The sequence below is a fragment of the Prionailurus bengalensis genome, chromosome C1 (genome assembly GCF_016509475.1).
Source record: "Prionailurus bengalensis isolate Pbe53 chromosome C1, Fcat_Pben_1.1_paternal_pri, whole genome shotgun sequence".
Classification (NCBI taxonomy): domain Eukaryota; kingdom Metazoa; phylum Chordata; class Mammalia; order Carnivora; family Felidae; genus Prionailurus; species Prionailurus bengalensis.
The window spans coordinates 99860647-99932007 of record NC_057345.1 but is presented as its reverse complement, the minus strand read 5'-3'; the positions used below and the strand labels follow the sequence as shown (position 1 = coordinate 99932007).

The 71361-nt window shown below is 47.6% G+C and overlaps 1 protein-coding gene across 2 annotated transcripts; it reads right to left on the bottom strand.

The window, feature by feature from the left end:
- Nucleotides 1-14475: 14475 nt before the first annotated feature.
- Nucleotides 14476-44641, bottom strand: ATP1A1 (ATPase Na+/K+ transporting subunit alpha 1). Of its 2 annotated transcripts, none has more exons than XM_043575937.1 (23): nt 44310-44641; nt 33121-33225; nt 32371-32430; nt 30221-30424; nt 29445-29558; nt 28894-29028; nt 28689-28806; nt 27979-28247; nt 27292-27490; nt 26913-27022; nt 24892-25026; nt 24166-24358; nt 22671-22846; nt 21524-21660; nt 20558-20708; nt 19835-20003; nt 19559-19713; nt 19096-19219; nt 18016-18161; nt 17767-17897; nt 17389-17490; nt 15248-15339; nt 14476-14837 (listed from the first exon to the last, which is right to left on the bottom strand). In XM_043575937.1, exons 1-23 carry the CDS (start codon nt 44319-44321, stop codon nt 14809-14811), a joined length of 3066 nt encoding a protein of 1021 aa, XP_043431872.1. In that variant the 5' UTR covers nt 44322-44641; the 3' UTR covers nt 14476-14808. The 2 variants fall into 2 exon arrangements, with proteins under 2 accessions (XP_043431872.1, XP_043431873.1); XM_043575938.1 differs by lacking the exon at nt 44310-44641 and adding an exon at nt 43529-43784.
- Between the last annotated feature and the right edge of the window lie 26720 nt (nt 44642-71361).

Below are 71361 nucleotides of genomic sequence, written 5' to 3'. Positions count from 1 at the left end.
TCCTTGTGTTTCTGTGGTGTGGGTTGCTATTTCTCTTTCATTTCTGATTTTATTTATTTGGGTTCTCTCTTTTTTATGGATAGGTCTGGCTAAACGTTTATCCATTTTTGCTTATCTTTAAAAAGAATTTTTTTTAAATGTTTATTTTTGAGACCATGCGAGAGACAGAGTGCAAGCAGCAGAGGGGCAGACAGAGGGAGACACAGAATCTGAAGTGGGCTCCAGGCTCTGAGCTGTGAGCCCAGAGCCCGATGCGGGGCTCAAACTCACGAACTGTGAGATAGATTATGAGTTGAGCCAAAGTCAGACACTCAATGGACTGAGCACTCAGGTGCCCCTATTTTTGCTTATCTTATTAACGAAACAACTCTTGATTTCGCTGATCTGTTCTATGGTGTCTTAAGTCTCTATTTCATTTATTTTGACTCTGATCTTCATTATTTCCTTTTTTCTACTATCCTTGGGCTTTATTCTTCTTTTTCTAATTCCTTTAGTTATAAGATCAGATCGTTTGGGATTTTTCTTGGTTTTTGAGGTAGGCTTGTATCACTATAAATTTCCCTCTCAGAGCTGCCTTTGCTTTGTCCTAGGGATTTTGGACCATTGTGTTTTCATTTTCATTTGTCTTCGTGTATTTTTTATTTCCTCCTTGATTTCTTCACTGACCCATTGGTTGTTTAGTAGTATGTTGTTTAGCCTCCACGTGTTTGTGTTTTTTTCCAGTTTTTTTTCTTGTAACTGATTTCCAGTTTTATATTGTGATCAGAAAGGATGCTTGATGTGATTCCAATTTTCTTTAATTTATTGAGACATGTTTTGTGGCCTAACATGTGATCTATCCCAAAGAATGTCCCATGTACACTTGAAAATAATATGTATTCTCTTGTTTTGGGATGATGGAATATTCTGTATATATCTGTGAAGTCCATCTGGTCTCATGTATTATTCAAAGACACTGTTTCCTTATTGATTTGCTGCCCGGATGACTGATCTATTGATGTAATTGGGATAATAAAGTCCCCTAATATTATTCTACTACTGTCAATTTCTCCCTATGGCTGTTAATATTTGCTTTATGTATTTAGGTGCTCCAATGGTGCATGCATACATATTTACAATTGCTGTATCCTTTTGTTGGATTGATCTTTTATCGTTATGTTTTTATGGCAGCATATAGATGGCTCTTGGGTTTTTTTAAATCCATTCTGTCACCCTATGTATTTTGATTGGAGCATTTAGACTACTTACTTATAAGGTAATTAATAGGGTTGTACTTATTGCCATTTTGTTAATTGTTTTCTGGTTTTTTGGACAGTTCTTTTCTGTTCCTTTCTTCTCTTGCCCGCTTTCCTTTTGAGTGATGACTTTGGTGTTATGCTTGCCTTTGCTTGGCTTTCTTTTTCTTTAGTTTTTGTGTATCTATTATAGATATTTGGTTTCTTATTGCCATGAGGCTCATATAGAACATATTGAGTATATAGCTGTCTATATTAGTTGTCACTTAAGTTAGAACACATTCTAGAATGACTTTAGGGGCACCTGGGTGGCTCAGTCAGTTGAGTGTCTGACTCTTGATTTCAGCTCAGATCATGAGTTCATGGTTTGTGAGATTGAGCCTTGCATTGGGCCTTGCACCGACTGCTTGGAGCCTGCTCAGGGTTCTCTGTCTCTCTCCCTTGCTCTCTGCCTCTCCCCTGCTCGGGGTTCTCTCTCTCTCTCTCTCCCTTGCTCTCTGCTTCTCCCCTGCTTGTGTTCTCTGTCAATCTATCTCTCTCTCTCAAAATAAATAAACATATAAAAAAAAAAGAACTTGGGGGCACCTAGGTGGCTCAGTTGGTTAAGCATCTGACTCCGGCTCAGGTCATGATCTCGCGGTTCATGAGTTTGAGCCCGGCATTGGGCTCTGTGCTGACAGCTCAGAGCCTGGAGCTTGCTTCAGGTTCTGTGTCTCCCTCTTGCTCTCTCTTTCTGCCTCTCCCCTGCGCGCGCGTGTGCGCGCGCGCACACACACACACACACACACACACACTTGCTCTCTCTCAAAAATAAAAAAATATTTTAAAAAATTTTATTTTTACTCTCCCCGCCACATTTTATGTGTATATTGTCATATTTTGTATCTTTTTATTTTGGGAGTTTAACTGAGTTTTTAGATATAATTGATTTTTACTACCGTCTAAAATTTTTATACTGGCTTTGTAAGTGATGGCTCTACTACCTTTACTCTATGTTTACTTTTACCCATGAAATTTTTTTCCTTTCTAATTTTCTTCTAAGTTCTAATCATGGCCTTTTCCATTTGAACAAGCCCCTTTTAACATTTCTTGCAGGGCCAATTTAATGGTGATGAGTTGATTTAATGTTTATTTGGGGAATTCTTTATTCCTCCTTCAATTCTGGGTGACAACCATGGCAGGTAGAATGTTCTTGGTTGTGGGTTTTCCCCCCCTTTCAGTACTTCAAGTATTCCATGCCACTCCCTTTTGGCTTGCAAAGTTTCTGATGAAAAATCAGCTGATAGACTTATGGCATTTCCCTTGTACGTAACCCCTTGCCTTTGTCTCGCTGCTTTTAAAATTCTCTCTTCATTTTTTGGCATTTTAATTATTATGGGAGAAGGTGTGGACCTCCTTGAATTCGTCTTGTTTGGAACTCTCTATACTTGCTGAACTGGGATGTCTGTTTCCTTCTCCAGGTTAGGGAAGTTTTCAGCTGTTTATTTCTCCAAATAAGCCTTCTGTTCCATTCTTTCTTCTCCTTCCAGGACCACTATAATGTGAATGTTTGCTTGCTTGATGTTATCCAAGGGATCCCTTAACCTATCCTCATTTAAAAAAAAAATTCTTTTTCCTTTTTGCTGTTCAACTTAGGTGCTTTCCGTTCTCTTTTCCAAATTGCTGGTCTGTCCTCTGCGTCCTATAATCTACTGTTGATTCCTTCTAGTTTATTTTTCATTTCAATTATTGTACTCTTCAGCTCTGGTTCTTTTTTATGTATTTTTTAAAAATCTCTTTCTTAAAGTTCTCACTGAGTTCATCTACTCTTCTCTCCAGTCTGATGAGCATCTTTATGACTATTTGAACTCTATTAGATTGGTTATCTACATTTCATTAGTTCTTTTTCTGAGGTTTTGTCTTGTTCTTTCATTTGTGGAGCATATTCCTCTGTCTCCTCATTTTGCTTGACTTGCTGTGTTTGTTTCTATGAATTGGGTGGAACGACTGCTTCTTCTAAGTCTGGGGGAACGCGCCCGTGTGTGGCCATCCCCTGTATGGACTGTGTGTGCCTGATGACTTTGCTGGCTGGCCGGTTGGAGCTGTGGCTGGCATGGGCCAAGAGTCCTGGGGCACTCCATACTGGAGTTGCCCCGGTGGGATGGCTGGAGCTGAAGTGGACACGGGCCACGGCAGTTCCAGGGCACCCTGGCAGGATAGCTGAAGCTTCAGCGAGTGCAAGACAGGGGGTCCTGGTATGCTCCACACAGGACTGCCCCGATGGGGCAATTGGATCTGAGGCAGGTGTGAGCCAGCATTTCCTGAAGCCCTCTGTGTTGGGGGGTGCTCTGGCAAATCCTCTAAAGCCGAAGTGGCGCAGGCTGAGTGTTCCACGGTGCTTTGTGTCTGTGTCACCTCGGTGAGTCAGATGGAGCTGTGAGCACTGACCAGGGGTGTCCTAGTGTGTGTTGCACTGGACCGCCTTGTGGGACATCTGGGGCTTGTGTGGGCGAGGGACTGGGTCTCACTGAGATGGCAGGCCAGCTAAGGCACCTGGACCCTCCCCCTGTCCATGTCATCAAGGTGAAGAGGGAACATATTCTGTGGTCGTTGCCAGTCCCTCTGGCCCAGAGTTCCAGCAGCTCTCCTGCCATTTTTCTGGTTTCTTTATATTCTAGTTGCATGTTTAAACGATGGCTTTTTCCTGTGCCCCACAGTAGATGGATCTGCTCATGGTCCCTCAGTGTTATCCCTCCCTACTGCCAAATTGCAGCGCTGGGGTGTGTGTGGGGGGGGTGGGTAGGTGGCTTTTGTTACCATGTCTCCATCTCTCTTGACTTTCTCTATGTGGTCTCTCTGTTGTGCAGACGCTGTTCAGACAGCCCTCAGTTCTTTTTCAGGAAGAATTAATTGCTCTAGAAGTATGTATAGATTTGGTGTGTCTGTGGAGGAGATGACTTCTGGGTCCTCTGGGTCACCATCTTGGACTGGAACAAATCTTATTTCTTTTTCTTACTTAATTGCTGTGTCCAGGACTTCCAATACTACGTTGAATAAAAGTGGTGAGGGGCGCCTGGGTGGCTCAGTCGGTCGAGCATCCAACTCTTAATTTCAGCTCAAGGCATGATCCCAGAGTTGTGGGATCTAGCTCTGCATCAGGTTCCATGCTGGGTGTGGGGCCCGCTCTTGGGATTCTCCCTCTCCCTCTCTCTGCCCCGCCCCACTCGCACACTCTTTCTCACTCTCAAAATAAATAAACAAACTTAAAAAAAAATCGGTGAGAGTGGGGATCCTTGTTTTGCTCCTGACCTGAGAGGAAAAACTTCCAGCTTTTCACCACTGAGTGTGATGTTTGGGTTTGTCATATATGGCCTTTATTATGCTGAGGTATCTTCTCTCTGTACCCACTTTGTTGAGAGTTATTTTTTTTTTAAATCATAAAGGGGTAAAACCATAAAAAATGGTTTTATCCATTTATTTGAATTTTGTCAAATGCTTTTCTGCATCTAAATCCTCTTTGATCATGATGTATGATCCTTTAATGGATTTAATGTGTAATGTATTGTATTTTTAAAATTTTTTTTTCAACGTTTATTTATTTTTGGGACAGAGAGAGACAGAGCATGAACGGGGGAGGGGCAGAGAGAGAGGGAGACACAGAATCGGAAACAGGCTCCAGGCTCCGAGCCATCAGCCCAGAGCCCGACGCGGGGCTCGAACTCACGGACCGCGAGATCGTGACCTGAGCTGAAGTCGGACGCTTAACCGACTGCGCCACCCAGGCGCCCCTGTAATGTATTGTATTTAATGTATGTAATGTATTTTAATTTATTGTTTGCTAGTATTTTGTTGAGGATTTTTGCATCTATGTTTATCAGGAATATTGACCTGTAAACTTCCTTTTTTGTGGACTCCCTGTCTAGGTTAGGTATCAGGATATTGCTGGCCTCATAGATACATTTGGAAGTATTCCCTCCTTTTCTATTTTTTTGGAAACTTTTGAGAAGGATTAGCATTAATTCTTCTTTAAATGTTTGGTAGAGTTCACAGTGAAACCATCTGGTCCTGGACTTTGTTTTTTGAGAGATTTTTTATTACTGATTCAATCTCCTTACTAGTAATTGGTCTGTGCGCTTTTTCTATTTTTTCATGATTCAATCTTAACAGTTTGTATGTTTCCAGGAATTTATCCATTTCTTCTACATTGTCACATTTATTGGCATAAAATTGTTCCTGGTACTCTCTTACGATCTCCTCTATTTCTGTGGCATCAGTTGTAATATCCCTTCTTTCGTTTCTGATTTTGAGACCTCCCTTTCTCTCTCTCTTCTTGGTGAGGATAGGTAAAGTTTTGTCAATTTTGTTCATCTTTTCAAGGAACCAGCCCTTGGTTTCGTTGATCTTTTCTATTATCTTTTTGGTCTCTATTGCATTTATTTCTGGTCTGATCTTTGTCATTTCCTTCCTTCTACTATCTTTGCATTTTGTCCCTTTAGGTATAAAGTTAGGTTGTTGGAGATGTTTTGTTTCTTGAGGAAGGCATTTACTGCTATGCCGCGTCCCGTAAGTTTTGGTACGGTGTATTTCCATTTTCATCTGTCTCGAGGTACTTTTTTTCATTTGTATTACGTTTGTAATTTTAATTCCAATATAGTTGACACACAGTGTTATATTAGTTTCAGATATACAATATAGTGATGGAACAATTATTTGAAAAAAAAATGTTTTTAATGTTTATTTCTGAGAGACAGAGTGTAAGCGGGGGACGAGCAGAGAGAGAGGGAGACACAGAATCTGAAGCAGGCTCCAGGCTCTGAGCTGTCAGCACAGAGCCCAATATGGGGCTCGAACTCATGAATCTTGAGATCAATGCCTGAGCCGAAGTCTCAGTGGCTTAACGGACTGAGCCACCCAGGCACCCCTAGTGATTCAACAATTCTATACATTACTCAGTGCTCATCATGATAAATGCAAGGTACATTTTGATTTCTTCTGATTTCTTTTTTCTTTTCTTTTTTTTTTTTTTTTGACTGTTTGGTGGTTTTAAGTAGCATGCTGTTTTATCTCCACATATTTGTGAATTTTCCAGCTTTCTTCTTATAGTTGATTTCTAGTTTTGTACCATTTTGGTCAGAAAAGATGCTTGATTATATTTCAGTCTTTATTAGGACTTGTTTTGGGGCCTCACATATGATCTGTCCTGGAGAATGTTTCATGTGTACTTGAAGAATATTAGTTCTGCTGCTTTTGGATGGGATATTCTCTAGACCAGATGAATTTAATAGGCATCTAATGTATCATATAAGGCTGATGTTTCCTTATTGATATTCTATCTGGACGATCTATCCATTGACGAAAGTGCAGTATTGAATTCCCCTACTATTTTTATATTGCTGTCTGTGTCTCCCTTTAGGTCTGTTACTGTTGGCTTTATATATTTAGGTGCTTCTACATTGAGTGCATAAATACCTACAACTCTTCTATCATCTTGTCGGATTGACCCCTTATCATTATATACTGCCTTTCTTTGTCTCTTCCTACAGCATTTGTTTTAAAGTCTATTTGTCTGGTATGAGTGTAGCCACACCAGCTTTCTTTTGGTTTCCATTTGTATGGAGTATTGAATATCTCTCCCCATCCTTTCATTTTCAGCCTGTGTGCATCCTTATATTTGAAGAGAGTCTATTGTAGGAAGCAATAGATGGGTCTTTTTTTTTTTTTTTAATTGTTTCAGCCACTGTCTTTCAGTTGGAGAAGCTAATCCATTTACATTTAAAGTAATGATTGATAGGTATATAGTTACTGCCATTTTGTTTTGTTATTTGTTTTCTGTCAGGTTTCGTTTTCACTGTTTTCTTTTGTGATTGGATGACTTTCTTCAGTGGTATGCTTAGATTTCTTTATCTTTGGTGTATCTACTATAAGGTTTTGCCTTGTGGTTATCATGAGGCTGACACATAACAACTGATAATTTATAACAGTATAAATTTATAACTTAAGTTTGAATGCATTCTAAGGCTCTACATTTTTACTCTGCTCCCCACCCCCACGTTTTATGTTTTTAATGTCATATTCTACATCTGTTTATCTTGTGCATCTGTTAACTGTTGTAGTCAACAGTTAACCTTCACGCTAGCTTTAGTGAGTGATCCACCATCTTTACAAATTTCCTCGAAATTGTATGATGTATTTACCTTTTACCAGTGAGATTTATATTTTTTTTAAAAATTTTTTTTAACGTTTATTTATTTTTGAGACAGAGAGAGACAAAGCATGAACAGGGGAGGGTCAGAGAGAGGGAGACACAGAATCTGAAACAGGCTCCAGGCTCTGAGCTGTCAGCACAGAGCCCGACGCGGGGCTCGAACTCACGGACCGCGAGATCGTGACCTGAGCCGAAGTCGGCTGCCTAACCGACTGAGCCACCCAGGCGCCCCGAGATTTATATTTTTATATTTGCTACTTTCTTATATTTTCTGTCTCTTTTTTGAAGTTCTCACTGTGTTCATCCATGCTTTTCCTGAGTTTGGTGAGCATCTTTATGACGATTCTTTTGAACTCTATCAAATAAATCACATATCTCTGGTTCATTAATGGTGAGGGAGCATGGGGCAAGCTGAGGGCGAAATACAGGCTGGTACCCACTCCCACCCCCAACTCCAGGTGGGATATGTGTGATATCCTCGGACATTCCTGGCTACCTAAGAACAAAGGGAAGGGGTTTAAGTGCCTGCCATGTGGGAAACTAAGGCAAAAAGGAAAAATTAAATTCCCTTCCTGCCTACAGCCCATTGACAAGTCCTTGAGACCTGCAGAGTGACCTTTCCTCTAGGAGCTCAGCTACCTCAAGATGACACTTTGCTGGGGACAAAAGAGAATCTTAGCTTAACATTGTCCCAACCTCAAGGATCCTGTAAGTCTACTTCCTTTATCTCAACTGCCCTAAGATCTAGGCTGTCAATCATACTCCAAGCTTATGGCCCCCTGATATACATCTAAAGGGTCTCATGACTGAGGTTTTATTAAGCGGTAATAAACGGCATTTCCCTAGCAACAGCTAGCCCCTCAAGATCCTGGAAACCTTGCCTCCAAAATTCCATAGAGACTTACTTACATAGACACCCTGATCCCCTCCCAACCTGAGGGTATATAATGAGTTACCTGTCACGACCCTAGTGCAGCTCTTCCTGCCCATGGGTCCTGTCCCCATGTTTAATAAAATCACCTCTTTGCACCAAAGAGGTCCTCAAGAATTCTTTCTTGGCCGTTGGCTCTGGACCCCATGAACCCCCCATCACCCCAAAACTTCATCAGTTAAGCACTTCTTCAAGGTTTTATCTTGTTCTTTCATTTGGAACATATTCCATTTTCTTCATTTTCCTTGACTCCCTGTGTTGGTTTCTATGCATTAGATAAAACAACTCCCTCTCCCCATCTTTAAGGAGCAGCCTCATGTAGGAAATGAACCTTATAGTTCAACCCTGCCTTAGCTTTTGGTTGTGGCAAACCTTTGTGATTGTCCAAGCATTGTTTTCAGTGGCCCTCAGTAGTTGAGGGTGTATCAACATCTGTCAGTGTCCCAAAGGGGAGGAGTTCAATCAGCACCTAAACTCAGGCTGATTGGAAACCAGACCCTTAGGCAGTACCTTTTAGAGAATGACTATATAGTCATGACCATTATGACCATGACCATTATATATATATATATATATATATATATATATATATATGTATAGTTATATATATATAGTTATATATAGTTATAGTTATATATATAGTTCTCTCTCTATATATAGTTCTGTGGGGCTGCCAGCTCAAGTCCCACCAGACGCCAAACCCAGGCAATCTGGAGGTGCCCTCTGGGTAGTAGTCGCAGAAATTAGGGTGTCAGACGAGAGTCTGAGTTCCTTTCTGGGAGATGCTGGCGATCTGGAGCCAGGCAGAAGGACAGTGCAAAGATGGCGTCCAGTGGCCTCCATCCCCAGAGTGCATCTCGGCTGTGTACCAAACCAGAAGCCTCCTCTTGGGGCTGAGGCTCTTGGACAAGCAGATAGGTCTCTCACAAAGAGATTTGGTGCGTCTCTCAGTCTGCTGTCTGTGCAGTGCCCTGCAGGTGATAAACAGCCAAGAACAAGCCCCTGAATTGTTCTAGTCCCCTAGGATCCCGGAATGCAAGCCCTGCTGCTCACCTAGGACTAGGCAATCCAGGAGCATCTCCTGTGGGGGGAAGCCATGGAAGCTGGGGCACCAGACGCATGTACAAGCTCCTCTCCAGGAGATACTGGCACCGTGGAGTGTGGCAGAGAGAAAGCGAGAAGATAGCGCCCACCTTCTGTGGGCTCCGGAAGGGAGGGCCGTGGGGTCTTGACTGTGTGCTTCATTAGAAGCTTGCCCCTCAGTTGATGCCTTAAGATCAGCAAACAAACCTCTTTCACATAAAGTCTGGGTTCTTCTCAACTGGCTGCTTCTGTGCTGCTCCCCGGGCCAAGCTTTGTAAATGCGCTTGTTCAGGGGCGCCTGGGTGGCTCAGTCGGTTGAGCGTCTGACTCTTGATTCTGGCTCGGGTCATGATCTCACGGTTTGTGGGTTCGAGCCCCACATCTGGCTCTTGTACCGACAGTGTGGAACCTGCTTAGGATTCTCTCTCTCTGCTCTCATAAACTTTTTTTTTTTTTTTTTTTACAGCTGTTTTCAGTTTGCTGTACCATTATGGGCATGACGGACGTAAACCCCATTGGTTTCCAAAGCTAAATGTTTTAGGGGCTTGTCTCTCAGGTGAAGGTGGAGTGCCCACTGTGGAGGACGAAACCTTTGCTCCCCAGGGGTAGTAAAAAGCTCCAAGTTTTGAGTTCCGTCCAGTTGTGGCAGTCATGCCAGGGTTGGGGTTTCTGGAAGGGTTGTGTTTCCACCTCTCCTACGTGCTTCAGTGTTGGGTTTTTCTTGTTTGCCTGATGCGTAGGCATCACTCTGCTTCTTTGTAGGTTTTTTTCCCAGAGGAAGCTGTTCCATATGCAGCGGTAGATTTGGTGTGTCCATGGAAGGAGATGAGTTCAGGATCTTCCTATGATGCCATCTTGAAGTGGAGCCCGCCTTTCTCCTTAGGGAGTATTGGCCACTGTGCTAAAGTGCCAACTTCTCTTCTGAAGGCGCTGGGCTGAACATGACGGGGAAAACAGAAAAGACAGGCTCCTGGACCGCACAGAACTTACAGGTTAGCAGGGAAAATGGATATTAATGATTGCATAATTGAATGACAGAATTGTGACTTCTGTGAAGGGGTACTAAGTAACCAGCTATCTAATAGGAGGTGACAACCTAGTAGGGGGTTGCAGTGGGGTGGGGGGGTTTTAATGAGCTCGTTTGAGGCCCAAGACAGGGATTCAAAAGCTCTGGGACCCAGGCACGTCCAAGGACCTGTGTCCACCTTGGTGCCTCTGTTTGTACATCTCTTTGCCTTCTATCCTCACTTGCCATGGTCTCCCACCAAACTTCTTCACATCCTGATTCCATGAATGACTCCTGAATACTCTCTGAATTTCAGCCTCAAAGTTTTAGGAGACAGGCAAATTCATAGGCTCCTGCAGACCTGGGCATACATTTTCCTTGGGTGAAGCGTCAGCCCTGATTCAAGAAACTGAAATGCCGGGTGAGGGTGAAGTGTTAAAGAAATATGGAAAAAGTCTGGTAATGAGCATTCATTCATTCAACGAGTACTCAATGTGCCAGATGTTGGGGTGGGTATGGCCTGGGCTGTGTGCTCAGGAGCTCGTAGTTTATCAGGGAACACACTAATAAATAGGCGTAGGTGCTAGAAGGTGTGAAAACGCGAGGGCCCACTGAGCCTTTCCCAAGGAGGAGAGGCCTGAATGGTAGCCGGAGAGTTGAGTCAGTCAGCCGGGGGAATGCAGGTTGGGCCCACGCGGGTGGCTTGCCAGGGGGACTTGTAGGACGGCGGGGGGAGGCAGTATGTAGCACAGAAGGGACTTCCTGGGAGCCTGAACGGCTGAGCAGAGATAGGTTTCTGTGCTGGAGTCAAGGGTGAAGATGTGGATGGTGAGAGAGGCAGCCACGCAGAGCTTGGAAGGTGGGATTGAGCAATGCTTCTCAGATTTTGACATGCATCAGAATCACATGGAAGGCTCCTTGGAGCAGATTGCTGTCCCGCCTCCAGTTTCAGATTCAGTCGGTGCGCATCAGAAGGTGCATTGCCATCAAGTTCCCTGGGAGATACTGGTCCAGAGACCACATTTAGAGAAGCACTGGACTGAAGGCTGAGAGTCAGGGGACCGGCCAGGAGCTCTTGCGGGTGTCCAGAAGTGAAGGGCAGTGCCAGAAGAGAAAGGGTTTCATCGAGGACCAGCCACCGTGCCAATCTCTTTACATATAACCTCCGTGCTTTCAACAATTCTCAAATGTCATTGGGATTCTAAAGGAAGCGCCGAGAGGCAAAATTCTGTACCCATGGTCAGTAAGTGACTGTGCCTAGGCTAAGACCCAAAGCCTGTTGTCAGCCACACTGGAACTGAGTGGCGATTGCATGGTGGCAGGGGCCGCAGCAAGGTAAAGGAGACAGAAACCTCACGTGACTTCCGGCTTTCTGATTTGGGCAACGGGGCGATAGATGTCATTGCCTAGACTATGTTCATTTTTTTAAAAAAAAATTTTTTTTTTCAACGTTTATTTATTTTTGGGACAGAGACAGACAGAGCATGAACGGGGGAGGGGCAGAGAGAGAGGGAGACACAGAATCGGAAACAGGCTCCAGGCTCTGAGCCATCAGCCCAGAGCCTGACGCGGGGCTCGAACTCACGGACCGCGAGATCGTGACCTGGCTGAAGTCGGACGCTTAACCGACTGCGCCACCCAGGCGCCCCAAGACTATGTTCATTTTGAGACTAGCGTGTTGTGCTTTGTGGGCAAATACAGATGTCCAGTAGACAACTGGATTCACGGGTCTGGGGGCTCAGAAGAGAGGAAAGCATTGTGGGTGTTGTGTTGTGAAACGCACAAGAATAGGAAGCGGGCAGAGGGAAAGGCATGGGGACCCCCCTGAGGAAACGAACAGCCAAGGAGCAGGTGAGGAGGAGGCAGAAGGCTAAGGAGTGGGCAGCCATGATGATGGTAGAGATGATGGGTCCGGTTTGGGCAAGGGGGTGATGGAGACACAGGTGCTGTAGAAGCCAAGGACCGGGAATCAGGTCAGAGACGACAGTTATCAGTGGACCGGTGTTATTAACAGGAGCCGGGAGGCGGCGGAGGGATGATTAGGTGAGTAGAGGGAGGAGGCTGGTCAGGATGGCTGTGTTGCAGATTTGTGGGGGTGCACCATCTCTGGGGTCAGCATCCCTCAGCTGTTTCTGTCCTTGTTCTGGAGCCATACTTAGCCACTACCGAGAGGGCTAAAGTGAGAATTGGAGTGCAAAGCAGAAATGAGCTCAGGCGTTGAGTCTTTTAGAAAGCTTGGAAACATCTGACCCATCAGGAAGCCTGGTTCTGGTACCAGTTTTACCCGTCACTTAGCTGCTTCCTCTGGAGCAAACTTCTGGCTGTAAAACTGGTTATTCAGTGATTGTCAGAAGGTAGAAATGTTCTGGTGGGAAGGGGGTGGGAGGTTCGGAGACTCCCCTTGTCCTGCCCCACCCTTCCTCCAGGTGTTTTGAAGTCAAGGGGCGCTTAGAGCGGTGAGAAGCCTGGCCTGGAATCTACCTGGGGTCACCCCCTGACCCTGACTCTACAGTGTCAGGCTGCTTTGAGCTCTTTGGGAATACCCATGACCTTCGTTGTAGTGGTGTTGGGCTCACTGGTCAACCCTCCAGGGGTGCCAGAGAGCACATACAGGGGCAGTAGGGGTGGGGACAGCAAATCTGACAGGGCTGTGCCGGTTGAAGCATGGGGAGCGGGTTGGGTGCTCATGAGGGCCATCGTAGCAGTGAAGGGCAAGGTGTCCTCGAGTGGCCAGTTACCACCCGTCTCCTGGACTCATAATCCTGAGGACTTTCTATGTTAGCTTCATCCTAGTTTCCATGTTGGGCGAGCAGATGGCTATTTTGAAAGATGATTTGCTGGGGCATCTGATAGGCTCAGTGGAGTATCGACTTGATTTCGGCTCAGGTCATGATTCCGGGGTGGCGGGATTGAGGTCTGCATCGGGCTCCGCGCTCAACTTGGAGCTTCTCTCTCTCTCCCTCCACTCCCCGCCCCCCCCCCCTAAAAGCAAAAAATTAAAAACTGACTTGCTTACAAGTGCAGAGATCATCCCAGGGGAAAGTGTCCCCGAGAGAGGAGGTTAGAACTGGTTAGACTAAGGTCAGCCCTCCCAGTTCCTCCAGCTGGAGAGGGGACAGCCGATGACAGCCAGTATGCGGGAATTCACTGGTTCCCTTCCTCTCCCATCAGTACAGCTTGGAAGTGAGCTGCAGTCAAGAGGCATGAGCAATGCATTAAGCTTTCAGAGAGAAAAAAAAATACTTGAACTCCTTCTCTGCCTGCCTGTCAACGTACTCGGGTGCCAGAAGTAAGGACTCTATTGTGTCTGCTTGAAGCAGGGACAGCCTTGGAGCATGGCTAGGTGACAGCAGGCACACTGGAGTGCTGAGCCCTGAGACCGAGGGCTGGGGGGAAGGGAGGGGGGTTACACTCACGCTTTGAGACCAGGTGTTCTCAGACTTGACCCTGATGTAAACACGTCTCTCTTACCTTTTTCTTTAAGTGCCTTCTGGCACCTAAGCTCTTTCTGCAATGGAGCTGTTTAATGCTACATTAGGAACGAGCTATGTGATAGGGAAGCGCTTTGTGATACATGGGCCACGAGACCGTGTAGGCCTGCTTCTCAGACCTTGGTCTAGAGACGCTTGAGGCTGCTGTGGTGGGGACCCGGGGGCTGTGCCAGCTTGACAAGAGGGTATGGTACTAAGGCACTGAATCCTTCACAGGACATGTGCCTCCGTCAAGGAGCAGATGTGAGACAGCTGGAGTTGCAGCCACACCACTCACCCTGAGGTAGGTCCACAAATGTATCTACTCAGAACAGAAGAGCCAGGGCACAAAGTTCCCCCTCAACAGCAGTTCTCAAACTTGAATGGGACTCAGAATCGCCTAGAGAGCTTTTATACAACCAGAGGACTGGTTAGCTTTGGTTCGGGGGGGTCTGGGTTTGCCGTGCCAACAAGTTCCGGGCTGTTGAAGCAGCCAGTACAGGGATGCGCGCAGAGAACCACACTCTGACATGAGGGCCACAAAGGTGATGAGGGCACAAGATCGATTCCGTTATAATAGCCATCTTTATTTGTAAAAATCCAGATATAAAATGTATTCTTTCAGTCTTTCCAAGTTTTCCTTTTTACAAAAACAAAAAGGCACATAAAAACCTTCCCCGCTGTCATTCCCATAGACGGTGTTTGTCAGGCAGCCCTCCCCCCTCCCCCCCCGTATAGCTACATGCTTCATTCCGGGACGTCTCGCTTCCCCCACATGCTTCGGTGCTTTCCTACCAGGGTAGAGTTCCGAATTCCAAGACTGAAGTACACAAAGAGGGCGTGGGGGGTGGGTGCAGGTGCGTGGTAGGATGCTCCACGGCGTGCAGGACACGGGGGGCCTAGTAGTAGGTTTCCTTCTCTACCCAGCCTATAGGCAGCAAAGAGAGACAAGACACTTGCAGTAAGTCCTGGCTCTAGGGCACAGTGGGAGAAAGAGTGTCGAGGAGTGACCTGGGGGTGGGTGACAAAGCCCAGGGTCGGGGGAGGGGGGGGGGTCACTCAAATTCGGCATTAGACCTCAACTCTTTCTTTGTTTTTAGAAAGAACATGTTAATTTAGGTTTCTGCCCAACTTTCCACTGGATCGTATTTGGTTTGTAGTCTAAAATACGATCGGTTCTGAAACCTCAATGGAGATCGTGAGGATGGGACTATAGCGATGGGCAGTTTGCAGTTGGCTGGTCCAATGGCCTGGGCCGAGCCCAGACACTTCAGAGGAAATAAAAGACACAGAAATACCGCCTCTCCCACAACCCTGCTGAAGGTAAGATGAAATTACCGCCAGGGCGTCGCCTGATGATGAGTTTTCGGACTTCGTCGTACACGAAGATGAGAAGAGAGTAGGGGAAGGCACAGAACCACCAGGTAGGTCTGGAAATAGAATCAGGTACTAATTTATACATGAACACAAGTCAAAGGAAAGAGAAACCACATTATCACCCAGGACAGTGGAATAGCCTGGAAGGAGGAGCCAAGTACAATCATGGTTAACTATTGAGCCATTAGCACAGAACGCACAGAAAGGTCTTAAGAACAGAATGCTGCTCCCTGCACCCAGGGCCTGGAGAGACTCAGGAAACCAGACTGCAGACTTTATGAAGGAATCCCCTTTTACAAGTTTGGTTTATAGGGTAAGTTGAGATTTTCTGTTGACCATCCCCCAGCAAATGGGCATTTACTTTCTTCCCCTTTCTAAGCTGTTAGAGGAACTTGAGTGTGGTATATATACATTATATCTAACGTCCTGGCATCTGAAGATAAAGCACTGCCAGAGTAGATCAGAACCATGTATCCATCCCTTGAATTCAGTCAGCTGGGTGCTGAATCCCAGCACCAGGGAATGAAAAAAGCTGAGCCCTAATAGGGAACAGAGCTTTGGGAGCCCAGCGGCTGCTGCCACATCCCCAGCCTGGAGACAGGCACCCTGGACAGCCCTGTCAAGGGCCATGCTTTCCTGACTACCAACTTCTGCAGTCAACAGAGGAAGGCGTTCCCAGGGCAGAAGTCTGGCAATCTCTTCTTCCTGGCACTAGAGGTCTTCCTCCACAGCTAAGAGATGATCTCCTTTGGCTCGGTCGCCCAGAGTAACTGAACCACCTTCCTAATTGGGTAGAACCTGTTGGGAACAAACTCTCTAGGCACAGCAAAGGAGGTCCTGAGGCCCTACTCTATTTCAGTGTGACTCTCCACTTCAGGCTTTGAGAGAGCTCGGTGGTTCTCCTGGCCTCCTCTGGACAAACAGTGGGCTCAAGCAGACAGAATTCCCCTCGGACAAGGCCCGCCCCTGTTGTACGCCAGCTCTGTGCAGGGTGCTGGGGACGCGAAGTCAAACAAGATAGCCCATGCCTTGAAGATTACAATCTAGGGAGGAGTAGACGTGACCAGTAATACCAAAGAAGGGGTGTACCTGCACATGTCTGAGGGGGGTGAGCTCCAGGGCAATCAGCCCTGAAGGATTACCCAGACCCATGGGGTGGGGGGTGGGGAAACATCCTGACCAAGTACACGGGCAGGGGAAGAGAGTATCGAATTCACCTACAGAAACTTGCATGGCTACAAGAATGGCTACAAAAGAAGGCTAGAAAGACCGCTTAGATGCTAGTGAGACAGACCCTAGATGCCAGGCCAGCCTTGCACCGAGGATGTCTGCAGTGACAAGATGTCAGTGAGGCCCATGGGGCTTGGCTGGGGTCAATGGAAGAAGTGTCGGCTACAAGCCAGGTGGGATGGGTCTGAGCGAGGCTGGGGAGACTTCGACATCAAAAGCTCGTGTTGCACAGGGGCCACATTCTGTGCGTCAGCATCTTTTCATCAAATGCAGTCGCTTAACCTCAACCAGTGAGTAGACCCCACCCAACACCCTCTGTTTCTAAAAGTACCAGAATTTGGACTTCTGATAAACCCGACCTTTTCGCATATGGGGGTTTACCACAAAGTCCTTCACTGTGTTTTAAAGAGGCCAGTTTGGTTCTGAGCAAAGACCAGCGGTCAGCTTTCTCTGGTCCCCTCCCCCCGTGATCCACCTCAAGCCCGTTTCTCCCCCCTCCTTCCTGGGAAAGCAGAGGATTCAGAGGCCCACGACGGCTGGGGCCTGTGGTGGGAACACACAGGGGCTAAGGAAAGCAAATCAAGATCTGAACCTGATCCCCAAACCCCAGGGCACATCTGGTCCGCCTCTAATGACAACTGGACTGGTGCCATGGGGCACGCAAGCACTCACGCGGTTGGCCGGTGAGCGATCCGGTACCGTGGTACCAGAGCCCGTTTAGCCAAAGCCTGAGCACTGGCCAGTCCTTCCTAATTTCCAGTCCAGAGGAATACTGGACCAATTCCTAACAATAGTAGCTACTGGCACACGTCACGAGAGGAAACGCTCCACGTCTATCTCGCACTTTGTGAGCTGGAAGAGGAGCGACTTACTTGAGGGGGTACATCCTCAGGGCCACGCCCATTCCAGGGCAGTAGGAAAGGAAGGCAGCAAGGGCCGTCTCTTCAAAGAGGCCGAATATTAAGATCTTGTTCCTAAAGAATCAAGGGGAGAGAAAGCTTAAGGACACAAACAGAAGTTTATCTTCCAAAGCCATCCATGCGTCAAAGGGCAGATCGAGGTCTCTGTGCAGGAGCTATACTCAGGAATGTGAGGGCAGATGAAAAAAAAAAAAAGAAAATCACAATTTGCTTCCTAAATCTCCAAAAGCGAGATTCCAGAAACTGCCATGTGTCAGGTGCCGGGGTTTTGCACAGAGTTGAGAAATCCCCAGACCCCTTGGGTGAGGGCCCCGAGCGTTCCCTACTCACTTCATCCCCTGCTGGAAGACGGAGTTCCTCCGGGTCTTACAGATGACCAGGTCAGCCCACTGCACCACCACGATGCTGACGAAGAAGGCCGTGTGGCAAGTGAACTCCACGATTTTCCTCTGTTCGTACGTCTGGGACACGGAAGGCAGCCAGGTAAGCTTGGCCCGCGGCCCGCACGGCCGGTGGCTGAGTGGCCACCGCCCCCCCCGGGGGCTGGAGGGTCCTCCCACTGGCCAGACCCGTACTCACCCACTGCTGCCCGTAGCTGTCCTCTACGTCGTTGATCCAGCGGTCATCCCAGTCCACACGGAGCCCCAGCAGGTGGGTCGGGAGGAAGCCATTCTCAGCCAGGATCACGAAGTATGTGAAGAAGCCTCCCAGCGCCTGGATCATCCCTGCAGATGCGGAAAAACGCCTTTAACCTGGTCTGGGGCATCTGCACGCACTTCACCTGACTGCCTTCAGGGTGGTCTTGGTCACCAGTTGACAGATGACAGGGAGTATGGAGGACCACAGGGACACATCCCTCACCCAGCGCCCTCTTCTCTTTTTGAGTCACTTTTCAGAGCTTTAAAAGACGACACAAAGGTCTCACTCGGAGACATGTGCCCCCCCCACCCCCCCGGCTCTGACTTCATCATCTGCCTCTACCAGGGCACAGCCTTTCAGGGGAAAATGCTTCCCTATGTTTTAATCTCTGCTACACGGAGACTTCTTTCCTCATCTCTTTTTCCCATATTTGAAAGAGTGAACGGGGCACTTTCTGACCCAACCCTCCCCCCCTCCTTCCTTTTCAGGGCCCTTCGCTTCTCCCCTGGCATCTGGTCTCGCCACACTGCCCCGAATTCCCCGGGGCACGTTTCCTCCTATGCTCCGGACCTCCTTAAAATGAGGTCTCCGAGACCACCTGTTAGCTCCACCGGTGGAGCAGAGACCAAGCCCGGTGCGGGGTCACCATGTGGTGGTGACCAGCCAGCCAAACTTTCAAGCTCATGCAACTTCGTCAAAGCCTAACTCTCTATCCAAATCCATGGCCAGTACTACGTACCCCCGGGAACAACTGCCTCGGAATGACCTGTGCCTGGCGAGCTGAGGGACCGCTGAGCCCAGGCTGAAGAACTACGGTTTCCACTAAGAAGTAACTGGGCAGACAGCAGAAGATTTCTTCTCACTCAAGAGGATTTTGTACAAAAAGCTCCCTGAGTCTCACACGGTGTCCTGGCTCTTGCTAGATCTGAAGTCCCCCAAAGCAAGCCCCTAGGCCGCCCCCACCACTACAGACGCTCCCTGCTCAGTGCCGGTGTCCGGTGTCCGGGGACAGTGGCTCACCGATCTGCCCGTAGGCCATGCTGATCAGCCGCTCGTTCACAAGCTTGTCCGTCTTAGGGTTTCTGGGCTGTCTCTTCATGATGTCGCTCTCAGCTTGCTCGTAAGCCAGGGAGATGGCAGGAACCTGGGGGGGGGGGGAGGGAGGGAGGAGTATAAATGTTGTCAGATACCAGGAAGCTGACTTCGTGAACCTTCCTTGCCCTCTCCCTTTTAAAACCGTTCTTCTTTGTACCATGAGATGTTATTACCAGTCCCATCAAAAAAAAGAAAAAGAATCTTCCCTTTTATATAACGTTGCTCTCTGACAAACAGGCGTTGACAGTTGCCTCAGAGAAGGAGTGAGAACACGGCTTCCCGGAGGCTGTGACGCACACCGGTGTCACTACAGCGAGCTGCCACGGCCTCGTGGATGCCGGCAAGCAGCCGTGGGTGAGACAGGGCCTGAGCTGTGAGAATCACTCACCATGTCCGTGCCCAAGTCAATGCAGAGGATGGTGACGGTCCCCAATGGTAGTGGAATGTTTGCAATAATAAATATCAGGAAGGGGGTGATCTCTGGAATGTTACTGGTCAGGGTGTAGGCAATGGATTTCTTCAAGTTATCAAAGATCAGACGACCTGGGAACGCAAGAGTTTGTTTCACCGTGTAGCTCAAAAGAGATGGGCAGGCCGGAAACGGCTACAGACTGACAGCAACGGGAGGACTTTCTGGGGGGCGCTTTACACATACTGCTCTCACCTTCTTCGACTCCAGTCACAATGGACGCAAAGTTGTCATCCAGAAGAATCATGTCGGCGGCTTGCTTAGACACATCAGAGCCAGCGATCCCCATGGCAACCCCGATGTCTGCCTTCTTCAAGGCTGGAGAGTCATTCACACCATCGCCAGTCACGGCCACGATAGCCCCCTGTCCGAAGAAGGGGGAGGGGTCTGTAAGAGCCACACAGTCCCCGGGGCAGAAGTACCCGAGGCGCTACAGATACTGTCCCTTTCCTACGGAGACTCTCTGGGGGCTCAGAACCGGCTCAGCCCAAGAAGCCACCCAGCCACTACTCAACAAGTGAACGGAGGAGTGATGACAAATCCATCCTCCCCACCTCCCCGCCCCAACGAGAGCTCCTCAAATGCAGGACTTTGGGGAGATCTCTGGAAAACCCCATTCCTTTACAGGTCTTCTCAAGGCGCGGGATGAGAGTCTCTCCTGGCCATTCACAGCCCCAGTGTAGACAGGAGGAGCCTGTACTGCTATTCCAGACAAGTGTGGGGGCTCAGACTCTGGGCCACAGTGAAGATGTGTGTTGTAAAGGGCATGGCACTGCTAGACCATTATCAAGTTCCGCCCCCCCCCCCCCCCCCCTGGAGCCACGCCCGGGGCATACACTGGCACACAGACGGTGAGTCTGAGAAAAGCTGGGCCCTGCCGTCACGGAGATCAGAGCCCAGTCCCGGCTGCCCGCTAACCTGTCTCTGGCAGCCTTCCACGATGATAAGCTTCTGCTGAGGAGAGGTCCTGGCAAACACGATCTCCGTGTGGTACTTCAGAATGTCATCCAGCTGCTCGGAGGTCATGTCCTTCAGGTCGCTTCCGTGGACCACGCAGGCCTTGGCATCTCTAGGATCGGGATAGGAAAAGAGGTCACCCCGTGCTTCGCCACCATGATGCTCGTCACCGAGCGGGGCTGTTCTTCGATGCGGAACACTTTGTAAGCAACGTAAAGCCAGAGGGAATTTTTCCCATCAGGTGAAAGCGATTCTCTGTGCGGTATTCTACAGGATACAAAGCATCTTCTTATCTATTCCTTCCATTCAAGGATCACAGACACCTGGGGGGCAGCCTGCCTGTCATTTTCCTTTCCTGGTCTTTATAGAAGACGCACTGAAGTAAAAGGACCAAATTCTAGACAGCAGAGCGAACCCTCTAATAACCCTGAAGTAGGTGAAGGGGGTCCCAAACTTTAACGAAACATCAAAACAATACTGCTTTATCTCTCATCTAGTTTACCGTATTGCCGAATTCTCCATGTTTGACCTACTTGGACAAGTGAGTGTGGCCCTAGAAACTGACTTGCTGCTAGGTTTAGGCGGTATGATCTGTGGTTAACAGCAGGGAATCGGAAGCCCGGCCACAGAGCGTACTTCAGGACGAAGCCTCAGCTTCCCTGCTCTGCCAAGTGGGAATAGTACCTACGTTAATACATCACTGCGCCAAGAGCTTAGAACCGTAAGCACCACCTAGGGGTTGGCCATAAGGACTCGCTCTCAGGGCAACCCTCCCGTGGAAGGACAAGGTTGCCTTCTGGAACCGTAGGGGCAATCCCTATTCAGGAGCAAGCCAGGAAGCAAACCATCGGAGACCCAGGCTGAGGACTCCCAACTTCCAGCATTTGCACATTCAAGGCAGACCGTGCCTCGAGCTTCCTGCCTCACCTGGGGTTCACCTGGCTCACTGGGATGTTGAGGCGGGCAGCAATGTCTTCCACGGTCTCGTTGCCTTCTGAGATGATGCCCACACCCTTGGCAATGGCTTTGGCCGTGATGGGGTGGTCTCCAGTGACCATTATAACCTGAACAAGAAACAGGGCAATTTAGCAAAGGCAGCCGCCAAGCGAAATGACCTCAAAGAGAGTCTTCTGTAAACAGGCACGAGGAAGTATTAAAGATTACTCATCTTGGAAGATCAAAAGGAAAGAATGCAAACTTAAATTGATACAACAGTGACTAACCAAAAATATAAACACAAATGTGTGTTTACAGAAAACACAAAGCAATAACCGGATTTGATCTTGGTACATGTTCACACAGGATACATGGTATCTGCTTCTCCTTTACACAGTCACATAAAAAACTCAAACTTACTAAAACTAGCCAAGAAAAGAAAGGAAAAAAAAAAAAAGATAAAAATCTGACGCGGATCACACTAACAGGCAAAGGTGCCACATGCTGCTGGTCAACAATCCCCAAACTGGCCCAATTCGGGAGAGAGGGTAAGTATGTAAAAGGAATTCAAAATTGTGACTGCTCTTTTTTGACCCGATTACATTCCGAAAAACATACTTAAGAACGTAATCCGAGTGGTGGGGGAGTAACTTTTCCAAAGCTTTGAGGGGCAGTCTCACTAACGAGAATGAAAAAGCGGAAACAAATCAGATAGCCGGCACCAAGGCAGACGACGCGCCCCGGGTCGGTGCACCAAACAACGTTCCGGGGCTTAGCAAGATTCAGAGGACACCGTCCATTAGAAAACCGGTTGACTGAAAGCAGAGAAGACGTGCCATGCACTGCCAAGCATTTCAAAATGTAAAACCTTGCTAAGTCGTTTGCTCTTTTCAAGTAGTATTACGCTTCCATTTCTTTCCCCCAAAATGTGTGTGTGTTTTCTTTTAAACCCGCCCCCCCATCTACTGACGATACCCTTTTAAAACAACTTGGCCCTTTCTGGTGATAACTGAAGTGCTGGAGGTAAGACACTCATCGGCCAGGTGAGAAATCAAGCTGGCCGTGTGGCTCCCGCGGCACCGAGCAGGGCGCCCCGGGGCACTAAAAGCTGATGCCAAGGAGGCACCCTGGGCTCCACCTTAATTCCAGCACTTCGGCATTTGCCCACGGCATCGGGAACAGCAGCCCGAGGAGGATCGATCATGGAGATGAGCCCCACGAAGCAGAGGTTTTCCACAGGGAAATTCACATCATCAGTGTCAAACTGGAAGCCTTCAGGAAACTGTTCGTCTGGCAGATAAAGGTGGCAGAAACCTGCAAGGAGAGCAGGCAGCCCGTGAGGACCTCACTGACCGAACAGGCACCGGACAACAGCAGCTGGCTAGTCAGACAGTCCGCCTCCGGCTCCGTATATAGTGGGAATTATTTTTTTGTAACAGAATGAGGCTTTATTTAACCTTTATGAATGATGTGGAATCACCGGAAGACAAAACATGCGAATGACAGAATCCATCACCGAGCCTCAAAGGAAGAGGCATTGTCCGATGTGGAGGAGACAGGTGAGCCCCAGGATTTCAGGCTTCTAGACCCGCCCGCTCAGGTACTCAGATTTGGCAAAGCATGTAATCATTGGTCTCTGCTTCCTTCTTAAATTTTTTTTTGTTAATGTTTATTTACTTTTGAGAGAGAGAGAGAGCGTGAGCAGGGGAGGGGCAGAGAGAGAAGGAGATAGAATCCAAAGCAGGCTGCAGGCTCTGAGCTGTCAGCACGGAGGTTGACGTGGGGCTCAAACCCACAAACCGTGAGATCATGACCTGAGCCAAAGTCGGACGCTTAACCGACTGCGCCACCCAGGTGCCTCGTCTGCTTCCTTTTTTAGGAAAAAAAAAGAAAAAAATCGAGCCCACATCTCTGCTCGCTATTCCTTTAGTATTACTGAGCACCAGGGTATGTTAAGAAAGGCACCTCAAAATTAGATGAAGGAGAAGGTATGAACCAGAGTATGGAACTAGGCAATCAGTTCTGAGTAACTAAGCTAAGGAGAGCAGGAAGAATTACATAAGGAACTTTCATCTGTCCACCTCCAAAATATCACAAATGCTACCGTTTCAGTTACATTATACAATCAGTGAAACGTCCTTCTGATCTGCACCGGCTCTGATGTGGTAGGAAGGACAGGCAGCATCCTAGGTGAAAAGTTTACCGTTAATCTAATTTGTGAGCTGACGCATAAGCTCTGGTGTAAACGCACAACCATTCTGTGCCAGGCAGGAAACGGTTTTATTCTGGAAGCCCTGGCAATTCATTTTAATTTCATTAAGTTTGTAGGTCAGGGTCATGGCAACAAAAGTTTGATAATGAAGCTCTTCTCCCCGATCTTTCTTCCCCGGGCAAACAGAACTGACCAGCATGAGACCAAAGGTCTAAGTACGGATCAGAAGCAAACCAGCAGGAATTTGCTGCTCACGGGCCCAATGCACCAAACATTTCCCCAGCCCGGCCCTTGTGGTTTTCAGAACAAGGGGGAGGGGGCAGATCGAGGAGGAGGATTCCTCCCGAAAGGCTTTGGGGAGGTCAGCACAACGTGCAGACGCAGACCGGGCGGGTGGCCGTGCCGCCGGCTGCCCACGTACCTAGCACACGCTCTCCGAGGCCACCTAGCTCCAGGTAGGCGTTCTGAAAGGCGTCCTTCAGCTCCTCGTCCAGGGGCTGCTCCTTGCCGTGCAGGAGGATGGAGCTACAGCGGTCCAGGATCCTCTCCGGGGCGCCCTTCATCACCAGCAGGTGCCGGGGCTCAGACGTGTTGGGGTTCTTATGGATGGACAGCTATAAAGGACAGTGGAGACGTGAACGCCAGGTGGCTGGGCGTCATTGGCCCGAATGGGGAGCACAGCTCACTGGCTCCCGGGTATTGGTCATGAAAACCACCAAAACCTCCTACATCTGAACTTTGGGGTCTCCCACCTTGTAGCCTGCTTTGAATGCTACCAAAAAAGCAAGCATAGTGACCCAGCCCGAAATCCCTGGCACGGGTTCGTATCTAAAGCTTTCCTGAAGGGACAGTGGCAACAACGATGGGCACATCCCTGGACACCCAGCCCCCTCCGAACCCTTAGTAAGTATCCCAGAGAGCCCCAAACATTTTAGGGGAGGCTTCGTTTAGCCTAATGATACTCAAATAGATTAGGACTTTCTATACGCAGCCTGGGGTAAAACTTAAAAGCTTTCATGAAGTTTGAATAGTTCAGTTTTAGGAAGCGTGGAAGCTTGTAACATTTCAAAAAGGTCAAACAGCCCTTCTTCCAGCTCCCGTGCCTCCCCGCCCACCCCCTCGCCCACCCGCACCGACGCCAGGTGACCTGGTACTTGTTGGTGGAGTTGAAGGGTATCTCCACGATTTTGGTGTATCTGTCTCTCATCTCCTTCACAGAGCCACAGCACAGCTCAATGCATTTCAAGAGCGCGGACTCCGAGGCGTCGCCTGCAACTGCCCGCTGTGAACGCAGACATCGTTCTTAATTAGCCTGAAACGCTTCACCCAGGCACCACGGAAAACTCGGTGTAACCCGGATGTACTCTGACCGTGTCAGAAGTGGAGGACCGGGCGGGCGAGGCAGAAGCAGTGCTATTCGCAGGGACGGGCCTCCCTGTGCTCAGACCCCCTGCCGGTCACAGCCCTTCAGACACACACCCTAGCTGCCTCCTCCCGTCAGCCCTCCTTCGTCATCCCAAATCCGGCTTCTCATAGAAGAGGGGTGCCTCGAGGGGTCCCCCACCCTGGGGAAGACCGTAACACACGCTTCCAACCTACTTTAGCCTTTTTTTTTTTTTTTTTTATCTTCCCCTGTTGCAAAGTCTCAAAGCCAACACTATTCCCAAACACACATTTCTGGTTATGAGTCTGCAAATACCAAGTGAGAATCCCAATATTTACAGCACCTCCAACGTAAAAGAAAATCCCTTAGGTGCGTTCCCAGGACTGGGGGCAAACTGTGTCAAGGGCAAAACAGAGAGCTTTAAACATAATTCAACTGTGCAAAATTATCTGGGCCTGAATGGTGTGAACTGAAAGCTATTATTAGCTCCAACAGTCATATAATCAGCTAACATCTTAAGTTCAAGACCACACTTGAGGTAACACATACTTCTTTTTTGTGATATACTGTTGACACATGTATGCTTTGACACACGAAGAACATTTGGACTTGTAGCCAACTTTTATATAAATACTTTAGAACTGGGGACGTACAGGACTGCACATGCAAGTGTAGCCTCATTTAAGAAGAAAGGTAGTCAGGTTTGGTAAAAAATGTGAAATAAGTGGGATCATTTTTAATAAAGGCCAGTTAGTAAAGCTGAACAGGACTGCGTGCCTTTTGTGGGGCGCAACCCCTGAAATACTCAGAAATACACCCCATGCTCCCTTTTCTGGCACTTTTAAACTGGGAGAGGTCTGATGCCTGTTGAGTGCCAAGCTCAAAGCCTACAAAATTTCCACTGTGACGCAAGGAAATACGGGAGGCGGGCATCTCAAGTTTTATCCCAGGAGAAACACCCCCCTCCCCAAATCGACACCAATTCAATGCCAAGAACATCTCCCTTAAAGGACAAAGGGGTCCTATCTTCACAGTGGAAGCCATCTCTGTTCCATCTAAGTGAGCTTTATCCTCTTTGACAGCTTGGTTCCCCGCCCCCCGCCACCCCCCTGGAAGCACCCCAGGCAGCCTCACTGAGAACAGGCGAGCCCGGGGGGCCTTGCACATGCCTTCCTCATCCTACCAACCCCATGCTCGGCTCGTGACCTTTCTGAGGCTGTCTCCACTGGGCAGCACAGTGAAATCACAGCCATTTCCCAATTCCCATGGACTCCATGAGGCTGAGCTTAGTTCTGCATCATCAGTAAGCAAGCGGAGAACAAATAAGATAAGAGAAAGAGCTGAGCTATTTTAAGAAAACACACGGCTTAAGGGATTTATTGGAATCTACTGTATCCCGATATGCAAATGCGATCATCCAGTCACAGAAGCAGCCCCTCCCTCCCTCCCTGCTAGGTTAGGTGACACTGTAGAGGAAGGCTGGATTTTGTTCGGTTTTTCACAGTGAAGACTGCCTCCCACCTCTGGTCGGTTTTGACCCTAAGTCCCTCTTCTCTAACCTCTCTGAACCACAGGGTAACCAAGGGAATTCTGGATCCACAGGCAATACAAGCTACACACAGCAAAGCATCACACGGGCCATTCCGAGTGTCGCACGAGGAACGGTTCCGTTACGGGACACAAAGGTCACGCGCTATTAAGGAGAACACTCTCGGGGGAGGTCTCGGGTGGGATCTACACCCCCGCAAAGCAGCCTCACCGCTAACAGGAACTTCTGGGCATACCTTGAGGATAGGCAGGTTTTCCTGGTTAGCCTGAAACACCGCCCTGTTACAAAGACCCGCGATCCTGGACAGAGCGAGCCAGGTGGCTGAACTCTTGTCGAACGACACACCTGACGGAGGCAAGGAAACAAGAGCGGAAAAATCACGCATTCAACTTTGTACGCAAGTCCCATAAAAGGTGAAACGATGACGTCTCCTTTCCCAAGTAATGAAACTCATCAGGCTCTCGGGCAAAGTCAAGAAAAGTCTAAAACCCACGCCCACGACTCCTTACCTAACAGTAAAAAAACTAAAACCAAAAACCACTTAAAAAAAAAAAAAAGAAGAAGCCATGTGAACAGGTGGGGCCAAAGCGTGCGGCGGCCCCCCCTGCACCTACCGCTCTGATTCTCTGTCGTGTCGGCTTCGTGGATCTGATTGTCGAACCACATGTGGGCCACTGTCATCCGGTTCTGGGTGAGAGTTCCAGTTTTATCCGAGCAGATGGTGGACGTAGACCCCAAGGTCTCCACGGCTTCTAAGTTCTTCACCAAGCAGTTTTTCCTCGCCATGCGTTTGGCAGTGAGGGTCAGACATACCTAAACACCAGGAGGAAGCAGAGGACTTCAATCTCGACCAGGAGGGAGTCTTACACCAACTCTGGCTACATCCTAATACAGAAGAAGTTTCTCTGAAGTTAAACCTCTCCGGCCATCCTGTGAAATGCGAATTGTCACAGGACCACGTACAGAGAGGGCTTTCTCTCTCCCCCCAATAAAGCAATAGGTGAAGTGAAAACAACTAGGGTTTACCACACTGTAGTTCTCCCACTCGCCCCCAAATTCTTCGTTACACTGTTGCGGGTCATGGGGTGAGGCCGAAACGTATGCTTTGGGGCTACTATCTCCCACGGAAAACCATGCCGAGGCCTTCTCGCTGTCTAACCCTACCATGTGCTCTGAAGAAAAACTATACACGCACACGTCCGATCAGACATGTGGGCGGCAGCCGCTCTGCAGAGGGCAGGGGAGGAGTCTCACATGCAAGCTGGTCTAAGAGCGAACGCCGCCTTCCCCAAGCTGCTCACCGTGACAGTGGCCAGCAAACCCTCTGGCACGTTGGCTACAATGATACCGATGAGAAAGATGACGGCCTCGAGCCAGGTGTACTCGAGGATCAGAGAAAGAATGAAGAAGGACACACCCAGGAACACAGCCACACCCGTGATGATGTGGATAAAATGTTCAATTTCGGCAGCGATGGGGGTCTGGCCGCCTTCCAGCCCGGACGCGAGTGTCGCGATTCTTCCCATCACCGTGCGATCCCCAGTGTACACGACAATGCCACGTGCGGTGCCTTCAACGAGAGAGGGAGGGGGACCTGGATGTACCTCGCTTTACCAACGAGGCCACGGAATCTGCGCGATTACCTGGCACGGTTAAGAGAGAGACGCAAGCCACACACGTTTTTAAGGGCTCGCGCTTTGGTGGGGGGTTCGCTCTTTCAGAGACCGGCAGAGGGCTTTCTATCCGTGAGCAGAACAGCTCCAAAGCCCATGCCAGCCTAGCATGGCCAACAGATGTGTGCTGGGGGTGGGGGAGCAGGACAGACCGCCCACAGGCTTCCTGAACCTCCCTGCCAGCGAGTGAACCGCATCTGCTGTGCTTGACCACAGGGGTCAGACACGGAGCCAATAAAGCAAGAAGAGAGACGACGTCTCTGGCTTTTGTCGTTGTTGCGAATGCCCGAGACAGACACCGTGCTGCGGATATGAACGGGGGCCTCCAAAGGGCCTACCTTCCACACAGTTGGTTGAAAAGAAGGCGATGTTCCTCGTCTCCAGGGGGTTTTCATTTGTGAAGTCCGGAGACCTGGTCTGGGGCTCTGATTCGCCAGTGAGCGAGGAGTTGTCCACCTGCCCGCGGGACGGGAGGGCTGTGTGAGCGCACACCGGGCCGCCCCACGCACCCCGCCCGAGCCGCGCGGGCCCCGCCGAACCCACCTTGCAGCCGTTGGCAGATATGATTCTGAGATCGGCGGGGATTCGGTCTCCTCCTTTCACCTCCACCAGATCCCCGACTACAACCTCCTCGGCATTGATGCTCATTTTCTCACCGTTTCGAATCACAAGGGCTTGCTTTAGAGGCAGAAAAGTTGACAGCGTTCAGTCAGAGAAAAGCGACTACCGACAAGGGCAGGGTGGTGGTCACTCGAGAAAGCCAAATTAGAAAATGATCGCTGATGTGAATTATCCGAGTGCATGACAAAGATTGCTGATCTTTCCTTTCCATTTATACAAGCTATAAAATCTCGCTCATCTGGAGGTGGCTCTCTTGTCCCCCTCGTGTGCTCTGTCAGGGTATGCTCAGAAGGCAGGCCATCACTCTCTGCCGGGGGGTCTAAGAACAGGTGTGGTTTTGGGTCGGCGGGGGTGGGGGGGGGGGGGGAGGTTTCCCTTTCTCTGACGGAGTCACTAAGTACTCGGGAACCTTAGCTTCACACTAGTTCACACCCGTGGGGGCTGCCAACGGGGAAAGACCAAGCAGCAGGTACCTGAGGGACCATGTTTTTGAAGGATTCCATGATCTTTGAACTTTTAGCCTCTTGATAGTAGGAGAAACACCCAGTTATGATGACGACAGCGGAGAGGACTACGCCAAGATATAGCTGGAAGGGAACACACAGGTTAGAAGCACAGGCTCTCCGTAAGGAGCCGCGAACATTCAGGTAGTTCTTGACTGAATACAAAACTAATCTGTAACAGAGAGGTCAAGGCTTCAGAAATTATCCAATACAGAACTCGTGTCTTCACATTCAGCTTCCCAAAGACCGTGTACAGGAGTGCCAGAAATGGGGTCCCAGGGACTCGGTCGCTCCACCTCGACAGACTTTTGAAAATCTTTTAGGTGAATCTGTTTCTCCCATTTTATGAAGACAAACATGTTTCTGAAACGTGTGACTTCTGAGGGATGGCCACCGCACGTCTCTGGACGTGTTATTACGTGCCAACATTAAAGGCTGTGCTCTGCCGTGTGAGTGGCAGCCGGACCCGGGCCGGGACCTGGGCAGAGCCGCCTGGTCACAGCAGCGACATGCAGGATGGACCTCCAGCCCAGAAGAGCATCTAGAGGGCCGGAGCTGGAGGGAGAAACCGCAAATGAAGAAGAATGGATGGGCCTCGACGGCACCAGTTGCTAACCCTGCTTTTCCCTCGTGCTTAAAAAACATCAGCCAACCAGCGGTAACCGGTGGAAAACTGGCGGGTGGCAAAGACCAGGAGAATACTTTGTGCACACTTTGTCATCTAAGTTAGGAACTACAGAACTCACATTATCATTTTGAGGTTCCTCTTCTGTGGCGGCCTGGATGCCGTAAGCTAAGAAACAAAGAATCGCTCCGATCCACAGCAACATTGAGAACCCCCCAAACAGTTGCCGACAGAACTTGACCCATTCGGGAGTGGTGGGCGGTGGGGTGAGGGCGTTGGGGCCGTCTCGGGCCAGGATCTCAGCAGCTCGAGCGGTTGTTAAGCCCTGAGAAGCAGAGGGTTGGATACACGTAAGACACCCTGCCCCGGCCCTTATAAGAGGATATACCCACCCGATAGCTGGAGAACTAGGATAATGGGTTCAGGAGGAAACCAAATTCCCCAAGCTACAGAGCCTGTAAAACCCGGCCAGTTCTGATGAGGACTCCCCCCACCCCTCCCCCCTGCAGGCACGGCTGCCCAAGGAAGGTCCCGGAGGACCCCACAACATCCACACTGAAATTCGTTTTAAACTGGTCCATGAACAAATCTGAATCCAGTCTGATCTCTTCTAAATTTAGATAAGGGACTCATGCCAAAGTGCGTTTTTACCAAATAGATAGAGCAATGTTAATTCATTGTTAATTCATTAGTTCATTTATTTTTTTAAAGTGTATTTATTTTGAGGGGGAGAGAGCACATGCATAAGAGCAGGGGAGGGGCAGAGAGAGAGAGAGAGAGAGAGAGAGAGAGAGGGAGGGAGGGAGGGAGGGAGGGAGGGAGAATCCTAAGCAACAGTGTGGAGGCCGACACGGTGCTCAAACTCACAAACCGTGAGATCATGACCTGAGCTGAGATCAAGAGTCGGATGCTTAACCGACTGAGCCACCCGGGCACCCCAACTCCTTGATTCAGTTTTACAAATTAAGAGCTTCTGAGTTTTTTTTTTGCATTATTGAATCTGTCAGGGAGGGGAAGACAGAAAGCCTCTATAAACAAAAAAGGAAAAAAAAAAAATCTCTGTGGGAATCCAACCTGTTAGTGGTTAAACAGCCAAGTTTTAAATAAAGAACTTTATTCTTTGGATGGCAACTGACACAGGGTCTGGCTGGAGAGGGTTCATGTAGGTGCACGGTCTAGCTAACCCCCAGGCAAGTTGCCAGTTTAGAAGTATTCACTGGAAAAATCCATTGTTACTAAAGGCCTTACGCTTCTTTACATAGGCCTTAAAACACATGGGACAGCAGACAGGAGATAAAAGGCTACCATTACAAAATCTCGTATTATCAAAATGCCCAAGTCAGAAAAAAGAAAAAAAAGAAAAAAAAGACACAAAGCTAATTTCTGCCCAAAGTGTCTGTTAGTACGTTGTCTGTGTCCACATTATTTTAAATATCTGAATTCCCTGAGGAGTATGGGGACCAGGGAAACGAAAACCAAGAAGTTAAGGGGAAACGAGGACTCAGTTAGGACCTTCCTCTGCCTCATGTTCCCGTGTGACCCCACCCCACCCCACCCTGAGCAGAGTAACAGACAGCACCACTCAGCATCAGAGTGCTCTCACCGTGCCAGGCACTGAATCCAGAGCCTCGCCTGAATTCTCACAACAACCCTTTTAAGGTGTCATCGAAAGTGAGGTGATGAGGGGCGCCTGGGTGGCTCAGTCTTAAGCGTCCGACTTCGGCTCGGGTCATGATCTCACGGTCCGTGAGTTCGAGCCCCACATCGGGCTCTGTGCTGACAGCTCAGGGCCTGGAGCCTGCTTCGGATTCTTGTGTCTCCCTCTCTCTCTGCCCCTCCCCCGCCCGTGCTCTGGGTCTCTCTCTCTCACACTGCAATGAACTCACTGGTAGAAGTACAAAAGATTAAGTACTGGAGGGTCAACTATTCAACTCCATTTCGCGAATGTAGAAAAATGGAGAGAAAGATTTGTAATCAAGGGCCAGGGAACGCGCGCGGCTGTGGGGTCATTCAGGATCAAATCCTGGTGCTTTCCCTGACTGGATCTCACCTGTTACAAAGTGGGGAAAATAACATCTACTTTCAAAGTTTCGTGGGGAAACAAGGTACTGAAGAAACACATAAAAACCCAAGCTCTGCATGTCGCACAGCAGATACTCGGATGGTGCCTGTCTTCACTGTCTTCCCAGGGTCCCCAGGGTTACGCCCAGGACACAGAGGAGATGCCACAGGGACACGTGAGACTCTGTACAAGTTGGAAATTCAACATACTCGGCTCAGGTCTGTTCCATATTTGCGGTGAAGTTCGTCAAGGCTAAGTTTATGGTCATCCTAAGGAAAAACAGACACAGAAGACTTAAACACTGTACCAAAAAAAAAAGATTGGGGTGAAGCATTCATGTGGCTCATTGCTGCTACTAGGCTCCAAAAACGGGCTTTTCTCCGGTGCAGAAGGCGATATACGTCTCTCACCGCGGCCTAATGGACCTGCCACCACACAGCTGTGCGCCGAGCGCCCGTCACCAGAGGACAGAGACAGCTGTGGCGTGAAGTCCCTGGGTGCCGGCCACATCACTTCAGAAAACCCCATCAGTCCTGGAGCTCGAGGAAAACCTTGCTTGCCTTCTCTGATGACCAGGGAGGTTCTAGCCAGCCTGTGTCTGTGGAAGCCTCCAGAGCCCGGAAGGTCGGAGGTTCCCCGGGTTTGGTATAATCCAGAAATAGAGAAAAGCAAAGGCCCATGGTGTATCAACCACACTTCCTTCTGTGCACCTTTGGCTAGGCCAGGGTGCCTGGATAACTCTTCCAACCCTTGTAACAGCCTGGAAAAATGGAAATTTTCCATACTGACCTCTATAGTTCGGTAAGGTCTGTACAATGACTGCTTTCCTTTTAAAATGAAGCCAAGTCTCTGACTCAAATGACTGGGGGGGAGGGAGGGCAGTGGGGGAGGGGGAAGATCATACAACAAAAATGATACAAGTAATTTTTAAGGAGAACGAAAAGCATCCTAATACTTACCATAGAAACTTCTTTCTTCAATTCATCCATATCCCTCTCTTTCTTGGCCTTCTTTTTGTCGCCATGCTCTGAAACAGCCGCAGGTTCATATTTATCACGTCCAACCTACCAAAGAATGTGGGGAAAGTGTGGTGGTTGTGCATTATGAACGAACAGAAGATTCTGGGGCAAGGGATTTCGGCATTTTTTAGGGCAGCCATCATTCTGAATAGTCAACGGGATGATAATCACGGAAACGGACTGCTTACATGACATCCTAAACAAAAGCAACAGTCCTAAGCACAAGATGTGCCCTCCGCGCCCAAGGGCAGTAAGACCAGTGAAGTCACGGCAACCACGGGACGGTCCTGCCAGTCACTTCCATTTGGGGTGAATAGGGAGGGGCCTGCGCTATCAAAATCTCTATCCCACAGCCTTCCACCTTCCCCACTGCAAGAATGAAATCACCTTTCCATTATTAACACTTAGGAGTATCATGCTCAGGCCTTTGCATTCTGAGCAGAAGAGTCCGAGTTAGAATCCGCACTCTACCACTCACTACGGAACCCGGGGGTCGGTCACTGACTCTTGCTGGAGCTTCAACTTTTTCTTCCACAGCATGGAGAGAATAGCGCCAACCTCCATTTCTGGGAGAACCGAATGCTAACTTAAACAAAACACCTAAATGCTAAGTGGCTTTTGTTATTATGCTCAAATTCTTAGATTTGTGGGGCGCCTGGGTGGCGCAGTCAGTTAAGCGTCCGACTTCAGCCAGGTCACGATCTTGCGGTCCGGGAGTTCGAGCCCCGCGTCAGGCTCTGGGCTAATGGCTCAGAGCCTGGAGCCAGTTTCCAATTCTGTGTCTCCCTCTCTCTCTGCCCCTCCCCCGTTCATGCTCTGTCTCTCTCTGTCCCAAAAATAAATAAACGTTGAAAAAAAAAAAAAATTCTTAGATTTGCAAAGAAGTCATTAAATATCGAATTTAAGTTCTTTCAGGGCTTACATCAGAACACGGACCTTTCCATCTTCTAATCAAAAGCCATCCTAAGAATCCTTGAAATTTATTTAAAAAAAAAAAAAAAGTTCTTACCCCCAATCTACAGCCTGAAAATAAACCCCCCAAAAGAAAGTCACTGGAAATGTTTTGACATAAGCAGCGTGTAGGAAAAGCATGTGCGTTAGCACACAATTCACAGGATCCACCCACGCCTCCGGAAAACTGGAACAATTTTTAGAGAAAATGTTGATTCTATAGTTTAAATTTAGATTGTTCCACACACCCCTCCCCCCACTCCATTTAACATGCTTGAGCTTATCTGCACAAAGCCTGAACCTGGTGCTCCAGAGCTCAGTCTGTGGAGAAGGGGCGCCCCCCCCCCCACCCCCTGCTCAGACACCCCAACCCCACACATTGCCTCCCACCAACCACCCCCCCTAACAAGGGCAGGGGAAGGAGATATTAGCATTTTTCTTCAAACAGATGCGGGGTGGTGCTGTTAACTATTATTCTGTGGCTCTCCCTTACTCAGTTCTCACTCTACCAGCCACTGAAGAATTGAGTGGGGACTGGTGTCCGGATCAACATTTTACTGGGCTAAAAATCAAATTAATAAAAAAAAAAAAAAAAAAAAAAAAAAAAAAAAAATCAAAGGGGGAATAGGTGTAGTTCAGTCGCAGCTAAGACGGTGGCGACTAAATACAACGTTCACTTGAATTTGAAAACACCCTCTTCTCAAGGCTCTAAAGCCAAGTCCTGCCCCAAATGGGCTGGTGTCGCCCACAAGCAAGGACGTTTACGTTATTCACGTGGTTCAACTCCCGGTGGTCACTTCTGCAGTGTTCCTTGACTAACTTCTTCTTCCAACAGAGTGGAGTTCTTTTGTTTCTATCTTATCTGTGAAGAATGAAGCAGGTCTAAAGATAGTCAACATTCTTGAAATTCTCTCCACTGTGGAGCAACCACATTTGTAAGTGCCTCTTTGCACAGGGCCCCTGGTGCCAGGGTTAAAATGGAAAATAATCACACACACTGAAAGCAAATAAAACAAAAAGAAGGACAGGGCCACCACCAGGCAAGAACCACAGTCTGCAGTGGGATTTCTTTCACATATTTCATGGGAAAGCTCAACACTTAAAAATCATTTTGAAGGCACTGACTAGGGAATCTCTAAAAGGCTATGTGGCCGGTTTGTAGCACTGATTTTTAAAATATACTTCACAAATTCTCTTTTACGCAAGGGAATATCATTAAAATAAGTTTAATTTCAGAATATGAAAACCAGCCCCCACCTCCCACTCCTCCAACCCCACTGGGATGTCCATGGAATACTGGCATTTCTGCAGGATCTTGACTTTTTTTTTTCCCCATTTGAGGTGTTAAAAAATAAAATTGTGTAACTTTAAGAATAACAAATAAATATATAAAAATCAGAGTTAAAATCCCTCTGCCTTACCACCTATATGCTTTCGCCTCAGACTTTCAACATTTTCCATTCCCAAAGAGGGAGAGACTGATTGGAGAGCAAGGCCCCAGACAGATACCCAAGCTGTGTCCCTATTTACAAAGTATGTTGCCTCCAGCCTCGCAATTATCAATGGTTAAGTGAGCCGGGAGTTTCATTTCCTACTAGCCACCCCCTCCCCTTCCTCACCAATTCATGCTACACAGGGCGTAGTTTTAAATGAGGATAGTTGTGAAAAGAGACATGGGAAGTATCATTATGTGAAATTTCTCTTCCTTCGCGATTTTAAGTACAGCCTATTGAAAAGTTTGTCCAGAAGACCAGATGGCTTCGACAGTGTGGTTCTTCCCTACCAATAAAACAATGACTTAATACTAGCTTATTGTGACAGGAACTAAACATTCCTGAAGTCCCCATGGGTCTCAATGACCACAGATTCAAAGCAGAAAAAAAATCTGTGTGCGTAGGCGCGTGTACATGTGTGTCTGAGGGCGAGGAGTGCAGGGTGGGATAGGGGAACAATGCTAAAAATGGGGGAGACGGGGGCATCTGGGTGGCTCCATCCATTAAGCGTCCAACTTCGGCTCAGGTCATGATCTCACAGTTCGTGGGTTCGAGCCCCGCGTCTGGCTCTGTGCTGACAGCTCAGAGCCTGGAGCCTGCTTCGGATTCTGTGTCTCCCTCTCTCTATGTCCTTCCCCAGCTCATGCTCTCTCTCTCTCTCAAAAATAAGTATTAAAAAAAAAAAGTTTTTAAAAAGGGAAGACTGACTGTAAAAACCCCCAAAGGAACTTTATAAAGGGATATAAATTTAAAAAAAGGGGGGGGGGGGAGACAGCATTTTCTTTACTTTTTAAAACCATTTGGGGAAAACATAGGCTATGGCAAGGGAGAGAGAATGAGAAACGTGGTTTCCCCAGTCAGTTGACTCTAGGAACCTGCCCACACTTACTTCCTACTTCTTCAATTACAAAACTCCAATGACACTGCCCACCTCCTGCCCCCAGCACACTCCCCGTGATGGATGGAGCCCCTCAGGCACCCCCATGAGGCCTCTGAAGGAAGTCGGAGGGAAGCTCAAGTTACCAGGGCCACTGGTAAAACTGATGAAGTGAGTTAGGTTCTGGTCTGTGCTTTTTTTTTTTTTTTTTTCCATTCTAATTTAGGAAGTGGGACGTTACCACGAGGACAGGGGCTTGCCCAGGGTGACACAGCTTCACATGTGTCATTACTTCATCCTGTGCTTCCCAGGAGCTCCATCCGCTCAAAGATGCCCTAGGTGTTTTGCTACCGTGGGGTCCGCGCAGAGGGCAAAAGCGCACAGGAGGTGGGGAGAGAAAACGCTTCACAGGACAAACCAAGGTTAGCATGAGTAGTAATCAGGTTCACTCACTTAAAACCACGTACCCCCCCACCCCCACCCCCCGACCCCGGCCTGCACCTTCCTCTCCTTCAGTAAAATCCACAGGGCGGACAGGACAGGGAAAATCATCCTCAGGTTCACAAAGGCACACACGAAAAGGTGCAAGGACGTGTAGGAGAGAAGCTTCCATGGCAGAGTTAAGTCACTTGAGGCCTGTGCACACCACAGCTGTGCCCGGGGCCTCCACGCTCCACACCGTCTCCCCGGCTCAGGCCAGGCTTCGGAGGCTCTCCCCAGCCAGGCGTTCCAGACGCGCTGGCCAGCCCACCTGTCCCCACCGCAGCAACAGATGGCCCTGTGGCCAGCAAAGAGCTCCGAGTTCTTAAGATTGCTGGACGTGCCCCCCGAGAGGCCTCTGGGGAAGCTCCGGTGTCCGTGCCCTTCAGACGGGAATGCCGACGTCCTTCCAGGAGGCCCCCGGGCCTCCTCACTCTGCTGCGTGCCAGCTGCGGGGACCCTGGACAGTCAGCCTCGGTGGCCTCATCCCCACAATGGGAATACCACTTGGCGTGACTCCTGACGGGTCTAGAGAAGGCGTTTCTGATCGTCTGACTCACCAAGGGGCTCCCGTCAAGTCTGAAAACAAAACACCTAAAAGCTGCACCGTTTCTGAAAACCCACTCCCACACACAAAGGCCTTGGGCTCCGAAGAGGGGCCAGGAGGAGGGCTCCGTCGTCCTCTGCGTGGAAAAAAGGGGGCCGGGAAGGCGCCCTCCCGTCTTTCTGGGGCCGTGTACTATTACATCAGTATCAGACACAACCGTGTATGTAAAGGTACTTGGCAAGGCACTGCACTAAGGTTACTATTATAACTGGGTTCTAATTAACATATAAATTACTGACATTCCTCACTGTAACTCCTCTTAATCTTAAAAAACAACTCATTTGGGGTATTATTTCAACTCATTAATTAAAACTTTTTTTTTTTGAGAGCAAGCGAGCACACGAGTGGGGGAAAGGGACATAGGGAGAGAGAATCTTTTTTTTTTTGAGTTTATTTTGAGAGACAGAGAGGGAGATTGGGGGAGGGGCAGAGAGAGGGGGGGAGAGAGAATCCCAACAAGCTCTGCACGGTCAGCGTGGAGCCTGGTGTGGGGCTCAAACTCATGAACCTGTGACATCATGACCTGAGCCGAGATCAAGAGTCTGACGCTTAACTGCCTGAGCCACCCAGGTCCCTCTCATCCATTAAAACTGAAAGAAAATAGAAGAAATGATCAAGCCCAGTTCATTTCGCCTCCAGTTGCTCCTTAAGTAGTTTGGTTTACGTGCAAGGAATTTTCTACCCCGGGATCGAGGGCTCGGAGACGGCTGGGGTTGAGGGAGGACACGCGCCGCCTGAGTACTGCAGCTGTTCTGTGGCCCAGAGCAGCATTTCGGGCGGTGAAGGAATAGCTTTTTTTCTCCTGTAGAGGAGGGGACCCAAGGGACCACCATGGCTTCGTATTCCTTCTCACTCACCTGGACGTACAGCAGGCTGGAGAATGTCCTGTAGCGAAGCCACAGCAATGGGTCCCTTTGGGAGGCCAGCTCACTACCTCCAAACTTGGGCCACGGCCCATCAGCCATCGGGGGGCAAAAAAACCATCTCCAGCTCTAGCCGGGTTCCCTCAGCCCAAAAGGAACTAGGCTCAACCTTCCTCCCCAACCTGCTGGTAAGTAAATTCTTAAGGAGCCTGCCAGCCCACCCTCCCGCAAGGGCTGAGAATCAGATTCCAAACTGTCTTAAGGATCAATATATTCTCTTTTATGTATTAAGAGATTTACTGTCTCTTTTAAAATATGCCCTGCTTTTCCAGTTACCAATTAGTAACGAAAACAAAACAAAACCCCCAACACCGGAACCTGTTTTTTCATGGGGGTTAACCCTACCTCTACCATTAGGCACCCGGGTTACCAAGAGTTAAAACTTTCTGCCTGTTCCCTCCATTGGCTGCCCTCCTCACCCCTCTTCTCATTTTATCAGACCCCTCTTTGGCTAGTGCTACTCAAAAGATGTGGTCAGGTGGAGAGAAGGATTAGTAACTGGCACCAGCACCACGAGGGGCTGAATAAATTCTGAGTCCTCACCACTCCTCGGTTGGTCCCCTGAAGCATAGGATACGGAGTTAAAAGGGCTGGCAGGCGGCACAAGGGCCGAGAGACAGGGCACCTGAACTGAAACAATGAAACAAATATGGCCCCAGGGAAGCATCCTGTGGAAGAAGAAAGAAAAACACAAGAGGATATATTCACCCCAAAGTGCAGGGGAGCCCTCGCCAGGACGACGGACTGGAAAGATAAATCAGACACGAAGACCCACCGATCCCCACAACCTGACACTCTTCTTCACCCTCTGGCCCCCAAACAACACAAACCCCAAGGACAAAGCACAAGCCACCAAGAGCCGACTTTTCTCAGATCGCCAACAGAAACCACCTCACAGCTGTTACTAAGTAGAGGGTGAACAAAACCAGACACAGAGATAATTAATGTTCAGATACCATTCATCGTAGAGTCGCAAAGGAACCAAGGAATGAGGTGTACGGGCCCAAATTCCCGTGGCTCAGGATGCAAAGGAAACCAGAGAGGAAAACTGCTCTAGTCTGACAGGATTTGCTACCCAAACATCAGTCAAATAAATGTGAAGAACTTCTTGTGGATTCCTGACAACACATTTCCAGCACAACTAATGAGGTGAGTCATATGCAAAGAACAGTCTCTCTGAGATTCAAGCCAAAGAATCCACTTCCTCTCATACACTCAATTCATAGCAACGTGAGAAAGTTCAAACCTGACTTGGTTACGTCTCCTTTTCCAAAAATATAGAAACGAAGGAGAGTTTAAAAAAATAGCCAGTGGACTTTCACATTCTCTTCACTTCGCGTGATCAGTTAGCTACTGGGCATGTGTTTGCAGAGCAACTCAGAACTGGACAGCTCTGGCAGGGCTGGGGAACATTCTGCCCAGCGCCGTGCTGTCCAAACGCAGCCACTCTGATTACTGGGAGCCCATCTGATCTGACACTCATGTTTCTTCTTCTGGCCTGCTGGCTGGCAGAGAGCCCCGGGCAGCAAGAAGGCACGGCGGTACAAACGTTCACCCTCCTCCCGTCACAGATGGCTGAAAAGCACGCTGCCCCCCCCACCCCCTTTTGCAACTTTTACAAAGACTCAAAAGATGCAAAGTCCCTTGCTTGAAAAGTGAAAGTAGTCAAAGACTCTAAGATGTTATTAAATAGGTCAACAATGTCAACAGATTCTTTCACTGGGCTTTCCTTTGGAGGGTCATTAATGGTATTTCCTATGATTTTCAATCCTTAATATGTTTTCCAGGTGAAAGAAAAATCCTTCTCCGGTTTTGAAGGGCTTAAGACTAACGGGTGAACAGGAAACCTACAGTTAATGAAGATCTGATCTTCCCTCAGTGCCCAGCACTTGGTGAGCCCCACGAAAGCGGTGATGTTTACTTGCACTGACCTCACGCTGGCTGGACAGAACGGAGATGACTTTGCTTGGTCCTCAGGGCGAGTAGGTCCACCTAAGGGCCAGTCAAGAACCTGAAGCTTCAGGGACTTAAAAACATTTTTTTTTTTTTTTACACCTTTTTGTTTTTAAATCAACAAACTAATTTTACTTACTTTCACATACACGATCCTTCTAAATAGAGCCTTTTTCTCATTCTGAAGTTTGGTTGTATTTAAGAGAACAGAGCCTGCCTTGAACAGAAAGCCACTTAACTGTTAATTTGTTGCTACAATCATCCCGAACCAACAGCTCCGAGGGGTTCTGGGATGGAACATGTTTGAGTACCCAGTCCATTGTGCTTTGTAATTTTGAATTCACTTTTTATTTTCAAATGCGATTTGGCAATAACGTTTCCAGAGGTCTGTACGTTTTCAGTTTCAGCCCCCACCTGGATGAACAGGTACTAGATTTTGAAAAATCCTCCTTCGGGGAGGGGAATTAGGGCGGGAGGGATACAGGGGTTAGCCTATTCTCAGCGTTCTCCGATTTATGATGCAGACCTCCCCCTTTCCTACCCTCCCACCCAAAGGTGAGTCACTAGAGTGTTACAAACTTACTGGCAAAGAACACTACAAATTAGCAACCAGTTAAGTTACCAAAAGAGGATACACCCTCAGAACGGTACAGAAAGAACCCCAAGGGGGGAGCCTGTCATACTCACACACTGAACCGCTTAACAGGCAAAGGGGTGTGATGCAATCCCAGCCCTCTGGTCTGGCCCTGGTGCTGGTCACCAGTTCCTCCCGTAAGGGCTCCGCTTGCTCCTGGCCAGGCCTGGGCAACTTTCCACCCTGAGGACTCTGCCTCACAATGTTTTCGGTCTAAAGTGCTAGCTTTATAGCAGCCAGAGGCGGTTCAGTCACACTTTCAAGTTGAGCTCCCAGAGAGCAGTTGATAATGTGACCATACAACCAGGATTTCTGCTGACAGGCGTGTTCCCTGTGCAACCTTCACCTGAAGCTTTTTCCCCTTCTCCTCTTGAAATCACCGCCCATAAATAAGGTAGGATTCATTTTCTAGGTAACTAAGTTAATATTCAAACAATGGAGAACTGCACCGCAGGACCTAGGGACATCCCTTGCCCCCACCTTTTGTAAACCTGAGAAAAGACAAGTTTTTGGTGTACCTTTGGTGAACCAAACAGTTGCAGGCGGTAGGCCTGGCTGCCGGTTTAAGCCAAGTCACTGGCAAAAAACACCAACATGAAAAAAAGGACAAAATCCTATCTCATCCAGGAATGATTCAGCAGGAGCAGTTCTTTCATTTGCTTCCCAAAAGCTCAGGGGCTAAGCTTGCAAGGAGAAATAAAATCACCTGAAGTATCATCAAAACCTGGGCCCCCACGGCAGCGGCAGCGGGAAGAGGAAGGGAAGAAATTAACAATGACCTTAAAAATTAGCTGCCAGCACAGGCTTCTTGGTTAACCAATTATCAGCAAGGTTTTTTTTGTCACCACTCCACCCACATTTTAATCCCCATGTGGAAAAATCCCAACATTTCAGCAGAAAATATCCTTCTGAGCATTTGGACTATCACAATAAGTCACTGGGGACTAAAGGGGGAAAGGCTATCCCAGGAGAATCACCACCAACCAACACACACGTCTCCCCCCCACCCCCCTTAATGTTCAATTAATTTATCAGAGCACCCAAAACACTAACTACGACCCGGGCACATAAGCGGCGTATCATCCCGTGGACCAGCTGTAATTCGATTTGGCGTCTACCGGCTGCTGGTGTTTTCTTAGGATCCGTAAGACATCTTGGGTGAACCCCCACAACCCAGATGTGTGATCTTCACCACTGCGGTGCATGTGTTCGGTTACGAAACACACAGATATGTGGATATACAAACATACAGATATGTGGATACAACTTAGTTACTCAGACATCTCTCTGGTCCATTAATTCAATTATCACAAAGACCCCCGTTTCACAGGAAGAATAATGCTGGAGCTCTGCACATTAACGCAACGTTAAGGAGGGGAGTGTTCAGGCTGGGAAAACCACAGGCTGCTCAGAAATCAGGCAAGTCTGGTGTGTCAGTAACCAACCATTTGACCTTGAGCAAGTCACTTCACCTTCCTAGGCCTCGGGTACACATCCATGATCACTACACCCCCCAAAATCAGTAATGTCTGGCTCAGGAAATTAACTTTTTTCCTTTTTTTTTTTTGCGGGGGGAGAGATAAAGGGGTGAGCTTTACAGGGCTCGTTTATGGGAATGACCTAAGGTTTGACAGAATGCTTGCTACAAGCACAGGCCACTAACCCACTTTTCTGTCATGGGGAACACGGAGGCTGGCACTCAGCTCTTTGCCACATTCTGTGCTTTTAAAAGATACTAGTCGTCCACTCCACTTCTCCACACTCTTTCTACCACGTCCGAGCCCTTCTAATTACCGCCTTCAAAATCCAAAATTAAGAATCCCCAAAGAATGCACCCTGCCTCTACCCCCACCTCTGACTCCACACTGCAGAGCCCTAAAAACCTCCAGAGACCTACCAGACGCCCGCACTGTGCAAACCCGGCAGATAATGGAGAGGCTTCTCTCCTACCCGTGTTCTCACGACCTGGTCATTTTAACCCATGAACTGATAACTTTGGGCTGTTATCTGGTATAAACTTTTCTCACTTGACTTTAGCCCCGTTAGGGTCTGGGGCTCAGTCTTCTGCTGCGGCTCCGGGTTATCACGGCTACCGGTTACAGAAACACAGAAACGAGCTGTGGCTCTCTCTGGGGTTCCCAGAGCTTCCAGCATTCTCCTCTCCTGCCCCGGAGACCCCTGGTTCCTTCGGGAATGCCTTGGCGCTCCTACCCCCGCGTCCTGCCCACCCACCCCCCCCCCCCCGCCTGCAGTCCTTTTTCGAGTTGATTGTACCCAGAGGCCCTAGTGTGCCAGCCTGTCCCCCCAGCAGACTCACCCCCCAAGAAAACTCTACTCGTCCCTCCCCACCAAGGAAATGACCACTCCAGCCGCCCCAGGGCGCATCTAGTGTTTATGGAAGGCGTCCCATTAAAGCTCGCAAAAGTATACCTTAAAGGCCATCTTAGGGCGGCGAAGACACACCCTTTCTGGCACTAGCCAGCTCGACCGGCTCCGCAGTGAGGGGAAGCCAGTTTTTTTTTGGGGGGGGGGGAGGGGGGAAGGGGGAGGGCGGCCGCCAGTGCGGGAAACGGGCTAAGCCCCAGCGCCGTCGGGACCCGGCGCCTCGTCCCCCAGCGCAGCCCCCGCGTCGGAAGCCCCAGCCGGCGCCCGGGCCGGGGCCGCGGTGGGAAGGCAGCCCGGGAGGGGCCCGGGCAGCGCGCCCCAAGGGAAGGGGAGGAGCACGCCTTTCCTCTGGGCACGGAGGGCGGAAGGAAAAGGGAAGGCAAGAGATGGGAGGTGAGGGCGGGCGGAGGGAGGGAGGGAGGGGAGCCGGCTTCGGGGATGCCGCGGCGGCCAGCGCCTTCCCGGGGCCGCCCCGCGGCGTCCGCTCTCCTCCTCCCGGCCCCGCGGCTCCCGAGCGCCGCCTCCAGGAGCCCCGGGCCCGCGGCGCGCTGGGACTCGGGGGTCGGCGGCCCGCCCCGCGCTGCCGCCCGCCGTCCCCTGGCGCCCCCTCCCCCCACCCGCCGGGCCCCCAGGGCTGCGCTCCCTCCATTTCCAAAGTGCGTCGTCTTTTAAGCCTGGCCGCCCTGCCTGCCTGCCCGTCCACGCCGCGCCGCGCCGCTTCCTCCTCCGCCGCTTCCCGCTGGCTGCGGTCGCCCTCCTGACTTCCTCCTCCTCCTTCCTCCCTCCCGGCGCCCCGCGCCCCTCCCCGGGCTCGCCGCACACTCACCCCTTTCCCCATGGTGGCGGAGGTCTGTGCGCGGCGCCGGGTCCTGTCGCTCGAGAATCAGAGAGGAAAGAAGAGAGCAGCTCCCGGCCGAGCTAGCGCGGCCGGGGGAGCGGAGAGGAGGGAGCTAGGGCTGCCGCGGGGCGGGAGGGAGGGAGACCGGCCGGGCGGCTCGGGCCGATGCCGCCGCTGGGGCTGCTACCGCTGCTGCTGCCACGTGTCCGCCTCCTCCCGCCGCTGCTCCGCGCCCCAGACCCAGCCGCAGCTCGAGCCCGCGCCTCCTCCTCACTTCCTAAAATATGCAACCTGCGTGCTTGCCCCGCCCACGCCGCGGCACGTCACCGTTACCGGAGCAACCTGACACCGGCCGCGGGCCTGGCTCCGCCTCCGCCCCAAACCCCGCCCCCGGGCCGGGGCCGCGCCGGCTGCGGCCAGTCGGGGCTCCCGGCAGGAGGGCGCCGGGGCCTGGGGCGCGCGTGCCCACGTCCCGGGAGGCCGCGGCCGCGCCACTGCGGGGCGCGCCGGCTTCCCGGGCCGCTGGGACTCGGCGGCTTTGCAGCTCTCGCGCCCCTCCTCCCGCCGCCCAGCGTGACCGGCCTGCTTTGTAGGACAAGCGAGGTCCGCAGTGGGTGCGGGCACGCTTTCGGAACTGGGCTCCCGGAATCTCTGCGGACTGGGGACAGAAACCTCGCGCGGAGGGGCCTTTCCAGCGTTATCAGGGCGCTCCTCCGGGACCGAGGGCGCTCCGGGGTAGGGGTGGGGGGTCGGGTGTGATGGTAGCCCGCGCCTGCCTGAGGGACTCCGCCTCTCTGGGCAGTCCGAGCCCAGCGCCCACCTGCGGATCGCCTCCCCAGTCTCTCGGTGCCCCCCCCAAATGCCTCCTGTGGTCCGGGATCCGCGTGATCTACTTCCCCCTCGGCCCCAGGAGGAATGGGTCTGAGCTGGTCTTGCAGAAGGCCCGAGCACTCTCCCCCTGCTTTTCTTCATGACCCCAGTGACCACCCAAAGGGCGTCCAGTGAATTTATTTAAGCTGCTGTGTGAAAGAAACCTGCTTGCCCGGTTTGGGGATTCGGTTTTTAGGGAAGGAACACAAGCCTAAAGCAATGCCTGTCTTTAGCAAAAGGCTCTGACTCGGTGGGGAGATGTTTGAGGGCCCCCCCACCTGGTACCACAGCGCCTTTGCCAGGGCAACCTTGGCTGTTCTGAGGGACTCTGGGCCTGGCGTATGATGATAAGCCCTGGGACACCCCCCCCCCCCCCCAAGCCCTGGCCTGGCTGCGTTGTGGGACTTCCCTCCTGTTACAGCTTCTGCTTCTTAGCAGAGGCTGCTGTGGTTGAAGTTCTCCAACCTATAGAAAGCAGAGTATTATTACTAACAAGGGTTTCAGGAAGTCAGAGAGACTATAGGAAAGCACAAGTTTCGCAGGAGCAAGTCAGTATGCGTCTGGGAATGCCTACAAGAAACAAGGAAAATATTAACTTCCTAACCAAGTTAAAGTTGGCCCTGTGGACTCTAAGTATTAATTTAACATGAACGGATAAAGATAAGAAGCTTGAAAGAAATAGGGAAGGAAGGAAGGAAGGAAGGAGAAAAGGAAAAATGAAAATTGTATTATCAGAACTTTAGGGTAATTTCTATTACTTCTTAAAAGATACTGTTTCTTACAGGAGTCTCTTCCTCTCACTGAAGAAGGCTTTGTTAAGGGCTGGTGCCTCCTCCAGGGATCTCCAGGCTTGGTTACATCCCCCCATGAAGAGCAGAGGAATTCAAATTCGTGACTGCTAGGGAAAGAGCCCTCAAGTCCAGAACAGGATTCTGGCCATTCAAAACCAGTTATCAGGGCTCTGTCTCCAGGACTCTAGAAAGAGGTTCATGGAGAAGCCCTTATAGCCCCTGTTACTGTTAACCCCTAGAAGGCCTCTGCTTGCTAAAGATCTCTTAGCTTGTTTAAGATTAATCATCCCCTGGGCCCTAGTCTGAATGGGAAAAGTGCAGCAAGAAAAACAACAAAATGTAGAAAGGATAAGGCTGAATGATGTAGATGTTTCCTGCCAGCTGATGTCCTTTTTCTCCCTTCTTAAGTAAAACTACCTCTTTTTTTTTTTTCTTCATTCAAGAATATAACTGTGATAGATCAAGGCATTTCCCTTTGTCTCTAGAGCTGTTTATTTGGCTTCTGGAAGATTGCTGAAGGTCCTTCCTGGAAGACCTCAAAGTTCTAGCTATATTCCAGAGTGGGGAAAAGGCATAAAACTGTAAGAAGTGTCAACTAAGATCTGTACATTGCCTGGCCTTCACAAAACTGCTTTTTAGTGTTTATTTATTTTTGAGAGAGAGAAACGGAGTGCAAGCAGGGGAGGGGCAGAGAGAGAGAGAGGGAGACACAGAACCCAAAGCAGGCTCCAGGCTCTGAGCTGTCAGCACAGAGCCTGAAGCGGGGCTCGAACTCACCACCTTTTGAGATCTTGACCTGAGCTGAAGTCAGAGGCTTGACCGACTGAGCCACCCAGGCACCCTGCCATCCTCCTACTTCTGAAGTTTGGTATCTGAGCACCAAGGAAGTTGGGGTGGGGGGGGGGAGACCAATCGCTTCCAACATTGCTGTCCTCACACTTCCTACACACCTCTCCTCTTATAACCAAGAAGACCTCGACTGGAGCCTTTCCCCACCGAGCCCCACTTTTCATCAGTCTGCTGTGCAACCTCTAAGGCAGAGAACCTTTCTTTTGTAGAAACACCCTAAATAGATCAACACACACACCCCCACCCTCGTTCTGATCCACCTGACCACCTCCAGAGGCAAATCCCAATCCATTTTCAAGGTTTTTGATAATGTCATTTGCCATTGCAGTCTTATCGAAAGAAACATAATTCAACAAAAAATTTCAGAATATCAGAAAGGGCTTCACTCTGGGTCCTCTAAGGTTGATGCTTTCTCTAAACAGTACCCCCAAGTGATATGGTCTAGGCACTTCTGGGCAGTCTTTAGGGGTGTTTTTAGGAGTAAAGGTTATTGCCAGGAGTGAATGGCTAATTTTAAGAGGTGAAGGTGAAAAGTATGGTCAAGAAGCAAGAGTTGCAAACGTCTTCTGGGAAAGAGTAGTAGAAGAAATACCCACCTGGTTGTCATATGGAGCTCTGGACAGGTCCATGGAATCAAGACAGAGGGACAGCGTGGCAGCACTGAGGTGCAGGCGTCTCAGATATGAGAGAGGCACTTTATTATTTTTAAAATTTTAAAAAATATTTCTTTATTTTTGACAGAGAGAGAGAGAGAGAGAGAGAGAGAGACAGAGCATGAGGCAGGGAAGGGCAGAGAGAGAGAGAAGGAGACACAGAACCCAAAGCAGGCTCCAGGCTCTGAGCTGTCAGCACAGAGCCTGATGTGGGGCTCGAACCCACAGACCACGAGATCATGACCTGAGCCGAAGTCGGACGCTCAACCGACTGAGCCACCCAGGCGCCCCTTGAGAGAGGCACTTTAAAATATAGATGACCAAAGGAGAAAAAAGTCCTTTTCTTGGGAAAGCCTTCTTTCTTCCTCTCGGGAGAGGCTTCTGAATAGAACTTTCGAGATGGAACACTGCCTTCATTTTTTTAATGAAGGCCCCAAGGCCCAGGGAGTAATTGACACTGGATGGTCCCAGGAGAGTGGCTGAGTTTTGTGTACCTCTTCCAACTCCTAGAGCAGTGCCGGGGAGAAGCAATACTTCCAGAAGAGATAGCTGGGCAAGTTCTGCCTCTCTATTCTACCTGCCTCTCATCCTATCAGCTCTTTTTAAGCCCCTAGCTTGGGTCACAATGAAACTGATTGGCCCTGGAGACTCAGCATTCGTAGACCCAAGGCTGCCAAGAGTGGATGGCCTCGAGGAGGATCTGACACAACCAGGGAGGCTTGGCCCAGCCATTGTGAATCGAGTCAGCAGATGTATGAAAAATATGATGCAAGTGAGTACTTTGAGCCAAGAGTGCTAGCACTTTGAACAAGCACTTGCTGAAAAGTCCTTTTGGCCCAGCTCGCGTGCGAGTCGGTGTGGAAACAATTGTAAGCATGCATCTTTATCTTTCATTGTATCCTAGGTCCCCCAGAAAGCCATTTAGTTACCACTGTCACTGCATTAAAGCCAGCTCTTCTCACCGTCCAAAGTTCCTCTGAGACCGTGTCTATCCCACCATTGCAGATCTCTTTTCTCCTGTCCAGCAGCAGACAGATTATCTCCCAGCACGGCGCTGGGCACACCACTGATATCCGAAATCTGTCAGTGAAATAAATCTGCCCACTGCACGCCCCCCCCGCCCCCCGCAACTTTTCCTCACAGCCTCCATTTTCTACTCATCTCTTAATTCCCTCTTAGGGCTCCTTAGGACTCTCCTGAACATATTTTCTTCCTTTAATGAGTTTTGAAGCCCTCAAGTTCTGCTTCTGGAAATTCAGAAAACAGCATTTCCTTGGTGCCTGTCCCGGGAACGATTATCACCAAAGAGAGTCAAGCGATCGGTTTCCCCTCAGCATCCCTTTCGTGCAACCGCCACTTAAATCAGTTGTTCTTATTAAGCAGTCCTAGTAGGGAAGACGGTAAGTTGTTTTTCCACTGCTTCTACACAGAAGCCTGACATTCAGAGCCGGGGTTTGCTCTCCTCCTCCAGCATCCACTCCCTGGACGTGTCTATGCCCCTCATTCCAACTGCAGATCTATCGAATGTTAACAGTGTCCTGACATGTGAAACCTCATCATCTGTCTTCTAGAAATCAACGACCACTGGGGCACTGCAAACCAAAATGGCAACAAAGAAAGGATCTAGACCGGAAAATTGTCTATTGCCAGAGTCCCATCTGCGCTCAGCCAGCGGAGACGTGGCTTGGGCAGGCTTACAACCCGGTGTGGGCAAGCCCGCCACAGAGGAGGCAGGAGGAGATAACTGCTGTGTAGCCCTTCTAGTTCTCAGGGGAATAGAGTCATGAGCACTAAGGAAATGAATGCTGCCACTGGGGTGGATAGATTTGCTATTCCTGGCCGCTAAATCTTCCATGGAAAAACAATCGAGAACGTCCCGTGGAAGACGGTCCTACTGAGAACCATCTACACTCTTCCATAGATGCTTTTTTGCATGAAAACTGGGTTTCAGGGACTGTGCAGATTTTCCTTCCAGTGGAGTGAAAAGGAGAGAATACAAAACCATCGAGAAGCCGTTTGGTTCATTTACACAAACTCCCAGAGTTTTTGTAACTCTAGCAGTAGAAAGTAACCCAAAAGTAGGTCAGGGACAAAAATAGTAACCGGCTCAATTCATTTTTAACAGCTTGGCTTTTACTCTAGAGGCTGCCATTTTGGTTGATGGGTGACCTCCGCATATGGACTCCCACAGATAAGCCCCGAAGAAAGGTTTCCTCTCTTTCTTCCCATCTCACGAAGAATCCTCTCCAGCCCCTTCCTCTGGCATGCTACGTTGTTTACGCGTTTAACAAAAGAGAAGGCTAGTTGATGCAAAGAAACAAAACCCAGAATAGCCCTTTATTGGGCATCTACTCTGAGCCTAGCACTGTGCTTAGTGCTGGTGGCTAAAGATGACCAAGACACGTTCTCTAGCCTCAAATAGTTCCCCATCTGGCATAAAAGAAAGACAGGCAGAGGTATTTGTAACAGGGTGAGGGGTGCCGGATATCTGTGCATGGAAGCATGTATCGATCATGAGGGCGTGAAGGAACGAGGGTCCCATCTGTCAGCAGAGCTGGAAAGGCTTCCCTGGCTGGCTCTTGAGAGACGGGTAGGAGTTCCTGAAGTAGAGCAGTATGTGTTGGGGAGGAGGGGGGTGGAGGTAGGAGGGGGGTTGTACGCAAAAGGCGTGGCGTAGTCAAACCCCACAGGACATAGACTTAGCGTGTTGGGAACCGGTCATTTAAAGTGGCTGGAGCGTCACTAGTGAGGGGGAGAGAAGCGGGAGATCAGCCTGGGGAGGTGAGCAGGGTCCACGTCGTGGAGGGCCCGGATGCCAGTCTAAGGGCTTGGACTTCATCCTGTGGGCCATGGGGAGACACGGCAGGGTTTGAAGCAGGGAGGTGGTAGCATGATCAGATTTGTGCTTTGGAGAGATTTCTCTGGCAGTCCCAGAATGCCGGGCTAAGCCTTCGCAATCAGGCCATTTATCAAAGCTCTTCTGATCTTATTGAATTCAGATTCCCAAGACATCTGTGTCTCCCCACGTATCTTTGAGATAACACGCTAATTTTGTTTTGCTTTTTGTGCACACACATGCATCCTTAATTCCCACTACCCACTGCTTCCCCCAAACAGAGGCTTTACATTTCTGGATATGACAAAACACACACACACACACACACACCTGGGATTTGAACATAATTTTAACAGTCTATTAGCCTACAACAGCCTATCCCTAGAAGGTAGCTCAAGTAGCTGAGGAGTTGCAGGCCTTTTATTCAGGTTTTCTAATGGTTTTCTGCTAAACTTGAATTCCAGATAGGCCAAGGACTTGGTCGGTTTCTTTTTTTTTTTTTTTTAATTTTTTTTTTAACGTTTATTCATTTTTGAGACAGAGAGAGACAGAGCATGAATGGGGGAAGGTCAGAGAGAGAGGGAGACACAGAATCTGAAACAGGCTCCAGGCTCTGAGCCGTCAGCACAGAGCCCGACGTGGGGCTCGAACTCACAGACCGTGAGATCATGACCTGAGCCGAAGTCGGCCGCCCCACCGACTGAGCCACCCAGGCGCCCCAGGACTTGGTCGGTTTCCACGGCTCACATAGACCAGCTCTTGAGGCAATTCCCCAGACTAAAGGAAAGTTAAGCCACCTGGCTCCCAATTCCCCATGTAAAGACTGGGACAAGAGAGGGTAAGGAAAACAGCATAAAAGGCCAAATTACTGCAAACGTTAGCTTCAGTTGTCCAGCGAGTTCAAGCAGAAGATGTTTGTGTATAAACAAATCTCAACTCTTGGTTTTGTTTTTTATTTGCGGACATCCCCATCCATTTGACATTTAGCGTCTGGTGGGAGGCATGGCGGTGGAGGGTGTTAGGAGAGATGGTGGGGGGAGCGGAGGGGGAGGCGGGGAAGGGGCAGGTGGGGGGACTCGGCAATGACAGTAGAGGCAGTAGACTCAAGACGGCTGATCAAAAGACAGGACCCCAGTCAAATACCTCTCCCGAGCAACAGCGTTTTCCTTATTCCCACGAAACTCTTGAACCTTTTTATCAGTAACTCCACCACCGGGCCGCCACAACCATCAACTGACATGACACACCTGAATGATTGGAACGTCGCCCGGCCACACGGTAACTGTCCAAAACGCGTGAGGAATTGTCCCGATTTCAAACTCCGACTCAGTCTGAGAGAAAGAAGACCGAAAGAAGGAGGAAGGCGTCCACGAAAATTCTTCTAGAGGAGAAGGGCGTGAGCACAGAATCTACTTGACGCTGGCTTTTCTCTCCCCCCACCAACCTCCCTTACCCAACCGTGGGCCCGTCTGCCGACATTCTGCCAGCCTGCGGCAGTAACCAGAGTGCGGAGGGCAGGAGCGGGGTGGGTGGGGGCCGCTGGGCTCTCCACCTGTCTGAACTGGTTCTCCCCAAGCCACAGGTGAGGACCGGGGAAGTGAACCCACTGCTAACGCACGGCACCAGCAGCCCACTGGGACATGTTCACCGTGAGAATAAGACGCTTGAATAGCCACATTCTGAACCGGGAGGACTGACAACACGGCAGAACCTCCTTAGGAAAAAGAAGGCATGGTCTCCAAATGCAACGTCCTCTTCTTGTTTTTCCCTTCTCCTTAAATAACAAAACAAAACACAGCACAAAAAGAGAGAGATACCATCTGCGAATGCAACCGCTAATGAGCAAGGGAAAATTCTCACAGCTTCCCAAGGAGGGGCCCAGGAGTAGGGCCGTCACTGCTGTTCATGGAACAAGCAGCCAGTCATCCAGGCACCGCGCTGCAGGCCGGAGCTGCAGGGACCTGGGGGAGGCCAGGGACCCATCTCCCTATCTTGCCTCTAATCTCATAAACCAGAAGTGCTCAGACTCTATGTATTTTCTGCCCCCTCTCATTTTTCATAATGGAAAAAAAAAATAAGGCCAATGTTAAAGCTTTGAATTAGGAAACAGTTGCCATCTGGGTAATTGAATTCGGCTTGAAGCAGGCCACCTGGTTCACATCAGCAACTCCTGGCAGGTGCGGAAGCGTCAGCTGAGGTCCTGCGCGGACTTCTAAATACAGGCGCGCACAGCCCGTGCGCGGTGCAGAAACCTTGCTTTCTAAACAGTGCAAGTCGTTTTGTATCCGGTTACCTCAATCCGGTGGTGGATTTCTTAAGCTGCAGGCATTTAGAATTACGGCAGTAATGTTGGTCTTGTCCATCCCTGGCCGTGTGCTGCCTTAAAAAAAAAAAAAAAAAAAAACCCAAAACTGAAAAGCCAGTTCCTTTTGGTTTCCTGTTTGGACATCCATGTCATAGAAATATGTGTGACTGAAATCACCTTGTTCTCCCAGAGGATCCAGGAGGCTGCTTCCAGCTCCTCAGACAGCAGGAGAGAGGGGTGGGCATCCTGGGAGGAATGCTGAGGGTCTAAGAGCCAGATGTCACAGCATATGCTTCTCTGCAGCTTTCTCAATTGCCAGCCACTCCTATTCCCCAAAGCAGGGGCGGGGGGTGGGCGGGGACGGGCATGGTCAAGTTGCAGTCCTGTTTCCCAACCACACACACCTGCATATTAAGAGAAAAGGATCGGAGCATTGAGTGCACCTGCCAGCCAGGGCCCTGTGGGCCAAGTGCATCTTCCATATCCATGGGTAGACAGAGCTGGCGTCACGCGGCTGGGTTGGCAAAGACAACATATGGGAAGGAAAAGAACTGCTGGGCACTTGGGTGGTCTTGAGGCTTGTCCTTTCCTTTGAGCCCCTTCCCCGCCCATCGGAAATGTCTACAACAGAACCGAGAGCAAGGGAGCAGCATGTGGTTCTTGAGCTGGCGGAGGGCTACGCAGGGGAGAGGGCGATTGCTTACCAGCAGTGTGGGTTTTGCAAAGGACGCTGAGCGTCTGGAATGAAAATTCCACACCAGAAATAACTGGGGCTGACCTCCTGTTTTACCGAGTGGAAACGAGGCTGGGAGGGGGCACATGTTTTCCCAGCATCACAGAGCTCCTGCTTAATGTCAAAGCAGGACCTCAGCCCCTTCCCTTGTCATTGCACTGTGCTGTGTCCTTAGCTGAAGGACCGCCAGAAGAGTCAGCTCTAAGAACAGGAGTGTTTTCCTTCCAAACAGAAAAAAAATGAGGGCTATCCAAAACGTGTAATTTGAAGGATTAGCTCTTTAAATTTTTTTAAATGTTTATTTTTGAGAGGGGGGGGTGGGGAGGGGCAGAGAGAGAGAGGGAGAGAGAGACACAGAATTCAAAGCAGGGTCCATGCTCTGAGCTGTCAGCACAGAGCCTGAAGCAGGGCTCGAACTCACGGACCACGAGATCATGACCTGAGCCAAAGTCGGACGCTCAACCAACTGAGCCACCCGGGTGCCCCAGGATCAGTTCTTTTAAAATAGAGTTTTCCACGATGCCCTGGGTACTCATATAGGTTCCTCTTAAAAATCCCACTCAACCTCCTTTTATCCCTTTCTCAAGGGAGCTGCATCGGAACGCACACATACACATAAACACACACAGAGATATACACACATACACACATTCGCACTACTACTCGGAATTGCAGAGAATTCAAGGAAGCCTCTTCCTCTTTGCGAGCTGGCGTCAAGGTAACATTAAATTAAAATCTCTTGCAGGGCTCCTAGCTCAGGAAGAGCCCTATTTCTTTCGTGGGAAGCCTCTTCTTTCTCCCGTGACTGTCCCCGGGGCCCTGTGTCACACCTGTCTGGGGTCTCCTCAAGCTACTGAGTGATGTCGCGCAGCAACACTTCATGGCCACCTGGGCTCCAGCATCCTTGGACTTTTCTCCTCCCTCTGCCAGCTGCTGGAGGAGGACGAATCTGAAGAGAACGTGGAGGGCAGTAGCGAGGGGGCAGGGTCTGGGTCTGGAGCTGGGGTAAGGTTTCGGCAGACATTGGAGATAGGGCAGGGGGTCGGAAGTGCCAAGGCAGCCCCAAGTAGCCTGTTCCAACTCCCAACAGGCTCCCTTATGTGCCCTTGGCCTCAGATCAGGTCACTTGCTTAAATTTGAAAGGCAGCCCTAAGATGATTTTATCCACCGTATCCTGTCCTGAAGCAAAGTTCACCAATTTCCTCTCCAAAACTAGTTTCTGATACGGCTCTTTTGATATCGATCTGGAATCATAAATAGTTTACAGCCCCTGAGGCATTATTGTCTTTTTCCCGTCCCCTTTCTTGCCAGATGGACAATGCCTTGAATCTCCTTGTTCCTTCACCCACTCTTGTTTCTTTCTCTGCCACAACATCCAGCCACGTCTCTGCCTTTACACAGAAGAGCCTCTGCCCCTGGCTCCTCTGAAAATTAGTCAGAAGAGATTCTGTCTTTCTGTGCCCGGATCTGTGCTTCGTATGTGGAAGATCAGATCCCCGCGCTGTGGAAGAGAAGGCTGGTGGTGGGGAAGGACCAATTCTGGACCCAGTTGAGGCGAGGCTGGAGGCCCCCCCCCCCCACCGGGAGCCCAGTGCCCTGGGGCGAGGGCTGCTGGCTTAGCAGCAAAAGTCTTCCCTTTCAACACAGGCAACCGAGATTTCTTTGGTATCCACATTTTCCTTTTTAAAGGCTGCTCTTGCTACCGTAAGTAGCATATCCTTCTGTTAACAAAGGGCTGGGTTCTCGTAGAACTGCATCGTGATTTTCCCTGGGTGTTGCCCACAGCCTCTAAAACCATCAAGAAAAGAGATCTGGTAAAAGAGTGACAATTTTCTCTCTGAGGTTGGGGGTGCGTGCCTGATAGCTACTACCCCCACCCACCCACTATCACGGAAGTTCTGTCCTGCGTAGGCAGCGGTTCAGCCCGTGCCCTCCAGGAACGTCCCCCTCTGCACAGTGGTTGGTCACTCCTGGGAGTCAGCTGCGGCCCTCCCTGCTTCCCCATCACCCGTGGGTTGCAGCTTCCCATGGTAGCCACGCCTCCTCCAGAGAGGTCTGAACCTCAGCCTTGGTGGTGGGGAAGGGGACCCTTTCACATGTCCTCACTATCCAGAGGGAGTAGCTATTTTTGGTGGTTGCTCCTTCCGTACCCCTTAGGGTCACCCTCTACCCTTGTAAGAATAGATGCCCACCTTTGTTCTAGCTGTACTAGTCATACAATTTTTTTTAATATTTAAAAAATATTTTTGATATTTAAAAAAATTTAACGTTTATTTTTGAGAGAGAGAGGCAGAGCATGAGCGGGGGAGGGGCAGAGAATGAGGGAGACACAGAATCGGAAGCAGGCTCCAGGCTCTGAGCTGTCAGTACAGAGCTGGACGCGGGACTTGAATTCACGAACCATGAGATCGTGACCTGAGCCGAAGTCGGACACTCAACTGACCGAACCACCCAGGCGCCCTGGACATAAATTTTTATATTCAAATTTCCCCATTCAAATGACTGATCTGATTTCCATCTCGTCACTGGACCCTGGCTGATATAAGACCTAAACAAATTCAGGAATAAATAATGTTCATGGTTTGGAAGCCTTAATACTGCAAAGAAGTCATTCTTCCTAAATTGAGCTACAGATTTAAGAAAACCGGTTTCTCCTAGTGCTTCTTCGGAGGGTATTAGACAAATAGAAAATATCCAACAATACTTGATTGTTGCTGCAGTACATTTCTGGAAATCTCATGGAAAATCCTAAATCTGATCTTACCCGTGGGATCTGTGTTATAATTGGATGTTACATTCTTGACCAAAGACTTGCCATCAAATAAATCATGGATACTAAATATGTCATAGAGCCGAAATTCAGACTTTAAATTAATAGTTCTCAACCCTGGCTGAGCATTAGAATTATCAAAAGAGATTTAAAAGAATTCCAAAGCCTGGGCTCCACTGGGGGTCAGTTGAAGCGAAATCTCTGTAGGTGAGCCCAGGCAATCAATTTATCGAGAGCTATGACCAAAAGAAAGAAATAGTTGTCATTTGGCCCTTCAAAAAATTAAAAGAGCCACTTGAAAGTAAATCACAAGATTTATCGATTCTCTGAATGGCAATGTAGAGATCCCACACTGATGAATGAGTCACCTCACATCGTAATAAGATGTTGCACATTTCATATACTGCCCACCGGGTTTGAATTTGAAGAAGTGCCCTCAAGGTACAATGTTCTAAGGCCAATGGTTAGTGAGTTAATGAGTATCTAGAAAGATTATATGGCAAGCGTAATGTCTCTGTATTGGGAATTTGGCTAGGAGCCTTCGGAAAAGAATAGACACAATCCCTATTCTTAAGTGTTCAAGGATTGAAGACACGACGTATCTGAAGTTAGCCTTCCAGTAATTTACGAACATGGACACATTGCTCTTTGCTGACAATAGCATTTGTATCTGGAGCGATCTCAGTTGGATAGAGCCACTCATTTGGAAATCGTGATAATCCAGGGATGTGTTTCCAGATTCTTCCCTTCCCGTGGCAAAAGGCTGAAGAGAGTTTACCTGGGAAGGGGAGCCTCAGCTCACTCTCTGTCTGGGTCTCCTCCAGGGGCTGTCAGTGCAGGGAGGAAGGATGTTCCTCTGAACCAGCCATGTAGAGGCTCTGAGAAGATACCAGCCCTGTGCTTTTCTCACCAGGTTTATTAAGTGAGGCCAGGACCAAGTCCAAGAGGTTGGTTTCTCTTTCAGATTCCAGTTCTCTGTCATGAATTATGTGATTTGAGGCAGGGCTCTTTATGATGTCTCAGGAATCTACTTTAAATGAGAAAAATCGTACCTATTTCCTACCTACCTCAAAAGATACCTCCAGGACAAATTAACTTCCATCAGAAAGACATGAGTAATTTTATACTTTTTTTCGAATTGTAAGAATGACATTTATGGAAGAGAACCTGGAAATTACAGAGGAGAGCTACATAAGGAAGAAAATAAAACCAACCCATAATCCCATAATCATTATTTTAAACATCAAAAAACTCAAAAAAGAATATTCTCTATATGTGGTTTTGTATCTTATTTTTTTTAATATAAGATTGTATAATAGGGGCGCCTGGGTGGCTCAGTCGGTTAAGCGTCTGACTTCAGGTCAGGTCATGATCTCGTGGTCCGCTGCCCATGTGTTTGAGCCTCGCGTTGGGCTCTGTGCTGGGGCGTGGAGCCTGCTTCAGATTCTGTGTCTCCCTCTCTCTCTGCCCCTTCCCTCTCTCTGCTTATGCTCTGTCTCTCTCTCTCTCTCTCTCTCTCTAAAATAAACATTAATTTAAAAGAAAAGATTCTAGGGGCGCCTGGGTGGCGCAGTCGGTTGGGCGTCCGACTTCAGCCAGGTCACGATCTTGCGGTCCGGGAGTTCGAGCCCCGCGTCAGGCTCTGGGCTGATGGCTCCGAGCCTGGAGCCTGTTTCCGATTCTGTGTCTCCCTCTCTCTCTGCCCCTCCCCTGTTCATGCTCTGTCTCTCTCTGTCCCAAAAATAAATAAATGTTGAAAAAAATTTTAAAAAAAAAGAAAAGAAAAGAAAAGAAAATATTCTATATTAAACATTCCCATATATCTTAAACTTCTTTAAAACACTATTTAATGGCTGCATAATATTCCAGTCTATGGGACTATTATGACTTGCTTATTCATGGCCAGATGGGCAATAGGAGTATTTTTTTTTTTTAATGTAAGGGAAAGTTAATAATGCAAGAAACTTTGATTACTATTATTTATGACAGTACATTTGGAGATTTTAAAAATATACAGATACCAGTTGGAAACAATCTCAGAGACACAGAAAATGAGATTTAAAAACAATCAAGAGCAATTTTATTTTTAAAGGTCAATTCGCTTACAAGGGACACAGAGAACATGCAATAATTGCCTATAACTGCATTTCCATTGACTTCTGAGTGGTAATTTTATCTTTAACACCCCCTACTGGTTTGCCTTATGGTTTTAGTGTTATCATTTTCTTAAAAAAAAAAAAAAAAGTGATTTCATTAGAAATCTGCCACCTTTCCAGTCCTGTCCTCTTCATTCTCTCCCTCAGAAAAACAACGCGAAGGGAGTAGAAGCAAAAGGAAAACAAAAACAGAACAATCGATCATCACTTCGTATGACCTCCCTTCCCACAATTCCACCCACTATGTGCCAGGAGCCGAGGCTGGAAAAGCAGGAGAGAACAGGGAGGAGATAATCTTCCAACCTTCTTTGAAGAACTTTGTAACTTGTTGCATTACTCATTCATTCAATAACATTGCCATGGGCTCGATATCTCAGGTTACTCAGTTTATCAGGAAGATAAACTCAGGAATGTGTGGATTCATTGGAACTAAGGGGTTAAGTCAGGTCAGGGGCAATGTGGATTCACTCTTCTCGTTAGAATTCCAGGCAGATCAATTCAAAGTGCTCCCTGAGATGGCCCTTAACTAGGCAGTTGTTTGCACCACGAAAGCACTTTATAGCAAGTTGTATCTGGTGACCTTACTCCCTGCCCCAGAGGTTGGTAAGGAAACCAGAAAGAGCTGATGTTCCATTTCTGATAGATCTGGCTTCCCTGCATTCATTCCAAAAGCATTTACTGAGTGTCCATTCTGTGCACGGCACCAATCTAAGCACATGAACAAGACAGACCATGTCCCTGCTCTTGTGGAGTATCTAGCCCAGTGGAACAGGTGAACAATGACAGAGCAAAAAGAGGGATATTCCGAGAAACCTAACAGAAACCCATGGAGGAGGGGAAGGAAAAGAAAAAAAAAGAGGTTAGAGTGGGAGAGAGCCAAAGCATAAGAGACTCTTAAAAACTGAGAACAAACGGAGGGTTGATGGGGGGTGGGAGGGAGGGGAGGGTGGGTGATGGGTATTGGGGAGGGCACCTTTTGGGATGAGCACTGGGTGTTGTATGGAAACCAATTTGACAATAAATTTCATATATTGAAAAAAAAATAAAAAGACTTCAAATAAGAAAAAAAAAGAGGGATATTCCTATTTGTTTCTTTTTTTTTTTTAATTTTTTTTCAATGTTTTTTATTTATTTTTGGGACAGCGAGAGACAGAGCATGAATGGGGGAGGGGCAGAGAGAGAGGGAGACACAGAATCGGAAACAGGCTCCAGGCTCCGAGCCATCAGCCCAGAGCCTGACGCGGGGCTCGAACTCCCGGACCGCGAGATCGTGACCTGGCTGAAGTCGGACGCTTAACCGACTGCGCCACCCAGGCGCCCCTCCTATTTGTTTCAACTCTACCTGCGAACATTTGCAACGTTCGCATTTGAATACAGATAACTCTAGGTACTATTAGGGATTCTGCTCCCCAGATTCTTTATAGTTCATTACAAGTCCAATCAAATTCACAGCAAGCATTTCTGGGATTGTGATGAACTGCTTTCAAATTTTATATGGAAGAATAATGGCTCTTGAGGAACCAAGCCACTTTGAAAAAGAAGCAGCAAGGGACTGAACCACTCTACTTGAAAATGAGACATTCGAGAAAGAATAGAAATGACAACTGTCAGGCTGAAGTGCAGAGCTAGCAAACATTCCAGTGGAAAGGATGAAAAATCCCCAAATAAAGCATGCATCTAGGAGAAGCAAGTATATGATAAGGACTGCTAAATGAATATAGAGTGAAAGTGTAGACTATTTCAAAAATCGTGGAGAAGACGATTTTACTAAATGGAGAAAAATAAAACTGAACCCCTATCTTGATGCATTAAAAAGTGTCTCAAAATGCAGTGACTTCACAATGTGCTAATTGAAGAAAACACTGGGGAATACTAGTTTGCCTTTGGGTTAAGTAAAAACCCCATAAACTCAAAATGTCGAGATAAATTGATGAATGACAACAATACAAAAATGGAAGACTTGGGTTCAATGAAGGACATCACAAAACTAACAGTGACAGATGGCTGGTGACTGTCCAGAAGATATTTGCAATACCCAAAACTTTAGGGTGTTAACAGTCAGAATGTGCAAGGAATTGGTGCAAATCATCTAATGAAAAGATGGAAACAACAACGGAGAGAAAAGGACAATGGACATGCATACGCACTTCAGCAGAAGGGGAATCTTGAGTGACAGATAATCATGTGAGAAGACAGAAAATCGGCCCAACTGGCAGTCAGAGAAGAGCCCAACAGAACACAATTGAGATCGCATTGCACATCAGATTGGTAAAAACTATATAAAGTCTGACACATACCAAGTGCTGGTGAGGATGAGTTGAAAGAAAACGTTGCACAACTGGTATGAGAAGGTAGGTGGCTGCAGCTCTCCTAGGGAGGACATACCTCAGAAAAACTAGACGGTTTTGAAAGAGGAGAAACTGAACACTTCTCTCTAGGGATAGTTTCTCTGACTAGCCTAGAGAGCAGTGTAAGTATAGCAATATATGTGGATGTTCATAGAAGTGTTTTGGGAGCAAAACTTGGGGGTGTGTCCTGAAATATATGGATAAGTACAGTTGGCGAGTGCATATGATAGAATAGTATGCAGCGGGTGGAAATATCAAAACTAGATTTGCAGGGGCGCCTGGGTGGCTCAGTTGGCTAAGCATCTGACTCTTGGTTTTGGCTCAGGTCATGATCTCATTGTTCATGAGATCGAACCTAGCATTGGGCTCAGTGCTGACAGCAGGGAGCCTGCTTGGGACTCTCTCTCTCCTTTTCTCTCCCCTCCTCCCCTGCCTGTGCACACGTGCTCATTCTCTTTCTCAAAATAAATAAATGAAACTTGAAAAAAATTTTAAAAATATGGCACAGAAACAGACACTCAGATCAATGGAACAGAATAGAGAACCCACAAATGGGCCCACAGGTATGGCCAACTAATCTTTGACAAAGCAGGAAAGAATATCCAATGGAATAAAGACAGTCTCTTCAGCAAGTGGTCCTGGGAAAACTGGACAGCGACATGCAGAAAAATGAACCTGGACCACTTTCTTACACCATACACAAAAATCAGCCCAAAATGGATGAAAGACCTAAACATAAGACAGGAAGCCATCAACATCCTCCAGGAGAAAACAGAAAAAAAACCTCTTTGACCTTGGCCGCAGCAACTTCTTACTCAACACGTCTCCAGAGGCAAGGGAAACAAAAGCAACAATGAACTATTGGGACCTCATCAAAATAAGAAGTTTCTGCACAGTGAAGCAAACAATCAGCAAAACTAAAAGGCAACTGACAGAATGGAAGAAGATATTTGCAAATGACGTATCAGATAAAGGGTTTGTATCCAAAATCTATAAAGAATTTCTCAAACTCAACACCCAAAAAACAAATAGCCTAGTGAAGAAATGGGCAAAAGACATGACTAGACACTTCTCCAAAAAAGACAGCCAGATGGCCAACTGACACATGAAAAAATGCTCCACATCACTCATCATCAGGGAAATACAAATCAAAAACACACTGAGATACCACCTCACACCTGTCAGAATGGCTAACATTAACAATTCAGGCAATGACAGATATTGGAGAGGATGGGGAAAAAGAGGATCTCTCTTGCACTGCTGGTGGGAATGCAAACTGGTGCAGCCACTCTGGAAAACAGTGTGGTGGTTCCTCAAAAAATTAAAAGTTGAACTACCCTACGACCCAGCAATTGCACTACTAGGCATTTATCCACGGGATACAGGTGTACTGTTTCGAAGGGACACATGCACCCCATGTTTATAGCAGCACTATCAACAATAGCCAAAGTATGGAAAGAGCCCAAATGTCCATCGATGGATGAATGGATAAAGAAGATGTGGTATATATACACAATGGAGTATTACTCGGCAATCAAAAAGAATGAAATCTTGCCATTTGCAACTATGTGGATGGAACTGGAGGGTATTATGCTAAGCAAAATTCGTCAGTCAGAGAAAGACAAAAATCATATGACTTCACTCCTATGAGGACTTTAAGAGACAAAACAGATGAACATAAGGGAAGGGAAACAAAAATGATATAAAAACAGGGAGGGGGACAAAACAGAAGGGACTCATAAACATGGAGAACAAACTGAGGGTTACGGGAGGGGGTGTGGGGGGGGATGGGCTAAATGGGTAAGGGGCACTAAGGAATCTACTCCTGAAATCACTGTTGCACTATATGTTAATTTGGATGTAAATTTTAAAAAATAAAATAGGGGCGCCTGGCTGGCTCAGTCGGTTAGACGTCCGACTTCGACTCAGGTGACAATCTCGCGGTCCGTGAGTTTGAACCCCGCGTCAGGCTCTGGGCTGATGGCTCGGAACCTGGAGCCTGCTTCCCATTCTGTGTCTCCCTTTCTCTCTGCCCCTCCCCCGTCCATGCTCTGTCTCTCTCTGTCTCAAAAATAAATAAACGTTAAAAAAAAATTTTAAAAAGACAAATTAATTAATAAAAAAATAAAACTAGATTTACATGTAGCATATGGATATCTCTCAAACATGTAAAGTTGGAAGGTTAAAGTAAGAAATAAAATTTGTAGGGGCGCCTGGGTGGCGCAGTCGGTTAAGCGTCCGACTTCAGCCAGGTCACGATCTCGCGGTCCGGGAGTTCGAGCCCCGCGTCGGGCTCTGGGCGGATGGCTTGGAGCCTGGAGCCTGTTTCCGATTCTGTGTCTCCCTCTCTCTCTGCCCCTCCCCCGTTCATGCTCTGTCTCTCTCTGTCCCAAAAATAAATAAACGTTGAAAAAAAAATTTTTTTAATTTGTAGCACAATATTATTTATATAGTTTTAAAACATACACTTATAAACACTTTTTTAATGGATGCACATTTATCTAAACAGACATTTACTAGATGGACTGGAAGGTCATACATTAACTACACCAGAGTGGGTACCAGAGAAGGGAGGGAAGTGGTGAGTGAGGATGAGGGTAAAAGGAAGAAAATAAAACAAAGAGGGGCCCTGTAGGAACCAAGAAGGACGTACTGTGGACTGAGAAGAAGGAGTAATTCTGTTCCGCATAGATTTTCAGAGAAGGGAAAAGATCCCCGTGGTTTGAAAAGACCCAAAAGATTTTTCAAGGAAGAGATAGGAAGTGAAGGGGTTCTGGGTAAGGTAATTAACACATAAAGTGACAGTACATCACTCCTGGCATTTCCAGAAAAAATTCCCACTGACAGTATAATCAGAAAGACTCAAGATGCAATAGAATGCCCTTCATACGACATGTTTGTGTTTCTATGACATTGTATATACTTTCTCTTCTCATCAATCTCATTTTTAAAACATAAATTCAGTAAGGGGTGCCTGGGTGGCTCAGTCGGTTGAGCGTCTGCCTTCGGCTCAGGTCATGTTCTCATGGTTCATGGGTTCAAGCCCCAAGTCAGGCTTCGTGCTAACAGCGAGAAGCCTACTTCATATTCAGTCTCCCTCTCTCTCTGTCCCTCCCCTGCTCATGCTTGCTCTCTCTTTCTCTCAAATACAAATAAACACTAAAAAATTGAAAAGAAATTCATTAGAAGTGCCTATTCCTATGAAACAGAGTTGAATGGCAGTACTTACTTTTTTTTCTTTTTCTTTTTTTTTTTTAAATTTTTTTTCAACGTTTATTTATTTTTGGGACAGAGAGAGACAGAGCATGAACGGGCGAGGGGCAGAGAGAGAGGGAGACACAGAATCGGAAACAGGCTCCAGGCTCTGAGCCATCAGCCCAGAGCCCGACGCGGGGCTCGAACTCACGGACCGCGAGATCGTGACCTGGCTGAAGCCGGACGCTTAACCGACTGCGCCCCCCAGGCGCCCCGGCAGTACTTACTTTTAACAACTTTTCCCATACTAGAGATCTGTCCCTATGTTGATTATGAAAAATAAAAATATGGAGTTTTATAGGTCTCTTACATTAGTTGTATTTTGGAGGTGCTTGTTTTTTCTTTTAAATAAATTTCTTGCATTGTAACTGAGGCTCCATATTGCTTGTAAACATTCACATACATTTTGATTCTGAAAAAAATTATAATGGTTTTTTAAAAATCTACCTTCTCGGATATTTTTACATCAAGATAGGGTTGCCAGGTAGGAGACAGATTTAAGATAAAACATCATTTGTATAGGTGGCAATATTAGGTCTCAACTGACAAGTTAAAATTCAACGTGGATAAACGTTAGCTCTGGCATTTGGGCTCCATAAAGTCAACTGCCCAAATAGAGAATGGGAAAAACCCAGCTCTATAATAAGCAATGAGAACAGGATCTAGGACATTGCCCTTGACCACAAGCTTAATTTGGGGCTGCTGTGTAATGTGTCTGCTAAAAACATTAGCCCAACATTTAAAAAAAATTTTTTTACTGTTTATTTATTATTGACAGACAGAGAGAGACAGAACATGAGCATGGGAGGGGCAGAGAGAGGGAAACACAGAATCTGAAGCAGGCTTCAGGCTCTGAGCTGTCAGCACAGAGCCCGACACAGGGCTCAGGCCCACAAACCGCATATCATGACCTCAGCTGAAGTCGGATGCTTAACCAACTGAGACACCCAGGCACCCCAACAGTAGCCCAACATTTTGCCTGCATTAGTCAAAGTACCAAGTACAAGTCACAGGCAACTGTACTGACCCCACTCCATGCTGGTCAGATGTCAAATGGGTGATTATGTCCAGTGCTAGGTAGTGAAATCTTCCCTCCAAACTACCTTCGTTTGTTGTAAAAATAAAACATGTTGCCAAAAATATATACAAATGGCCACTATGAGCACCTATTGAGAAGGTGCTCAATATCCGTAGTTATTAGGAAATGCAAATCAAAACCATAATGAAATACCACTTTGCACCCACTAGAATGGCTGTAAGAAAGAAGACAGTAACAAGCATTGGCAAGAATGTGGAGAAATTGAAACATTCATAAATTGCTGGTGGAAATGTAAAAGGGTCCAATTACTTTGGAAAAACAGTGTGGCAGTTTCTTAAAATGTTGAAGATGAACACGATAGGACCCAGCAATTCTGCTCGCAGAAATTTATCCAAGAGAAATAAAAATACACATCCACACAAAAAATTTGCTTATGGATACATAATAGCAGATTATTTACAATACTCAACACATGGGAGGGGCGCCTGGGTGGCCCAGTCGGTTAAGCGTCCGAGTTCAGCTCAGGTCATGATCTCACGGTTCGTGGGTTCAAGCCCCGCGTTAGGCTCTGTGCTCACAGCTCGGAGCCTGGAGCCTGCTTTGGGTTCTGCATCTCCCTCTCTCTCTGTTCCTCCCCCACTCGCACTCTGTCTCGCTGTCTCTCTCTCAAAAATAAATAAAGCATAAAAAAATTTACAAAACATGGGAACCACCCTATGTCCACCGGCCAGTGAGTGGATTAAAAAAAGGGTAAGTATGTGAGAAGACAGATGTGCTAATTAACTTGATTGTGGTAATCAGTTCATAAAGTATATGTGTGTCAAATCATCACGTTGTACACTTTAATTACTTGCTACTTTATGTGCTAATTATACCTCAGTAAAGCTGAAAAATTAATCTTAAAAACTGATGAATGGGTAAAGAGAGTGGCTTATATCCGTATAATGGAACACTATCTGGCAATAAAAAGGACCAAAGTACCAGTACCTGGCACAACACGGATGAGCTTCAAGAACATCATGTTCAGTGAAAGAAGCTAGACACTAAATAACACATATGGTAGGATTTAACTTACATAAACTGTTTAAAATATGAAAATATGAAGAGGGGCGCCTGGGTGGCTCAGTCGGTTAAGCGTCCGACTTCAGCTCAGGTCACGATCTCGCAGTCCGTGCGTTCAAGCCCTGCGTCGGCTCTGGGCTGATGGCTCAGAACCTGGAGCGGGCTTCCGATTCTGTGTCTCCCTCTCTCTGCCACTCCCCCATTCATGCTCTGTCTCTCTCTGTCTCAAAAATAAATAAACGTTAAAAAAAAACTTAAAAAAAAAAAGAAAACATGAAGAGACGGAAAGTATAGTAGGGTCTGCGTAGGGCTGAAGGTGGAAATGGAGAATGACGATATATGGGCTCAAGGTCTCTTTTCAGGATGAAAGAAATGTTAAGTTCGATTGTTGCGATGGTTGCCCAGTTCTGTCACTATCCTAAAACACATTGAAGTACACACTTGAAAGGAGTGAACTTCATGGTGTATAAATGATATCTCAATAAAACCACTGAAAAAGACATGAACAGCAATACAGGTTCATCATAAAAACTCAAAGAACGTAAGAAATTAAGACAAGAAAACAAAAGGGTGCCTGGGTGGCTCAGTCGGTTGACCGTCTGGCCTCAACTCAGGTCATGATCTCGCGGTTTGTGAGTTCAAGCCCCGCATCGGGCTCTGTGCTGACAGCTCAGAGCCTGGAGCCTGCTTTGGATCCTGTGTCTTCCTCTCGCTCTGCCCCTCCCCCACTCGTGCTCTGTCTCTTTGTCTCTCTCTCTCTCTCTCTCTCGCTCAAAATAAATAAATAAATAAATAAACATTAAAAAAAAGAGAAGAAAACAAAAAACAGTAACAAAAAACATGAGCCCAAATCCCCCACATTCTATAACCCAGAAATAACCATAATCAATACGTGGGGACCATCATTCTAGATACCTCTTTAGTGCACAGTGACAATCAGAAGATCTAGACAAGTAATGGGAGATAAATAATTTTGCACAATAGTGTCACACTATATGTGCTATTTTCATCAGTTCAATGGTTAAATCGGATTTTGCTTGACGTTAGTAAAATAGGTGTGATATTGTTAAGAGACAGGTAAGAAAGGAGACTCCTGAATCAGACTATTTGGATTCACATTCTGGCTGTGTCCCTTGTTGGCTACAAAATCCTGCAAGTTCTTGAATCTCTCCACACCTCGGTCTCTTCAATTGCACCTAATGCTGATGACATCTGTCTCACAGGTTTATTGTGAGGGTTAATGAGACAATCCTGTAAAGAGGTTGGTGTAACAGTTGGCACAGAGCAAGCATTCGAAAAGCGTTTACTGCTGATTTGCAGTCATTATTATCCCAACATCTTTAAGGCACACAGAATGGAAAGCTCAGGATGATGAAAAATCCAGTACCATGTCATTGAAAGAATGGTTAATGGTCACTGGAATGGTTCACCTGGAGAGAAAGATAAGGGGAAATATCAACCATGACTCTATATTTGAATGTCAAAAGTTAACCCCAGGGTGCCTGGGTGACTCAGTCATCTAAGCATCTGAGTCTTGACTTAGGTTCAGGTTATGATTTCACGGTTTGTGAGATTGAACTCCGTGTTGGGCTCTGTGCTGATGGCCAGGAGCCTGCTCGGGATGCTCTCTCTCCCTCTCCCTCTGTCCCTCCCCTGCTTATGCTCTCTCTCAAAATAAATACACATTAAAAAAAAGAAAAGTTAGCCCAAAGATCTATCACGTGAAGAGCAACCATAACAAAGCTAGAGTGGTACTGTAAAATATATAATACCCCTCCCCCAAAGATGTCTAGATACTAATACTAATCACTAGATCATGTGGAAATGCTACCTTACATGGTAAAATTAATTTTGCAGATGTGATTAAGTTAAACATTTTGAGACAAGAAGATTATCTGGGATTATCCAGATTGGTCAAATGTAATCATAAGGGTCTTTATAAGGGGGAGGCAAGAGAGCTAGGGACAGAAGAGACACGATGACGAGCAGAAGAGATGGTGGTTGGGGCACGGAAAGCGGCAGCGGGGAAGGGGTGGGGACAAAAATTTGAAGACGCTGAACTGCTGACCATGAGGATGAATGAAGGGGCCAAAGAATACGGAAGCCTTGAGGAGTTGGAAAGGCTAGGAAATGGATCCTCCCCAGGGCCTCTGATAGGCATGGAGCTCCACCGTCTCTGGTTCTAGAACTTCTTATCCCCACAAATGTAAGGCAACAAATTTGTGTTGCTTAAGCCACTAATTTGGGGTAATTTGTTTAGAGAGGCAATAGGAAACTAACACAAGAGCTTATACTAATATCAAAGGAGACTTCAAAACAAAAACATGTGATGAGAGATAGAGAGGGACATTTTATAATGAAAAAGGCTCAGTCCATCAGGAAGGTATAACAATCATTGCTATATATATGTGTGTGTGTGTTTGTGTGTGTATAACATTCATATATATATTCGTATATATTTGTATATACGTGTATATACCTATATATGTAATACACATATATATGTATATTACATATGTACATGTATATATATATGTATATATACTACATATATATGTATATGTATATATATATGACCCTTACCTCACACCACATACAAACATATGTGTCAACAGAGCCGCCAAATAAATGAAGCAACAACTGACAGAATTAAAAGATAAAATTGAATGATAATAGTCAAACTTTCATATTACACTTTTAACAATGGATAGAACAACTAGGGAGACACAATCAACAGGAAATAGAAGACATGAACAATGTTATAAAACAACTGGACCTAACAGATCTCTAGAGAACACTCTACTCAACAAGCACAGATACACCTTCTTCTCAGGTATTCTGGAATATTCTACAGGACAGACCCTATGCTAGACTAGAAAACAAACCACAAAGAACTTGAAAGAATTGAATCATACAAAGTATGTTCTCCAAGCACAAGGGAGCAAAATTAAAAGTCAATAACAGAGAAATTTGGGGGCCTCACAAATATGTGGAAAGTAAACAACCCCTAGCCAGTGGCTCAAAGGAGAAGTTACAAAGGAATTTAGAAAATACTTGGAGATGAATGAAAATGAAAACACAAGATACTCAAACTCATGGTTGCAATTCATGCAGCATTTAGGGGGAGATTTAGAGTGTAAAAATGAAGACCTCAAATCAATGACCTATCCTTTCGCCTTAGAAACTAGAAAAAGAGGAGCAAACTAAACCCCCCAAAAGCAAAGAAATAATAAAGACTAGAGTGGAAAATAATGAAATAAAGAATAGAAGAGTGTTAGAGAGAGAATCCCAAGCAGCTCTACGCTATCAGCACAGAGCCCAGTGCAGGACTCGATCTCATGAATTGTGAGATCATGACCTAAGCTGAAATCAAGAGTCAGATGCTTAACCACTGAGCCATCCAGGCACCCTGAAATTAGCAAACTTTTAGTTAGAGGAACCAGGCGGGTGGGGGTGGGGTGGGGAAGAAAAGACTCAAATTATTAAAAGGAAAGAAGAGGGGACTATCATTACCAACCTTTTATAAATACAAAGGATTACAAGGAATACAGTGAACAATTGTCTGCCAAAAATTAGATCATGTAGGTGAAATGTATAAATTCCTAGAAAGACACAAACCGTCACATTGATGAAGAAATAGGAAGTCTGCCTAGACCTATAACAAGTAATGAAAGTAAAGAGTTTAAATCAGTTAAAAACAAAACAAAACACAACATAACAGAAAACCCTAACAACTTCTTACAAAGGAAAATCCCCAGCCTACATGGCTTCACTGGTGAATTATACCAAAGGTCTAAGAAGAATTAATGTGAATGATTCATATATAGACTCTCCCAAAAAATAGAAGAGGAGAGAATACTTCCCAATTCATTGTATGAGGCCAGTATTACTTTGATACTGAAACCAAGACAATAAAAAATATCCTGCAGATCAATATATCTTATAGATAGAGGAGCAAAAATCATCAGTAAAATATTAGCAAGCCAAAACCAGCAACTTCAAAAGGATTCAACACCATTACTAGGGAGATTTGATCCCAGGAATGCAAGCTTGAATAAAACACATGAAAATCAATTAATTTCATAAACTGTATTAATAAAGCACATAAGCTACGTGTTCATCTCAGTAGAAGCTGAAAAGCACTTGACAAAATCCAACACATTTCATCACAAAAGCATTCGACAAACTAGAACTAGGAATAGAAGGGAACTTCCTCAACCTGATAAAGATATCTATGAAACCCACAGTTAGCATTATACTTAATGGCAAAAGACTGAATGTTTTCCTTTAAGATTGGGAACAAGACAAGAATGTCTATTCTCACCACCTCTATTCAACATCGTTGAATGCTGGAGGCTCAAGCATGGACAATTAGGCAAGAAAGGGAAGTAAAAGTTATCCAGGTTGGAAAGAAGAAGCAAAACCATCTCTGTTTGCATAACTTACAATATTGTGCATAAAAAAACCAAAGGAATTGACAAAAGTACTATTAGAACGAGTAAGTGATGTCGCAGTTGTAACATTGATATACAAAAATGAATTATATTTCTTTTTTTAAGTTTATTTATTTATTTATTTTGAAAGAGAGAGAGGGAGAGAGCATGTGTGAGCAGGGGAGGGGCAGAGAGAGAGAAGGAGAGAGAGAATCCCAAGAAGGCTCCACACTCTCAGTGCAGAGCCCTACACGGGGCTTGATCTCATGAACTGTAAGATCATGACCTGAGCTGAAATCAAGAGTTGGATGTTTAACCGACTGAGTCACCCAGGCACCCCACGAATTATATTTCTATACAGTAGTAATGATCAAACAAAAAAATTAAATTAAGAAAATTATATTTATAACAGCAACAAAAGAACAAAATACTTAGGAATACATTTAACAAAAGATATATAAGACATAAATAAATGGAAAGGCACTCCAAGTTTCTGGATTGGAAGACTTATTACTATTAAAATGACAATACTCCAAAAATTAATCTACAGATCCAGCATAATCCCACTCAAGATCCCTGATGCCTTTGTGGGCGTTTTGTTTTGTTTGGGTTTGGTTTGTTTCAGTTTGTTTTGTTTGGTTGCTTTGGTTTCATTTGGTTTTGGTTTTGGTTTTGGTTTTGGTTTTGGTTTTGGTTTTGCAGAAATGGACAAACTAAACTTCATATGGAAACGGAAAAGAAGGGTACCAAGAAGAACCAACGTGATCTTGAAAAAGAAGAACAAAGTTGTAGCACTCACACTTCTACATTTCAAAACTTACTACAGACCCACAGTAGTCAACACAGTGTGGTACTGACATAAGGACAGACAGATTGATCCATGGAATAGAGTTGAAAGTCTAGAGATAAATCTGCACGTTTGTGACCAGTTGATTTTTAC

Bases quoted from the DNA above. Each gene is read 5' to 3' on its own strand.
- ATP1A1 (XM_043575937.1), bottom strand. The intron at 25,027-26,912 runs GTATGCCCAGAA...CTGCGTTCACAG, and splicing joins AAAACCTGCCTATCCTCAAG to CGGGCAGTTGCAGGCGACGC. The intron at 17,491-17,766 runs GTGAGTAGGGAA...TTGATTCTTTAG, and splicing joins GTCTTCCAGCAGGGGATGAA to GAACAAGATCTTAATATTCG.